Raw genomic sequence first — 60,948 nt, forward strand, 5'->3', positions numbered from 1 at the left:
GAAAAGATAAGAATCCTAAGATGAAAAAGGGTCTATACTATAAATGAATGACCACTATGATCAAAAATAATGTCTGGTATCAGTATCTTTACTCGGTATCGGCGAGGACTCAAAGTGAAGTACTCGTTTTGGTATCGGTGCATGTCTGTATGAGTCTGCAGGAGTCGTTCACAGGTCGTTCTTTCGTTCAGAACAAAGAGGTTTGTGTCATGATCAACGTTAATGTGACACAGAAGCAGAGACACTTTAAAGTCCACTCACATCTGAGGTTTAGAGACAAAAGACACAACCACAACTCACCTGTGTCCCCTGTCCCTCTGAGGCGTGTCCTCTGTGGCGTGTCTTCTGGTGTAAAGTGGGACATATTTCGAGTCTCTGAAAAGTTTCTCTTTCTCCAAATGGATCTTCCTCTGGACTCTTCATACTTTGTCTCGTACTTTAGATAAACTGAACTTCACTTTTAGTCTTTTAGTTCGTAAAACACTCATTCAAATGTCCCTCAGTTCTCCCAGAATGCACCTGGAGGGAGGGGTCCTTCACACATAGTTGTCCACACCACTGCCCGACTCAAACACAAATGTAAATATCTGCAAATAAAAAAAAAAAAACATACTGGAAATAAAACACATCTAATAATTTATGAGACATATGTAGACTAGTATAAACACTCAAGCGCCATTTAGTTTTCAGAAAAAAACCTTTCCAATCATTCTTTTAAATATAAATGTGTGGGCTCTTGGGGGCGCTAGTGATCACTTCCTGTTTAGACCATGGCAGCTAGCAGGTTGGCTATGTCCATTTATATGTACAGTCTATGGTCTAAACCAGTGTTAACTTTATTCGTGCAGCTGCAGCTCTCTGTCCACTGTCTGATCTTTAAATATTTATTAATTTTATTGGCAAAAACGTCATAGATATAAAACTGGACAGGAAGTAGTGACGCTAACAGTGACGTCACAACATTCTATAGGCCAATAATATTTCACGTAGATGTGGGAAGCTTAAATTAATCTTGTTAAAATGCATTTCTGTGTTTTGTGTTGTCATACAGTGAGTTCTTTTGAATATTTCATGGCAAAGTCCCGTGTAATAAACAGGGAAAACTGTTTCTTGTGCCATATGGGAGTATGACATCATCACTTTGTAGAATCTGGAAACGACCCATTTAAATATTAACGACATATTGAGTGGAAAAAGCAGAATTTGGGTTTCAGAGGTAAAACAAACACAGTTTCCATCGGGCACTTGAGCTGAAAGTGACTGTCCACCTCCAAATATATTTACAATTGATCCACAAAAAGACAAACTGCTGAGTGTGTCTTTATATATACTCTTTATCAGGGCTGGCCCGTTTTCAAGGGGCCCTGAGCTGAATTTGTCTCTGGGGCCAGGCTCAAAAACAAATGTAGCAGCAGCAGGTATTTTGCTACTATAGATATAAAATAAATGTAATCGTTTGAGAGGGATATTTATGCTGCTGTAAACACATGAGCCATATGTCTAATAAAACTTAATATGTTATAGTATTTTCAATATAAATGTATAGGCTCTGGGGGGCCCCCTGCTGACCTCGGGACCCTAAGCAGCTTCTCAGTCTGCTTATAGACTGGACCGGCCCTGTTCCTTATAAAAAATACAATAAAAGTAAATGAATAACACATGCAGAATAACAGAGCAACAGTTTAGCTCATAAATTCCTGATTATGATTACATTTACAATATAATTAACATATTTAAATATTGGTATATAAAGAAAAGACACAAGAGAGGCATTAACAATAGAAAAAATGCAGTTTACAAAGCGTTAATTAGTAAAAAAAAAAAAAAGACATCTTAGTTGGGACCGAAAATGGTAAAGAGTCACATTTTTATGCAGCACTTTTCCACCTTCACAGGGTGAGTTAAGTGTCTTGCCCAAGGACACAACGAGAGTCTGAGGATCTGACCCTCAACCGATGATGTTTATGTCGAGAGCGGGATTTGAACCGCTAAACCTTCAGATCTGTGGACAAATGCTCTACCAACTGAGCTGCTGTCGCCCAAAATGAGTCTTAGCTCGTTAAAGTTCACGGCTCTGATGTTGCTAAGTGACACCACAACACAATTAAATAAGAAAACAAAAATAAAAAGAACTGATTTGGCGGAATTTAATAGAGTTTACAATAGTTATTAATATTTATTCTATATTCAAATGTATTTTAAACGGACCTGGAGTTGTGTTTTGTTTCATTCACACACGTTTAACACACAAACCCTGCAGATTTACAGTGAGTTCTTTTTCTCTCAAACTGAAAACACTCTGTTCCACCTTGTGATGTCATCATGTGATGATACAGGAAGTGCTCCACTGTGTTTTTAGACTCCACACACCTTCACTAGAATCATTTGGATAATAATTTCAACCCTGGAATTGCCACTTATCTCTACTGAATTAAAGATAAAAGGAGCTGTTCACTTGAAAAAAAAAAACCCACTTGATGACATCACAAGGTGGAACGTCGCATTTTGATCTTTGTAGATGTAACAGACTAATAATAAAGTCACTCAAACATGTGGGAACGAAACAAAACACAACTCCAGGTCTGTTTTTGAGGATTTAAACGTCGCTTTCTAAACGGAAAGTGACCGTGTTCGCGCTTCCGGCTCCATCGACTCTGGCTCTGATTCACTTTCTATTGAAAAACCTTGTCCTCTCTCTCTGTCTCTGCTGCTGTCAGACTCGTCATTTTGGTCTTAAATGTTCCGTATTAACCCGCTCTACATGATCCTGGCATTTTTATTTCACTATTGTGTCTGTAAATCAAGATATGAACATTAATAAGAGACAAATCAGGCGCCGTCTTTCCTCAAGGTCTGACGTCACACTCACTCAGTCCAATTCTTTACACCGTCTATGATCAATACTGAAACATAAACTACGTGCTTTGCTTACATTTGGATTGCTAGGCGTTAGCTGTAGCATTAGCTTTAGCTTCGAGGGCTATAACTTATGTATGAATAAGTCTGATGGAGAAAATGTCTTCCTGTATTAGCTCTACTTCGTCTATTTTTAGTTGACTTAAAGTGCAGCGGGCCCAAACTACAATACTAACCCCAGAGATGTTTGGTGATTGATGTGGGCCGCTGGCTTTGTGAAGTCTGGCTTTAGCACTTAAACACCCAAAACAGACAACCACAGGGCATCTGGCACTTTTTTAGTGGCAGTTCCTAAAAATATGACAGTGATTTCATTGTGGAAAACGAGGGTGATAGACAGCTGCAAACAAAGAGAGGAAGGTCACCGGCGAGCGTTTCCTGAGCGCCATGGGCCGGAGGATAAAAATAAGGCCTGACACCAACTAGGCTGAATCACTGTGTTTTGTGCTTGCGTCTGCACAATAAAGTGGCACAGGGTAACTTTTCTGGAGGATTTCTGGAGAATTGCTTGACGGTTTCTTGTTCCCGTTGCGTTACAGTAAATTTACCTACGTTGTGCCAATTTAACGGTAGATGTTCGTATTACAGTGTTCCAAGTTTATTTTTTACATTATTCTCTCTGTTTTTGTCTGTAAAACCCCTCACCACACACTTTATACACTTTTCTCACACAGGCGTTAACATTTTCTCACATTTCTCTCTCGTTTAAACTCTCTCAAAGTTCAAACCTTCGTAGGCGTCTTTGTCGGTGCAGAACGTTTCATCGACATTGTTGGTTTTGTCGGGGAGAAAACGAATCGCAAACGTACAGCACTTCAGAGTCACACTGAGATCCAACGTTTATGTAAATTTGTCTGAACACATTCTGTACTGGACAGGAGACACGGCACGGAGGAGACTGATGGACAATGGTCTACAGTCCAACAGCCAATCAGGACGCACAACACAATGGTCTACAGTCCCTCCATCAACTCTGGCTCCAATTCACTTTCTATTGAAAATCTGTCCCCTCTCTCTGTCCCTGTTGCTGTCAGACTCGTCATTTTGGTCTTAAATGTTCGTATTAACCCTCTACATGATCCTGGGGTTAATTTTTTTGATGTATTTAGAGTTTATTTTGTTATTGACTTTTTTTTTTTGCTTTTTTGACATTTTTATTTTATTTTTTTATTTTGAAGGGTTTTTGTTTGTTATTTTTATTAGCTTTTTAAGTTAAGTTAAGTTTTTAAGAGGTTTTTTTATAGTTATTTTGAGGGCTTTTTGTTATTGTTATTAGATATATTTTTGTTGTTTTGAGGTTTTTTTTGTTTATTTCCTTTTTTAAGTTATTTTAAGTTTTTTTGTTTATTTTTTAATTATTTTGAGGTTTTTTTTAATTAATTAATTTTTTATTTAGAGTTAATTTTTTTGAAAACTGTCCTCTCTCTGTCTCTGCTGCTTCAGACTCATTTTGGTCTTAAATGTTCATATTAACCCTCTACATGATCCTGGGGTTTTTATTTCACTTTTGTGTCTGTAAATCAAGATCTGAACATTAATAACAGACAAATCAGGTCCTTCTTTGCGTTTCTTGCTTCCGCCAGCGTTAGCAACAGGTTTGATTGACAGCGTTGCTAAGCGCCTGCTCCCCGTTAAACCAGTGGTGCGGACAGGAGGTGGCGTTACCTCCAACAACCTCGCTCCTGATTGGCTCTTTGGTTGCTATGATACTTGTGGACAGAATTCCAAAAATGCAAAACTCGTCTCCAATTTCACCCCTACACCTGCTCCGGCTCCTGGGTGACGTCGCACTCACTCACTCACTTCTTTACACAGTTTATGGTAATATGTAGAAAATCAGTCCTTTTTACTGTGAATAAACGGGGTCACCTCTCCACAGATCCAACCTGTAAATTTCTGGTGCTGTTCCGTGCGTGTCTAAATCCTTTTAATGCCATACTTTGGAACACTGCAGGCAAAGCGATAACACCACCATGGAGACAAGCCGATGGCAGAGTCTTCATGATAAAAGTTCCATAAAAGTTCCATAGTGCAGCTTTAACATAAAATAATAACTGAGCTCTTGCCCTGTTGCTGTCGACACTTCACTGTTATAAGAATGAAAACATAAATCAGTGTTTCCCAACCAGATTTAAAAGAAAGAAGACACTGAAAGACGTTTAAATGTAAAATAGTTTGTATATTTTAAATCCTTGAGAATGTTTCTGTTGGATTTTTTAATATAAATTGTATTAAAATGAGGAAATATAATTGGGGAAGTGCCAGTAAACGGATTAATTTTTACAAAAGGAACTTCATTACTGTAACTCAGGATAAAACGGCTGTAAAACACTGATGTAAATGGACAAAAATGACAAAGTAAATAATAATAATAAAGCATAAAAACACCAGCTCTCCAGTGTACACTATAAACTGTGTATTTGTACTTCAACAAATACACAGAGGTGAAGCTGCGAGTCGTGACCTGGACTCGAGTCGCGATCAGAGGTGGATGAAGTCTCAATTTGAACTAAAGTAAAAATACAGATACAGAAGTAAAAAAATCGACTTAAGTAAAAGTATTTAAGTACCTCTTTAAAAATGTACTTTAACAAGTATTTTGTGAGTTTATTTTTGTTTTGCTCAAAGTCAAAGCTTGAACTTAAAAACTTTATTCAGGATGTTTCCACGAACATGAAAAGTACTTTTACTTTTCAGTCCTGTTCAAAACGTAGTGCAGTAGAAAGTACAGATACTGCTCTCAAATGTAGTGAAGTAAAAGTAAAAAGTATCCACTGTAAAATGTACTTAAGTAAAGTACAGATACCTAAACATTCTACTTAAGTACAGTACTTTACTACTTGTACTTTTTTACCTTCCACCGCTGCTCACGATTCTGAGACTTGAGACTTGACTCAATAAAATGGACTTAGACCTGGTACTCGACTTGGACCTGAGCCGCGTGACTTGGAACTGAGCCGTTTGATTTGGACCTGAGCCGTGTGACTTGGACCTGGACCTGAGCCGTGTGACTTGGACCTGAGCCGTGTGACTTGGACCTGAGCCGCGTGACTTGAACCTGAGCCGCGTGACTGGGACCTGAGCTGTATGACTGGGACCTGAGCCGCGTGACTTGGACCTGAGCCGTTTGATTTGGACCTGAGCCTAGTGACTTGGACCTGAGCCGTTTGATTTGGACCTGAGCCGCGTGACTTGGACCTGAGCCTAGTGACTTGGACCTGAGCCGTGTGACTTGGACCTGAGCCGCGTGACTTGGACCTGAGCCGTGTGACTTGGACCTGAGCCGCGTGACTTGAACCTGAGCCGCGTGACTGGGACCTGAGCTGTATGACTGGGACCTGAGCTGCGTGACTTGGACCTGAGCCATTTGATTTGGACCTGAGCCTAGTGACTTGGACCTGAGCCGTTTGATTTGGACCTGAGCCGCGTGACTTGGACCTGAGCCTAGTGACTTGGACCTGAGCTGTTTGATTTGGACCTGAGCCTAGTGACTTGGACCTGAGCCGTGTGACTGGGACCTGAGCCGCGTGACTTGAACCTGAGCCGCGTGACTTGGACCTGAGCCGTTTGACTTGGACCTGAGCCACGTGACTTGGACCTGAGCCGTTTGACTTGGACCTGAGCCGCGTGACTTGGACCTGAGCTGCGTGACTTGGACCTGAGCCGCGTGACTTGGACCTGAGCCGTTTGATTTGAACCTGAGCCGCGTGACTTGGACCTGAGCTGTGTGACTTGGACCTGAGCCGTTTGATTTGAACCTGAGCCGCGTGACTTGGACCTGAGCCGCGTGACATGGACCTGAGCCGTTATAATAATAGTTTTTCTGTTGTTTTGTTGCAGTAACAGTTACAAAAGCAGAGAGAACTACACAGACCATGATGCTTTGCTCCAGTTCAGCGCAGACATGATGACATCACTTTTATTCTTATGGATCATGATGATGATTTATTTTTCTTTTTTCTTCCTCTTCTCCGGGTCACGAGGGCAGCAGACGGAGCACAGACTCATGATGATGATGAACGATTCCCTGGAAGTCGAGTCGACACATTTAAAAAGATCTGTTTATGTAAGTGTAAAAAATATAATATATGTGTGTGTGGGGGGGTGTGTGTGTGTGTGTGTGTGTGTGTGTGTGTGTGTATCTGTACTTAAAAAATTAAAAGTTACGTAACAAACAGGGATGTAAATACTCACTTTTACATCCCTGGTGGAAGAAGTACTCAGTTTTATTCCATAAGTATAAGTACAGATACTGGAGCAAAAAAAAATACTGTAGTAAAGCGTCACATTAAAAATCCACTTAAGTAAAAGTAAAAGTATTTCTCAGGTTTTGAGTCTTTTTGATAAAGATTTGAGCTGAATTTTGTGCAAGTGAATCGATCGTTTTTTTTTCTATCTGTTTTTATTTGTATATTTTTGTTTTGTTCAAATTATGAACGTGTTAACAATAAACTCTCAGCCTTTTCAGCAAGTTTCACACAATAATAAAAATACTTTTACTTTTCAGTCCTGTTCAAAAATGTAGTGGAGTAAAAGTACAGATACTGCTCTTAAATGTAGTGAAGTAAAAGTAAAAACTACACAGTTTAAAATGCACTTAACCTCCTGAGACCTGCACATTTTGGGTTGTTTACGCCACAATTCAAATATTTAGAAGAAGAAGAAGAACAGCAACAGGAGGAGCTGGAGGACGTGTCTGGGGTGAGGGAAGTCTGGGAGTCCCTGCTTAGACTGCTGCCCCCGCGACCCGGCCCCGGATAAGCGGAAGAAAATGGACGGATGGAGAACAGCAACAATGCAAATATATTCAATTTAGAACATTTTTAAGAGTTTAAAATGTTTAGAATGTTTTTATTTTTTTGTAAAGTCACATGTCTCCTGCTCCCGTCTCTTCACATGAGACACTTTGTTCCATGAGGCATAATTGTTGTTTCTCATTTTGTTTTTACTCAGGACAAATGTTGCTGTTTCTGGGTCTTAATAAATAGTTTTTGCAAATTATTATTCAAATGTTTTATCAAAATGATTAAAAAGTCACATATGAGGACATTTGTTTTACACTTTTCTCAGAAACTACATAATGTACAAAGATAATTCTCTGTCTCATCAGGTCCAATCAGCCCAAATAACAAAGAGAAATGAATAAAGCCACGAGCTCAGGTCTGAGGAGGTTAAGTAAAGTACAATTTAGAGTAAAAAGCATATAAATAGCAAAAATACAAGCTGTATTGAGTATTTTGGTTCAAAGACTTGAAATGACTTGAAGTCCAAAGCTGAGGACTTGGACTCGACTTGGATTTGTAGGCCACTGACTCAGGACTCGACTTGGACTGGCCCATGTTTGGCTCAGACTCGACTTGGACTGGCCTGTCCTTGACATGGGACTAGACTCAAACTTGAGGTCAAAGACTTGAGAATTACTTCAGACCAAGTCTCACTTCTGTAAATGTGTCTATGAGGAACTTGGCGCAGACTGGAGCTGTGATTCCAGAGAAATGTTGTGTTGCATCATGAATAATGAAATGCTGCCCCCTACTGTGCGTCCTGAGGAAAAGTGCCTCCTCAGCGCCCAGAGAGTCAGGTCATATCATTTTACACAAAAATCACACAGATTGCACTTTTCCCTCAGCTTCATTGGGACCAGACTCTTCTGCAGCGGCCGTGGTGAACGTCTGAAACATCTGACCCTGTCCCGGCTCAGTGGGACGCTCGTGGGACGCTCGTGGGCGGGGCTTAAAGTTTGGGGACTTTGTTCGAAAGTTGAGCGCAGACAGAAACAGCAGAGCGTCCGGCGGATCACTTTAGGATCACTTTAGGATCACCCCAGACACTCCAGACGCTCGAGATGATTCTGCTGAGGTTTACGTGCGCCGTCATCACCAGGGCGCTCTTCATCCTCGTGTCTCTCACCGGGGTCTGGAGAGTGGCCTGGGTCAAGGATGACAAGATGTTCTGGCTTCTTACTTTTCTATTGCTACCTCTAGTTTTAGAGATGATCATTACACTTGAGAGGAGGAAGGGAAAGGACTACAAATGGTAAGAGCCAAAGTGTGTTCAAGTCGTGCGTAATTGTGCGTAATTGTGCGTAATTGTGCGTAATTGTGCGTAAAGAGCGATGGAAATGCATTTAGTTACAGATTATAATATATTTTGTAACATATCTAGATGCATGGTGCAAACAGAGTACTGTATTCTGAATATTTGGAATATTTTTACATTGAGAAGCATTTAAATTAAAGTGTAAAGACGCAGCAAATGATTAAAAACATGATATTTTCCTGCGCATTGCATTCTGGATACAATTACTTAATATTTACAGTTACAGAGTATTTTTCTTGCATGTATTCAGTTCCTTCCCAGCCCTGTGCATGAGGTAACACTTTAACTTTGACTTTTAACTGTGAAAACGTGAGATTTCAGTGTGGTCCACAGGGGGACGCTATAGATTTTTTATATATTTTTTATTTTATTTTTATATCAGATGTTCATTTTTCGTTTTTTCGTTTTTCGGTTTGAATGTGTCACTGCTCCACACCATCCCCCACGTCCCTGGACATCCTGATTCCTTCCTGCTCGCGTGCTATTGTTAAATTGTCCCGGGTCAGTGATGGGGTTTGGGTGGTACCCTCCAGACTCTGTCCCCACTCTGAGTTTTATCTCGGCAAAAGAAACAACTGCAGTTCTATGTTTTTTTTCCCTCTGTAAAAGGCTCAAGTTCAGATCACACCCAGTCCGACGCGGGTCAGCCAGGATAATGCTTTACAGATTTTGATAAATGTCCCAGGACGGTGATGGTGTTTGGTTTGGCTGTAGATTTCTCCTGTAAAGTCTCAACACATTTGGCCAGAACCAGAGCCAGGGTGGAACAACTAGTAAAGTGCTGTACTTCAGTCGAAGTTTCAGATCTCTGTGCTTTACTTAAGTACATTTTACCGTGTGTACTTTTTACTTTTACTTCACTACATTTGAGAGCAGTATCTGTAAAGTAAAGTATTTTTCATATGATTTGAGGGGTTATTTTTACCATATTCGTGGAAACATCCTGACTAAAGTTTTAGAGTTTAAGCTTCAGCTTCGAGCAAAACAAAAATAAACTCACAACATACTAAAAAAAAAATGAAGAAATGGATTTGTGTTGTTACTGTTGAACAAAATATGTGTCAGTTTTAATCAGTATTACTACATTTAACACTGTGAAATACTTTTACTTTTTAGTCTTAAAGTACATTTTTAAACAGGCATTTAAATACTTTTACTTAAGTAGATTTTTTCATGCAATACTTTTATTTGAGTAGCTTTTTTACTTCTGTGTCTGTACTTTTCCTTATATATCTGTACTTTTACTTCTGTATCCATACTTTTACTTGAAGCACTTTCACCTCTGTATCTGTACTTTTACCTCTGTGTCAGTACTTTTACTTCTGTATCTGTACTTTTACTTCTGTATCTGTACTTTTACTTCTGTATCTGTACTTTTACTTCTGTGTCTGTACTTTTACTTCTGTATCTGTACTTTTACTTCTGTATCTGTACTTTTACTTCTGTATCTGTACTTTTACTTCTGTATCTGTACTTTTACTTCTGTGTCTGTACTTTTACTCTGTATCAGTACTTTTACTCTGTATCTGTACTTTTACTCTGTATCTGTACTGTACTTTTACTCTGTATCTGTACTTTTACTCTGTATCTGTACTGTACTTTTACTCTGTATCTGTACTGTACTTTTACTCTGTATCTGTACTTTCACTCTGTATCTGTACTTTTACTCTGTGTCTGTACTTTTACTTCTGTATCTGTACTTTTACCTCTGTGTCAGTACTTTTACTCTGTATCTGTACTTTTACTCTGTATCTGTACTTTTACCTCTGTGTCAGTACTTTTACTCTGTATCTGTACTTTTACTCTGTATCTGTACTTTTACCTCTGTGTCAGTACTTTTACTCTGTATCTGTACTTTTACTCTGTATCTGTACTTCCGGCTCATCTCGGTGCTGATCCTTCGGCTCCGTGTGTTTCTTCTGTTTACAGTTTGTTTTTCTTTTAATCCTTCGTTTTCTCTCGTTTGTCGTCGCAGGTTTTCTCCTCCCATCTTCCTGTTTCTGATCAGTATAATTCCATCCATTTGGTTGTTAGAGCTGCACCACCAGCAAAACAAAGCTACTGCTCGAGAGGTAACGTTTATTTAGAATTAAAACGGCACAAAAGTGACTCGGTTTCACATAAATTAACACAAATAAAGTTTCATTTTTCTGCTTTTTCCAGTGCAAGTCTCTAGACTCCTGGGAAAATGTGCAGAAATTGATTCCAAACAATAATTCTTTGAACATAAGTCAAGATTTCCTCAAGGTGAGTGACACAAACTGAAGGACACGTGTTTAAAGGAGCAATAACACACAAAATAACACACAAAATAACACACAAAATAACACACAAAATAACACACAAAATAACACACAAAATAACACAAAATAACACACAAAATAACACAAAATAACACACAAAATAACACACAAAATAACACACAAAACTGACTCTTCTGAGGTTTAAGTCGTGTTCTAATGTTGTTTCCTCCTCAAACACAGACCTGGAGTTGTGTTTTGTTTCATTTATTATTAGTTTGTAACATCTCCCAACCTCAAAATGCTCTGTTCCACCTTGTGATGTCATCAAGTGGTAGTTTTCGCGTTAAAACAGCTCCTTTTTTTTGTAATTTTTTATTTTCAGATAGTTGTACAGTGGTCCCTCGTTTATCGCGGGGGTCACGTTCTACAAAAAAAACCCACAACAGGCGAAATCCGTGAAGTATCATCTTTATTTTTTACATTATTCTCTCTGTTTTTGTCTGTAAAACCCCTCACCACACACTTTATACACTTTTCTCACACAGGCGTTAACATTTTCTCACATTTCTCTCTCGTTTAAACTCTCTCAAAGTTCAAACCTTCGTCGGCGTCTTTGTCGGTGCAGAACGTTTCATCGACATTGTGGGTTTTGTCGGGGAGAAAACGAATCGCAAACGTACAGCACTTCAGAGTCACACTGAGATCCAACGTTTATGTAAATTTGTCTGAACACATTCTGTACTGGACAGGAGACACGACAACTCCTCCTTTTACCTTTAGTTCAGTAGAAATTGGCAATTCCACAGCTGAAATGATCCAAATGATTCTATAAATGAAGGTGTGTGGAGTTTAAAAACACAGCAGAGCACTTCCTGTATTACCACATGATGACATCACAAGGTGGAACAGAGCGTTTTCAGTTTGAGAGAAGAACTCAGCGTAAATTATGCAGGTTTGTGAGTTAAACATGTGAGAATGAAACACAAAAAAACAACAACTCCAGGTCTGTTTGTGACGAGGAAACGACATTAGAACAAAACTCGGGAAACAGCCTAAAATGGGCCGTTCAAAAGTCGTGGTTCATTTCTCTTCAAACGCACTGAGTAAATATTTGATTGTGTTTGTTCGTTAACGGTAAACGAAGACGCGCAAACACAAAACTCTGACTGAACCGGGACTAAACAGGACAAGCTCAGGTCAGACCTGGACCATACGGCTCTAAAGTCTCTGGTTCTGGCCACGTTCCAAACCGGGAATGACTGTGGTGTCGACATGAAACGGCTCTGAGTGTTTCATTAAGAAGCTCGAGCACAAACGGCTCCAGTCCGACCGATGAGAGCGATGATGTCATACTGTCAAAACGACAGACAGACGCTTTTTTCTGTTGATTCACAGAAGTGGAGACTCGACTTGGACTTGAGGCCACAGACTGTTTATATAAATGGACACGGCTAATCTGCTAATCCAAACAGGAAGTGATCATGAGCGCAGGAAGTGATCGTGAGCGCGCTTCAGGCCCCTCCCTCTGTACCTGCTGCTTCAGACTCATTTTGGTCTTAAATGTTCAGATTAACCCTCTACATCAGGGGTCTCAAACTCGCGGCCCGGGGGCCAATTGCGGCCCGCAAGAGGATATTTTGTGGCCCGCAGGACAATATGAAAGTTTAATGTTAGTGTGGAATTACCATGTGTCACTCGCGCTGTGCACTCCCGTCGCAAAAGATTCGACAAATAACGATATATAGCCATAAAATCCACAAGAATTGGCGTATTTCCTCATGTATGTTGAAAACAGCGTTGATGCGTTGAAGCCCAGCCTCACCCAGACTCCGCCTCCTGTGGCCCCCGGCTAATTTGAGTTTAAGACCCCTACTCTACATGATCCTGGGTTCATTTATTTATTTATTATTTTTTTTATTTTGAGGGTTTTTGTTTGTTTTTTTTGTTTTTTTTGCTTTTTGCTGTTTTTTTGTTTTTTTGTTTTTTTTGAGTTGTTTATTTTGAGGTTTTTTTTTGTTTTGTTTTTTTGTGGTTATTTTTAGTTTATTAATAAAAATGTTTTGTTTATTTTCTTCATTTTTTGCATTATTTTGAGGTTTTTTTTTGCTTTTTGTTGTTTTTTGTTGAGTTGTTTATTTTGAGTTGTTTTTTTTAAGTTATTTTTTGTTTATTAATACATTTTTTTGTTTATTATCTTCATTTTTTGAGTTATTTTGAGTTTTTCCTTAGTTATTTTGAGTTGATTTATTTTATGATTTGTTATATTGAGGGTTTTTTAAAGTTATTTTGAAGTTTTATTTTATCTTTTTTTTTTTTTTTTTTTTTTTTTTTTTAAATCTGTGTCTCCTCTCTCTGTCTCTGCTGCTTCAGACTCATTCTGGTCTTAAATGTTCGTATTAACCCTCTACATGATCCTGGGGTTTTTATTTCACTATTGTGTCTGTAAATCAAGATATGAACATTAATAACAGACAAATCAGGTCCTTCTTTCCCCGAGGTCGCTCCTGTTAGCGTTAGCAACAGGTTTGATTGACAGCGTTGCTAAGTGCGCGTCCTCTGCTAAACCAGCGGTGTGAGCGAGAAGAGGCGTTACCTTCAACAGCCTCACTCCTGATTGGCTCTTTGGTTGCTATGATACTCGTGGTCAGAATTTAGCTCCAGTTTGTTTTGTTGTAGTGACAGTTTTTTTAGCTCTTTCAAATCATCATTTTTTTGGATAATGTTCTGATTCACATTTAGGTTTTTTTTAAAAGGAAAAAAGTTCATTTCTACATTTCTTTCAGTCTCCAAAATATCACAATAAATCCTATAAATGGATATTGTCACATCCCTGTTTGTTGCCATGACTTTTTCAGGCAGTAAAATGTTTTAGTTTAAACAAATAAACGACACAAATACGAGATGTTTTCGATACTTCAGTTACAAATGACTCAAAGCAGCGGACTGGGGGCGGGGCTTCAGGACTGGACTTGGACCGGCCTTGTCTTTGACTTGGGGCTTGACTCGGACTTGAGGTCAAAGACTTGGTCCGGCCTCTGTTGATTCCACTGAAGTTACATCTGTAGTAAAAGTATTTGGCCGATAAAACGTGGTGATGTCGTGTTTAATATAATCGTCCTGTAGAGTTCGGTGAATCATCTGAAGCTCTACATTTTCCAGGCGTCTCATTCTCACTCGTTTCCTCCGTTTCGTTGCAGAGCATTGAACAGGCCGTTTCCTCCGTCTGTCTCAACGACTGGATCCTGGCTCTCCATCAGATCCTGCTCATCCTCCTTATCATCGGGAAGTGGCTCCTTCCAGCCGGAGGCGTCACACGGGAACAGCTGTCCCAGCTCCTGCTCATCTTCGTGGGGACGGCCGCGGACATCCTGGAGTTCACCAGTGAGACCCTCTCGGACGTGAAGTAGGTGGAGTCGGACGTTTACTCTCGTCTAAAACGGACGCGGAGAAAGTGAGTGTGTTGTTTTTGGTGTGTCCAGAGAAAACAGCTCTCAGCTCGTCTATATCATCCTGGCCGTGTGGACCTGGAGCATGCTGCAGTTTCCGTTCCATTTTGCCGGTCAGTGGATCCTTGTTTAACTTCACAGTGACTCCATTTATCCGTGAGGTTTGAACTCTGAGCTAAACACAAACATCTCACAAAAACATGAGCAAAACACTGAAACTCTGAGGTTTATAAATGTTTAAAAACCTGGAATTATCCACTGCAAAAACAGCAGAATTATTTCAGTTGTTTTAAATAAAACATAAATATTACATCCATCTGATGAAAAACACTTTTGGCTTTTCTCCCCAAAACAAAACGTCACTGACTTGTTTTTTCTTGTGACTTGAAGTTAAAGCTGCAAAGTTTTAACAAAATGATTTTCAGTCCAAACGAGTCAGAGCCAGAGCCAGAAAACACACAACACAAACAACACACACACACACACACACACACACACACCCACACACAACACACACACACACACACACCCCCACACACAACATACACAACACACACACACACACACACACCCCCACACAACACACACACACACACACACACCCACACACAACATACACAACACACACACACACACAACACACACTCAGACCCAGAGCCAGAACCTGCAGAAAACACAGAGTTTAACAAACTCAGGCTCAGTCTGTATATGATCAACACACACACACACACACACACACACACACAGGCTCTGATTCATGATCCAGGTCCTGGTTCAGAGTCGTGACTTTTCAGATCAGAGAAACTCCTTTAAATTTAAACAAACTGAATTTCAGTTTTGAAACAAAAGAGAGAGAGAGAGAGAGACTCCTGTGCGGCTCGTTCAGCTTCTCCATCAGATTTATTTATTTCAGTGACACGTGTCAAACGAAGGATCTCAGAGTTTAGGCTTCACTGATTCTGCAGAAATCCTCGATGTTTTTTTCAGCCCTGTGAGATTTTTTTTCTTTATTATTTCCGGACAGTCCAGGCCTGTCTCTGATTGGCTGATCCACCTGTCAATCACATTTGAAAACAGGGAGATTCACCGGAGACTCACGTCTTTTAAAGTTTTGAAGTGTTTTGTTCTGGATCCAGTCAAACAAAAATAAACAGGTCCAATGTTTTTTCATAATAAGAATAAATCAGCATCACCCCTGTGACCAGCAGGAGGCGCTGAGGTTGATTTGAACACGTTGACCTTGAAACGGGTCGTGTTTATGTAAATTAAAATGTTAATATTTGTAACGTTTGACCCGTCTCCTGTGGATCTAATGAATGTTGTTTTACTTCCATGTCGTCCTGTTGTTATAATCAAACTGTTCCCAGAGAATTCTTGAAAAAACAGGAAAATGGCCTGATTTCCAAAGCAAAGTCTTGGGAAATGGGAAACCGCTGGGAAAATCCCCGTGGGGCATCAGGGGCAAATACTGTCATTGTGTCTTTTGGCAAAACAGCAGTGGTTCCTTCATTTTTCATGTTGTGTACCCCCAAAGTGTTGTGTACCCCCAAAGTGTTGTGTACTGCTGTTTTTTGGGGTCATTTTTTACTAACACGGCCAATTATAACCGTTATATTTTCTTTTTTTTTAATGTATGATTTATTTAGGGGTGGGTGCAGAGAGATCCGGGCGGCAGTCGAAGGCGGGGACCTCGACGACCGGATCTCCGGACATGGAGACTAGCTCTGGGGACGTGGAACGTCGCCTCGCTGGGGGGGAAGGAGCCTGAGCTTGTGCGGGAGGTTGAGCGTTACCGGCTAGATATAGTCGGCCTCACCTCCACACACAGCTCGGGCTCTGGAACCCATCTTCTTGAGAGGGGTTGGACTCTCCATTTCTCTGGCGTTGCCCGCGGGGAGCGGCGGCGAGCTGGTGTGGGCTCATTGCCCCACAGCTCAGCCGCTGCGTGTTGGGGTTCACTCCGGTGAACGAGAGGGTCGCGTCCCTGCGCCTTCGGGTCGGGGACAGGTCTCTCACTGTTGTGTCGGCCTACGGGCCAAACAGCAGTGCGGAGTACCCGGCCTTCTTGGAGTCCCTGGGAGGGGTACTAGACAGTGCACCAACCGGGGACTCCGTTGTTCTCCTGGGGGACTTCAACGCCCATGTGGATAACGACAGTGACACTTGGAGGGGCGTGATTGGGAGGAACGGCCTCCCCGATCTGAACCCGCTGGCTCTATTTCCTTCTTTTTTGGTCAAACTTACGCACAGTGGCTCTATTTCCTTCTTTTTTGGTCAAACTTACGCGCAGTGGCTCTATTTCCTTCATTGACTCATTTCTTCGTGTGTTTTCCATGACGAGGCTGTGTTCATGATGCGCAAAACGACCGCTCAAAATCAAAACTAGTTTATTCTTCAGCGCATAACCTTTCCCCACATCTGTCTCATTCTTACATTTACCACTAGAGAGCGCCCCCCGGTGGATGTTAGCCTGTAAAAATCTATAAATTAGCCGCACCATTGTATAAGCCGCAGGGTTCAAAGCGTGGGGAAAAAGTAGCGGCTTATAGTCTGAAATTTACGGTATATAAATGGACCTAGCTCCGAACAGGAAGTGCTCATGGACGCACTTCCAGCTCCATCGACTCTGGTTTTAATTCACTTTCTATTGAAAAGCTGTGTCCTCTCTCTCTGTACCTGCTGCTGTCAGACTCGTCATTTTGGTCGTAAATGTCCGTAAATGTTCGCTCTACATGATCCTGGGGTTTTTATTTCGCTCTTTTGTCCGTAAATCGAGATCTGAATGAATCTGAGTTGTGTTTTGTTTTGTGCAGTGGTGAACACGGAGCCCGACAGCGAGGAGGGCGTCCAGGAGAAGTCCCTGTTGAACCAGCACAGCACCGACGTGTGGGGCATCGTGGAGGCGCTGTTCATCCAGGACGGGCCGTTCCTCGTCGTGCGTCTCACCGTCATGATCTTCTTCGACGTCTTTCACCAAATGCTCGTCTTCTTCACCATCAAGAACCTGCTGGTGGTCATCCTAAACCTGTACCGCCTGGTGGTCATATGTCAGGACTTCAGGTCATCCCGCAGCGGGATCGGTGAGGCCACACCTTTACCTTGATGGAACGACACTTCCTGTTAGACTGATGACATCACGGCGTTCTGCACGTCAATCATATTTAATACAGATTTAATACAGATGGAGGCAGCTGGAATGAAAACATCAATTATGGTAAAATGAGTGTTGTTCCGATACCATTTTTCTGGGCTCTAATACCGACACTTGGCCTTATTGTACGATACCGATACCAATATCAGACCGATACCGAACAGTGAGAAGAAGTCGACTAAAGCTTCTCCATTTTTTCCCAGCACAAGAGCCAAAAATAACTGTAGTAAAACCTCTGTTGTGATGTTAGCACTGTCGTTGTGTTAGCTCTCTGTTGCCTTGTTAGCGGTGTTATTGTGTTGTTAGCGCTGTTGTATCGTTAGAGCTATAGTGTTAGCACTGTCTTAGCGCTCTTTTGTAGTGTTACACTCTCTCTTGTTGTGTTAGTGCTCTCTTGTTGTCGTATTACACTCTGTTGTTGTAGTGTTAGCTCTCTGTTATCATGGTAGCGCTCTGTTGTCGTTTTAGCGCTCTGTTGTTGTGTTACGCTCTGTTATCATGGTAGCGGTCTGTTGTCGTTTTAGCGCTCTGTTGTCGTGTTACGCTCTGTTGTCGTGTTAGCGCTCTGTTGTCGTGTTAGCGCTCTGTTGTCGTGTTACGCTCTGTTGTCGTGTTAGCGCTCTGTTGTCGTGTTAGCGCTCTATTGTCGTGTTGCGCTCTGTTGTCGTGTTAGCTCTCTGTTGTTATATTAGCACACTGTTGTCGTGTTAGCGCTCTGTTGTCGTGTTAGCGCTCTGTCGTCGTGTTAGCACTCTGTCGTCGTGTTAGCGCTCTGTTGTCATGTTTTCACTCTGTCGTCGTGTTAGCGCTCTGTCGTCGTGTTTGCGCTCTGTTGTCATGTTTACGCTCTGTCGTCGTGTTAGCGCTCTGTCGTCGTGTTAGCGCTCTGTCGTTGTGTTAGCGCTCTGTCATCGTGTTAGCGCTCTGTCGTAGTGTTAGCGCTCTGTCATCGTGTTACTGCTCTGTTGTCGTGTTACTGCTCCGTTGTCGTGTTAGCGCTCTGTCGTCGTGTTAGCGCTCTGTCGTCGTGTTAGCGCTCTGTCGTCGTGTTAGCGCTCTGTCGTCGTGTTAGCGCTCTGTCGTCGTGTTAGCGCTCTGTCGTCGGCCGCACTCTGCATTTAAACCGCTCTGGGAGTTAGCGTCAGCATTAGCATTAGCCGCAGACACCAACAGCTGCATCTACAGGTCCTCCTTCTGGAAAAAACAGAGTGGTATCGGATCGGTGATTCGGCCTGAGCACTCACCGATACGATACCTGAAAAACCGTGCAGTACCGGAGCTTTTGGTATCGGAACAACCCTGATTAAAATGCACATTTCTGTCGTAACGCGGCGAGCTTTTGGGTCTAATCACTGAAAGAAATGATTAAGTTGAACGTTTATGGATTTACCTTTTTGGATTTTTCACGTGTCGATACGTCGATACGGCTCCGATCTGGTTCCTGCCTCCATCTGGGATTATGACGTCATCACGTAACGCAACAAGGCGGCTACTTTTTTCGTTTAATATACAGTACACTTTGGCCTGTCACGATAACACTCTTTGTTTCTATAGAAAAATACTGCGATTGATGCTAATATCGACAAAAATGCTAATCCCTGTAGAACATCTGTACCTCAAATGTTTTTTTTTTCACATTTCAACAAAAAAACAACAAAAATCTCCCCATTTTTGCAAAGAAACTGTAATATATTTTGCGATTATGGTGACAGGCCGACGGTACAGTGCAGCATTCAGTCATTTCTACCTCATCATCATCATCACCGGCTCATCTTCATCTTCATCAGTAACTTCTTCCTCTGGACTAAAGGCTCGTTTTAAAGCTGGTCAGAGTCACGTGTCACTGTTTTGTTTTGTTGTTGGGTGCGTTTGTAACTTTAGACTCCTCATTTTACTCAAACGTTACTATTTAAATCCTGTTTCTTAATGTCACAAAGGCCCATACGTGTCTGAACTCAGTGGTGGAAGCAACGAAGTAAAAGTACGGTAGTAAAGAACAAAAAAAGTACACATTAACTGGATACTTTTTACTTTTACTTGAGTACTTTTGAGAGCAGTGTCTGTACTTTCTACTCCGCTACATTCTTGAACAGGACTGAAAAGTAAAAGTATTTTTGATTATTGTGCGAGAAAACAAAAATGTACAAGTAAAAACAGAGAGAAAAAAACCTACAGGGAGGAGCTCGGAGTAGAGACGCTGCTCCTCCACGTCGAAAGGAGCAGCCCGGAGGAGCTGGAGGACATGTCTGGGGTGAGGGAAGACTGGGAGTCGCCCGGACCCGCCCCCAGATAAGAGAAAAAAAACAAAACATTTTAATTGTTTCTGTTGAACAAAATCACCACATTTGAAACTTTATAAGACTCAAAATCTGCACAAAATACTTTTACTTTTTACTCTTTACGTACATTTTTAAACGGGTACTTTAATACTTTTACTTAAGTTGATTTTTCATGTGATACTTTTACTTTTACTTGAGTATTTTTTGCCCCGGTCTGTACAAAAACTGCGTCCTTTTTCCACCACTGTCTAAATTTCACACTGGTTGTAATTAAACTGATGTATTTTCATGGGAGGAATTTTATTTTTGAACATATGAATTTTTTTTATTTTTTTTTCCTCACAAACCGACGGAACTGAAGAAAAATGAAGAGAAATATTTACCAAAGTCGTGTCCCGTTAAAACGAGTCTACGGCAAGAATCAAGTCAAAGGAGTAAAAGTCACATGACCTGCTTTTGTGTTACAAGATACACAAAAAATACACAAAAAATACACAAACTACGGGGCGTCCTTTGAGTCTCTTTACAGTTTAAAAGTGTCGTTACAAAGAAAGTGGGTCAGATACATGAATCAGACTTGTGCCGTTGTTCTGTTGTTCTAGATCTGCGGAGAGGCGAGTCCACGCACACTAAGAATGCAGGATATAATAAGAGACGTGACAGTTATTTACTAGTATAAAAGTAGAACGTTACTTAGATATCACTATGGGAACCGCTGGGCAGATAAGTGACTAAAAAACAAAAAAATGAAATAATATAAAATAAAATAAAAAATAATAATAAATATAAATCCAATTAAATCAAAGAAAAAAACAATAACATAAAAAAAAAAAAAAAGTGACTAAAAACCTAATTAGGTCATTGAACCACATGTCCTTTTCCAGTTGTGTGTCATTATTCTGTCTAAAATATTCCACAGTATGGCATTAGTTTCGTCTATATCCAAGGAGACAAGCAGATGACGCGGCCATCTTATAGATCTGTGGAGAGGCGAGTCCACTCACACTAAGAATGAAGGACTAGTATAAAAGTAGAACATTAGTTAGACATCACTATGGGCAGATATGTGGAAAAAACAAATTAAAAAAAATAAAATAATAATAAATATAATAATAATAAAATTAAATAAAAAATAAAACAATAAATAATAAATAAATACTACTAAAATAAAATAAAATTAAATAATAAATATAAATCAAATTAAGTCAAAGGAAAAAACAACAACACTAAAACAAAATTTAAAAAAATAAAAAATCTGACTAAAAACCTCATTATGTCTCTGAACCACACGTCCTTTTCCAGTGATGCGTTATTGTGTGTCATTATTCTGTCTAAAATATTCCACAGTATGGCATTAGTTTCGTCTATATCCAAGGAGACAAGCAGATGACGCGGCCATCTTATAGATCTGTGGAGAGGCGAGTCCACTCACACTAAGAATGAAGGACTAGTATAAAAGTAGAACATTAGTTAGACATCACTATGGGCAGATATGTGGAAAAAACAAATTAAAAAAAATAAAATAATAATAAATATAATAATAATAAAATTAAATAAAAAATAAAACAATAAATAATAAATAAATACTACTAAAATAAAATAAAATTAAATAATAAATATAAATCAAATTAAGTCAAAGGAAAAAACAACAACACTAAAACAAAATTTAAAAAAATAAAAAATCTGACTAAAAACCTCATTATGTCTCTGAACCACACGTCCTTTTCCAGTGATGCGTTATTGTGTGTCATTATTCTGTCTAAAATATTCCACAGTATGGCATTAGTTTCGTCTATATCCAAGGAGACAAGCAGATGACGCGGCCGTCTTATAGATCTGCGGAGAGGCGAGCCCACTCACACTAAGAACACAGGGTTTTCTAGGTATTTTTTACTAATGCGATGGAATAAATGATAAAAGATGAGATTAATGCCACACAGTGAAACATTCCATGGAAAGAAACGAGACAAGCAGGAGGCTGAACGGTAAGACAAACATGTGCTGATAATAAACGATTTGAATGTGTTGTGTTTGTGTTTTAGCCCCAGACCTCCGTGTTCTATGTGTTTCTATCGTTTCTTATTATAAAATACCACAATAGAGTGCAGTGACATTGTGATGGGGATGTTCTACATGTATCTCAATGGTAGAATGTTCAGCGATTATCATGGAGACACATTGCACATATAAGATTGTGCAAAAACTCATGAAAAAAACGCACAAAATGGGTTTAAAGTGCACGTTTTCCACGTTTTGGATTTGTTTCTACGAGGCTGAGCTAAAGACGTCGCGAATCGAACAAAAATACGGAACATTACCGAACTAAAGCCAAAGATACAGACGCGATTGAAGCCGCGATGAGGCTCTGAAACAGCGAAACACGACAGGAAATCCAGTCCTGTCTCGATGTGCTTCATGTGACTAATGTTTCCGATATAGACGTGGATTAAATGAGGGAAAAACACACAAAAAAACACAAAAAACAAGTCTGATTCTGATATTTTAAATTGTAAAGAGACTTGCTGGACGACCTGTGCTTTGGATTGTATGTTTGATTGTTGTATTTGACCTGCGGGTGGTGCTAGAGAGCTTCATAAACTGTACAAAAGTGCTCCTCATTGTCTGGATGGAGGTTTTTCTGCCGCCTCGTTCATCTTTCCAGGCTGTAGAGTTGTGAGAAATAAACATACAAACATAAATCAATCCCCTGAGAGACTGCGGATAAGAAAAACAGCCCCATTATCGGACGACAAAAGAGTGAACGGTGAAGGCCGGTGTGGAGAGCGCCCTGGAGTCTGTTTGAATAGACGCTAATGTGGCCTATTGTTTGATTTAAAGGACGTTTTTGAGAGTTTACTTCCTCGATAACGTCGGCAGCTCTCAGACGAGACCTCGAGGACCTCACTCTGCCATGTCTGTCCCCCGTCTCCACGCCATTTCAGCCATGTCACTTTTACTTCTAACACCGTCAGACGAGTTCATACGAGTTTCCATCCGCGTGCGTGGTGTGTTTTTGTCGTTCTAACTCTGTGACGTTGCATTAAAGAAGCGCTGTGTTTGTAGGTGGAGGGCTCGACACCTTCTCTTCTCCGTGTCGTTGCTGTGTGGGACTTCACAGACAAACCGACGGTGTTTAAAAGTTACATATTGCATCTTTAAAAGGTCCTATATTACGCCAAAACTGACACTTGTGAGCGTTAAGCCGTGTTATAATACTGTTTCCTCCTCAAAAAACAGACCTGGAGTTGTGTTTTGTTTCATTCACACATGTTTGAGTGACTTTATTGTAAGTCCGTCTCCATCTGCAAAGCTCAAAACGCTCTGTTCCACCTTGTGATGTCATCGAGTGGGAGTTTTCAAGTGAACAGCGACTTTTACCTTTAGTCCAGTCGAGATAAGTGGCAACTCTAGGTCTGAAATGATCCAAATGATTCTATAAATGAAGGTGTGTGGAGTTTAAAAACACAGCGGAGCACTTCCTGTATCACCACACGATGACATCACGAGGTGGAACAGAGCGTAAATCTGTGGAGTTTGTGTGTTAAACATGTGAGAATGAAACAAAACACAACTCCAGGTCTGTGTGTGATGAGGAAACAACATTAGAACAGATCAGAGACTAGTGTCATGTGGGACTTTAATGTCTAGGGGGCGCTGTGTGTGTGAGGGGCAGCTCAAAAGACCAAGGAGTTTACAATTAGAGCGAGTACTCGAGTATTCTGGTACTCTAGTACTCTTCCACTGGTGCTGCAACTAATATCACAACTGCTACCAAACACCACTACTACTAATACTACTAGTACTACTATTACTAGTACTACTACCAACTGACATGACAGTTATTTACTAGCAATAAATAAAAGTAGAACATTAGTTAGACATTACTATGGGCAGATATGTGTGTGTGTGTGTGTGTGAGAGAGAGAGAGACTAAAAAACAAAACAAAAAAAACTAAAAATAAAATTATTAAAAAAAAAAAAAAAAGAAAAAACAAACAAATATGTGATTAAACTCATTATGTCTGAACCACACGTCTCTTTCCAGTGATGCTTCTGCCACCTGCTCGTCTCCATGGAGTTGTGTGTCATTGTTCTGCCTAAAATATTCCACAGTATGGCATTAGTTTCGTCTGTTTCCAAGGAGACAAGCAGATGACGCGGCCATCTTATAGATCTGCGGAGAGGCGAGCCCACGCACACTAAGAACACAGGGTTTTCTAGGTATTTTTTACTGATGCGATGGAATAAATGATAAAAGATGAGATTAATGCCACACAGTGAAACATTCCATGGAAAGAAACGAGACAAGCAGGAGGCTGAACGGTAAGACAAACATGTGCTGATAATAAACGATTTGAATGTGTTGTGTTTGTGTTTTAGCCCCAGACCTCCGTGTTCTATGTGTTTCCAGAATTGACACTTTGTAGTGACGTCACGCATCAGGCTGGAGGGGTTCTACATGTATCTCTATGGTGGAATGTTCAGCAGTCACCATGGAGACACACTGCACACATAAGATTGTCTAAAAACTCAACAAAAAACACAAAACAGCACATTTTTCAGGAGCGTGTGATCAATCTGAGCTCATGGGTCTGTTTAGAAGTTTGATTTTTACACAAAAAGTCGAGAGCGGCTAATGGAAACACTGTTGGCTAATGCTAATGCTAATGCTAGCTTGTGACTCATTTTATGCGTGAGAGACTTGTTTAACAGCCCTAAATCCGCTCACCTGTTGTAGTTCCAGCTAAATCAGTGTTTTTTATGGTCAGATTGTGTTAAAATAAACTCACATTAAAGTCTAACAGAGCTGCAGACAGAGCAGTGCCTACAGATAGCATCACACCACCATCATATCAGCTGAAAAGTATCAATGTAATATTTTTATCTGTCACATTTACTGTAAGAAATCACACGTTTTGTCCAGTCAGGTTTTCAGCAGCCTGTGTTTTCTCCCTTTAATTAAATCTGGATTCTCTGCTTCAATTTCACTTTAATTTATTTTAGTAAAGCCCAAAACCACAACAGCAGCAGAAGTCGCCTCTTTGGGCTGAACCCGAGGATTGATTTAACCAACAGAAAGTTAGAAAATCAACAATGAAACAGAAACAGACAAACAAATGAATCATCTGTTTCCTCATAAATGTGAACTGTTCTTCTTAAAGTGGAGCAAACACAAAGGTTCTGCCTGTGCGTTCACCTCTCTGCTCTTTAACTCTACTGGATTTGCCTGCCACCTGCTGGTCATCTGAAAAACAACACAACTGTCCACTTTTCCCTTTCCTTTTCTGTATTTCCGATCAGTTTATTGAGTTTATCTACACTGCTCCAACTCGATTATAACCCAAACTTAAACTAGAAGCGTCTTTGTCCAAATCTCCTCAGCTGATCTCCAGGCTGCTGAATGGCTCCTGTATCTGTCTGACTGTAACATGACACGTTCGGGGCTGGGCTTGCGTGACACACACCTCTCCCTTTTCCCAGACAAGCGTTTCAGGTTCGGGTGGAGCTTGGTTTATCAGTTAGTCACAGTTTTCCTCTGCGTAAATACGCACGGAGGGCTGAGCGCGGCACACTACTTCCCCAACACTCATCCTCTGCTTGTCCTTGTTTCCTTCGTCTCCTCAACTCCTCACAAAGCTCTCAAAGCTCCCCAGGACTCGGACATGTTTCGCTGTGGCATCGCGTACCCCAGATGCAGGTGGATCGTGCCCCTGCTGCTGCTCTTCGCCATTATTTTTGACATAATCGCCATTGCTGCTACGTCGGGATGGGTGGAGGACGAGGACGCGCGGTCTCACTACGCCAATATGTGGAGCCAGTGCAGAGGGAGGAACAACGAGTGGGGCTGCAAGACGCTCATGGAGTTCCGTAAGTTGGAAAAAAAAAAGCCTCCAGCAGCCACCTGAGCCGTGATATAGAGCCTTTATTATGAATCCGTGCGTCATGCGTCACTGAATGTCTCTGTGGTGCGTAAAATACAACAGATCTGTGTGAAAGACGTGACCTTTGCTAACAAAACCCAAAAACTACTGGTTATAGTGAAGTGGAGGCCTGCTCAGTGAACTTTGTCCTAACTATCACCACGCTGTTCTTTCCCTTTTCCACTTAGATCATTCACATTTTATAGTTTTAGCTGGAAAGTCCTTGTTTTTTTTTCATTCTGAGATCACAAAAATACCTTTCTGCCAACGCCTGTGTTTTTATGAGCCTTGGAAGTTGTCAGGTTGAGTTCAGGCCTCAGCAGAGACAAACAAGGCAAGACAGGTTTATTTGTACAGCGCAGGGGGAATTCAGAGTGTTTTACAGAACAATAAAGACGCTAAAAATCACAAATAATCAAGAGGAAATTAACATTAAAGGAGAAAAGTGCAGAATAAACCCCATTCAGTCATAAACACAGCTAAAAAGAACAGTTTTGAGCCTAAACATTGTCAAACAGTGGCGTTTTTGTTGGTCTATAATAGCAGTCTTCAACCTTTTTTCACCTTTACAAAACAAATACGTCAGAGAGCTGCTAATTTTAGTGTTTTGCAAGAAATTGAGCAAATATAAGAGGCGTAAAAAAGCCTTAAACGGGGCACAGTTTGACGTCTATAAACATAAACTACTATCTGTTTATTAGAGCACAAAGTTAGGCATCAAAAAGACACATTTACACTGATAATTGGCGTTTAATTAATCACATTTGAGCACAATATTGTTCAGAAATCCCTCGGTGAGCTGCTTGGAAAGGTTTGGAGACTCCTGGCCCATAGTGTTGTTTTCTCTCTAGTGATTTGCACAATTGCCCAGCTTTCCAAATCTGCCCCAGTCTCAAAAACAAGACCCACAAGTCGACCTCAAACATTTGCATATTGGCCTTTGATGGAAGAGAACTTGTAGATTTGGCTCTCGTCCAAATCAACATTTAAAATCTGCTTCCTGCATCGCTAGGATCATTGTCTCATTGCCCATAAAGCGACAAGAATCAACATGTTTTTATTCAACGGCAGAGCTCGTGCAAGATTAAACTAGATTCTAGAAGATTTATAGCAAGAAATGAAACTAAAAATGCCACATAAATGGAGTTTGAGATGTTTAAAACGCTTGGAATACGAGTCGGGATTGTAATTTTACTCAAATCTCGTGCAAATATAATGAAGATCCAATGAGTGAAACAGTGAAAAATGGTGTTACTCCAGGTTTTATTAGAAGTTTAGCAGCAGTTTGAATCAGTTTGGCATGAGTTTTGTTTGCAACAGATCCACGCTGAACCATGAACCAGTTGAACTAGTCCGGTGTGTGTTTGCGTGTGCGTTTGTGTGTGTGTGTGTATCGCTGCAGGCCTGAGCACACACCCAAACGCAAAAAACATGTGAATTATTCAACGTGAGACTGATCCGGTAACACACAGGGGGTCACCTTTTATCTGCGGGTCTGTAACGACAAGGAAACGAGGAAAGAAAGTTTAAGTCTGCAAGATTAGCTCATGTTTAAATGGTGAAAGTGCGAGACTAAACGAGGGAGTGAGAGCGGAGGGTGTGGGTTCGACGCCGCACATTCCAGAGGGGGAGTTGCAGAGTTCGTCTTATCGGGTTTGAGTTTAGTTATCAAAGTATTTCAAAACCGAAGTCGACGGTTTGAGCAGTTTTAGCGTTATTATTATTATCGTGGGGAGTCCTTGTCCCAGTTTGCACCACGTTCCCAGAGGGTTAGAAGGTCAAAAAGCACTTTAATAATCATAATCTTAATCCTAATTTAGTTTTATTTAAATGCTCAATCCCAAAATAAAAGTAATTTCTCCAAAAACTGTTCAGAAAAGGTCCAACGTTGTTTTATTTTTTTATTTTTATATCAGTACTATCGAGCTCTGATGCTAGTTTTAGTATTGATTTGTATCAGATTTTTTAAACTTTACACAATCTTTTTACTTTCAAATTGCGACAAGATCCTGATTTTCCTGATTTGAATTTATCAGCCCTGATCAGACGAGATCATTGTCAAAATACAAACACAAAACACAAAACAATCTGAGTACGTGCTGTTGTTTTAATATTGTTTGTTGTTCCGTTTGTGCAGCTTGGGCCCAGGCCGTCGCCGCGCTCATGATCATCGGCCTCATCATCCTCGTCATCGCCTTCATCATCTCTTGCATCGCCCTGTGCCGTACGGTTAACATCGGCCTGCTGCCCGTCATCGGCGCCCTGCTCATCCTCGTGTGTAAGTCCGGCTCACCTAAAAAGTCAAGAGTCTGACGTAAATTTCTTAAGAAGAGCGTGGAGTGAGAACAGCTCATGAGGTGGAGTCGTCTGAGCGCCGGGTGGATGTGAAGTCACACTATTGTGCTGCTGTGGGTGCGGAGAGGTGGGGGGGTGGGGGGTGGGGGGTGGAGGGGCAGTGCTTTTGTGTGACATCACTATGGGAACCGTTGGGCCGGGGCAGATATGTGGCTAAAAAACTAACCAAAAAAAGCTTTAAAAAAAAGGCCAAAAAACCCAACTAAAAATCAAATTAAATCAAAATAAATAAAATAAAATCAAAGAAAAAAAATGTGACAAAAAAACAAACAAACAAAAAATTTAGAAATAAGTAAAATAAAATAAAAAATTGTTAATTAAATTAAATCAAAGGGAAAAAAACAGATGCAACTATACAAACAACAACAACAAAAAACCTACAAAAAATAAAATAAAAAAAACAAAATAAATTTTAAAAAGTCAATCAAGCAATCAATCAAATTAAATGGACAAAAAAATGTGACTGGATCTCACACAGTTTCACTCTGATAATTGGACACGCTCCATTGGCAACGAAACCTGATCTGTTTTACCCAGTACTGGAAAGTAATGAAGTAAAAGTAATAAAGTATTGTACTTGAATACGTTTTACTTTTACTTCACTACATTTGAGAGCAGTATCTGTACTTTCTACTTCATTACATTTTAGAACAGGACTGAAAACTAAAAGTATTTTTATTATAATCTGAGACCTGCTGAAAAGGCTGAGGGTTTATTTTTAACACATTCAGAATTTGAGCAAAACAAAAATATACAAATAAACAGAAAAAAAAATAGTTTCAGTTCAAATCTTCATCAAAATCAGCACATTTGAAGCTTTAAAGACTATGAAAGTTTAAGAAAACTCCCGCACTCTGTGTCATTCTTGATTCACTTTTATTCTCAAAAAGTTTCGGTCCCTCTGACCAAAATGTTGTGAGACTAAAAGTGAATTCAGACCAAGTGCTTCTCCTCTTACTCACCTGTTGCATCGTCAGGTGACCAAGACTCAAAATCTGTGAGAAATACTTTTACTTTTTACTCTTTAAGTACATTTTTAAACAGACACTTTAGTATTTTCTTTCTTTCTCTTTATTTCTACAGAGGAACCCAAAGAAAACACTGAGACTCTTCCATGGGCTCTGCTTAAAATACAAAACAAACAAATTTAATACAATCCTCCAGCTGATTCTGTAGAAATGAGTATTTATATCTTGCGCTCGTTCTTCTGATGCATGCAGACACAAGTCATCACATAGTTCACTGCCCTGCCTTTCGTGAGAATATGAATCATACACTTATCTGTGAGACAAAATGACAAAATGCAAATGTGTCCAGAGCCACGCCCTTCAGAAAGAAAAACTGTATGTTTAACCACAGACACCTGCACGACTCACCCAGCGCCAAGTACACACCCCGTTTAGCGAGCGAGGGATTACTGCGCTTATAATACTACACTTATACATACTACACTTATACATACACTTATACATACTACACTTATACATACTACACTTATACATACTACACTTATACACACCCATACGCCTGTACCAGGGGTCTCTCTCTCTCTCTCTCTAAAGAGCCACATACGGCTCTTTAAAGACTCCAGTGTGACTCTCTGCACTTTATTTCTTAAGTTTATATTTGACAGTGTTTGTTTCTCACCAAAGATCATTCATCGTATTGAAATTATTTATATTTTTTTACTATTCGTCTGAGCAAATCCCATAATGCATAAAATCGTAAAGAATAAAGATCATTTTGTGGAGTAAATATTACACATAAAATGCACCAGAATGCCGTTTAATTTGCTCAAAACCTAAAGACCTTCAACAGTAAAGTCCACAAAGTTCACATAAATACATTTACAGTTACATATTCTTTATCGTGTGTTAAGCTGCAAACATTTGACCTACTTTTAAATGAATCGATCAATCTCTTGGTCTCATTATTTATGTACGGTTCTTTCAGTTCAATCCAGTTTATTTTTGTAAAGCCCAAAATCACAACAGCAGCAGTTTCCTCTAACGACTGAACATGAGAATTTATTTAATCAAAAGAAAGTTACAAAACTGACGATGAAACAGAAACAGACAAGCAAATGAATCAACAAAAAACGAGCAAATGGAGAAGTGTCCCAGAGAAAAAACTAAAAAAAACCCGTCTTCTGACTTTCATTTGGTTTGAATCGGGCCTCTGTGTCTCTCCCGGTCTAATCTCTCCTCTTGTTCTCTCGTTCCACAGTCATCCTGCAGGTCATCGCTCTGATCATTTACCCCGTGAAGTTCCAGGACCTGATCTACGAGGGACACTATTACTTCAACTGGGCGTACGGCTTCGGCTGGGGCGCCACTATACTCACCCTCGGCTGTGCCATCCTCTTCTGCTGCCTGCCCCGTTACGAGGACGAGCTGACCGGCATGGCCAAAGTCAAGTACCTGTACTCCTCCGATTAAAGGGCTCCGGGCCCCTGCAGAACTTTGGCGTGGTCAGCTGGATGCGGTTGACCCTTTGACAGTTTGACACTGGAGCATGTCACCAAAGCTTGTAACGTGTTTGGCTCTGCACTCACAGCGAAGCAAAAAGGATGTGGACTGTGCCGAGCTCAGATCTTTGCTTTTGTACAAATCTTTATATTTAGTTAAACACTATTTTCTGAACAAAACTAAAACGTCCCATTAGCCTCACATTAAACATTCACAAGTGCACTTAAACAAACAAACGAATGTAATCTGATCTGGACGTCAGAAAGAATCCAAACGAAATCCAACTTTGCACAGGCTGCAAATCATCCAAGAATATTATAAAAGTAATAATTTTTAACTGTTGCTGTTGTAAACTGAGAAACAAAAGGACAGATGATACTGGACTGTATATTTTGAGTTATAAGAGTTTATTTTAACTGTCTGAAAACAAGGGAGTATTGGATTTTTAACCTGATGGTAATGAGGATATAATGAATATGAGTTTATACTGCACTGTTCAAACGTCGTGTGTCTAAAGGGAGCGATATAAAACGTCATTCCAACTCTTTTCTAACACTAGCTTCATGTTTTTGAGGATGTTTGGGCTTTATTTTTGTAATACTGTGTTTTATAATGCAATAATATGCTAATAAAAACAGAACGTCTTTAGCCTCCTGCTCTGGACTCTTTTATATTGTGTGTATACATGTATGTGTATGTATGTATATAGATATATACAATATATGGGTGTATATTGTATATATATGTATGTATGTGTTGGTGTGTGTTATATGTATGTATATATATATGTGTATGTATGTGTGTATATATGTATATATATAGATAGATAGATATGTATATGTATATGTATATGTATATATATATATATATATATATATATATATATATATATATATATACATATCTATCTATATGTATATATATGTGTGTGTGTGTGTGTGTGTGTAGGGCAAAGTAAAAGAAAAGGAATACTTGCCAAGCCATCATTGGGTGTGTCTCACAGGGTGATGGACTCATTACATGAGCTTCACAGCTTCTTGGGGTTCCATGTTTTTCACAGGGTCAACTGGAAATAGGTGAACGACAGACACTTCAACATGTAGCATATAAATGCAGAATTGTAGATAGTATGTTGCTACGTGTGTGTGTATGTGCCTTACTAAACTTTGACCATTGTGAAAAATAAATTGAATTGAATAGAATATATTCTGACACTGATTTAGCGTTCAGGAAAAACAACAACCACAACAACAACGACAACCACAACAATGACAAAAATGACAACAACAATGACGACAACAACAACGACAATGATGACAACAACCACAACAATAGACACAACAGAAACAACAATAACCACAACAACAGTGACAACAATGACAAAAACCACAACAATGACAACAACCACAACAATGACAACAACAGCCACAACAATCACAACAATAGACACAGCAGAAACAACAACAACCACAATAACAGCCACAACAATGACAACAACAACAATGACAACAACAACAATGATGACAACAACCATAATAACAGCGACAACAACCACAACACTAGACACAACAGAAACAACAATAACCACAACAATAGCCACAACAACAGTGACAACAACAACCACAACAATGACAACAACAACAACCACAACAATCACAACAACAGCCACAACAATCACAACAATAGACACAACAGAAACAACAACAACCACAATAACAGCCACAACAATGAACACAACAACAACTACTATGATGACAACAACCATAATAACAGCGACAACAACCACAACAATAGATACAACAGAAACAACAATAACCACAACAACAGCAACAAAAAACACAGCAACAGCCGCAACAACCACAACAACAGCGACAACAATAACAGCCACAACAACCACAATAATCATAATATTAATAATCATAATAATAATCCTTCCTTAAACAGAAATGGGGCCTGAGACATAATCTCTCCTCCATCTACAACTTCATCCTCAGACCCAGAACAATATCAGGGTCGTCTCAGCTGAAACTGGAGACAACAGCTGTTTACAGTTTCAGTGTGGTTAGCCCCTCCCCTCAGACAGATTTAAGACAGTGGCCACCAGCATCTGAATAGAACTGAAGAAGTGACTTGGATGAGCAGCGTTTTCACTCTTACGATTTGTCCAGTTGACAGATTTAAACATTGTCGTTTGCTCTGGGTCAGACCTGGACGACTGAGAGATTCACACAGACAATAATCATAAGAGTCATAATAATAATAATGCCTGACACCTGTACTGCATGTGTCGAAGCCTCTGCGTTCATTCTTCATTCACTCAACACTCTGTGGTGGTAAACTACTGTTGTAACCACAGCTGCCCTGGGGCACACTGACAGAAGTGAGGCTGCCAATCTGCACCATCAGCCCCTCCGACCGTCACCACAACACTCACTCTACACCTCATTCAGACATGGCAATTTGGGTGAAGTGTCTCTGCGCCTAAGGACACAACAACAACCTCCGACTTTCAGTGAGTTTGGAACAGACACAGCTACAGTTTGTGTGAATCAGTTTACAGGCGGAAGTTTGTACCACACACAGTTATGTTTATGTTTCGTCACTGGCAACTCCACTGCAGAAAAACTGTTCCACCCTGAATCTGAACATTTTAAGTCTGTTTGGTTCTGTCACTCATCAGCAACTCCACAGAAACCTGAGTCTGTGAGAAACAGTATCAGCCCTGAGTGAGACATACTCGGCCGTACAGTCAACCTAAAGACATTATGACTCATCTGTAATGTGTAGTACACCCAGAGCCACTCCCGGAGCCACACCCCCCAGAGCCACACTCAGAGCCAGAAACAGAGCTGCACAGCATGTCCTGACAGCACCTGAGCTCAAGAGGAGAGAGAGATGAAGAAAGAGGAGAAGAGACAGACAAACAGAGAGACAAACAGAGAGACATGATCCAGAGGTGACAAAAAAGAATGTGTGAATTCATGAGAATGTGAGGGAGGATTTAGTCACTGTCGATGCAAATGTTTCATTGGCGTCAACTGTTTTAGAACTTTACTGTTTCCTCAGAACTCTGTGGAATCAGACTGTGATGAAACAACACAAAACAATGACGCTCTGATCAGATGAGGTAAAACCATTTCTCCCCCCGAACCGCCACCTTAACGTGGTGGAGGGTTTGAGCCCGACTGATCCTGGGAGCTCTGTCGTCAGGGGCTCCATGCCCCTGGTAGGGTCACCCATGGCAAACAGGTCCTGGGAGACGGGTCTGACCAAGAGGAAGAAGGAGTCTTATCGAGCCTTGTTGGCTCGTGGGACTCCTGAGGCAGCTGATGAGTACCGGCGGGCCAAGAGTGCCGCGGCTCGGGCGGTCACAGAGGCAAAAACTCGGGGTTGGGAGGAGTTCGGGGAGGCCATGGAGGAGGACTATCGGACGGCCTCAAAGAGATTCTGGCAAACCGTCCGACGCCTCAGGAGGGGGAAGCAGTGCTTCACCAACACTGTTTACAGTGCGGGTGGAGAGCTGCTGACCTCGACTGGGGATGTTGTCGGGCGTTGGAAGGAATACTTTGAGGATCTCCTCAATCCCACTGTCACGTCTTCCGAGGAGGAAGCAGAAACTGGGGACCCAGATGCGGACTCGTCCATCACCCTGGCTGAAGTCACTGAGGTGGTTGGCAAGCTCCTCGGTGGCAAGGCTCCGGGGGTGGACGAGATCCGTCCTGAGTACCTCAAATCTCTGGATGTTGTGGGACTGTCTTGGCTGACACGTCTCTGCAACATCGCGTGGCGGTCGGGGACAGTGCCTGTGGAATGGCAGACCGGGGTGGTGGTCCCTCTGTATAAGAAGGGGGACCAGAGGGTGTGTTCCAATCACAGGGGAACCACACTCCTCAGCCTTCCCGGTAAGGTCTATTCCAGGGACTGGAGAGGAGAATCCGACCCATGGTCGAACCTCGGCTGGGATGAGAATCAGCTCCTCCAAATCCGAGGCCATGGTTCTCGACCGGAAAAAGGTGGTTTGCTCTCTCCGGGTGGGTGGTGAGTCTCTGCCCCAAGTGGAGGAGTTCAAGTATCTCGGGGTCTTGTTCACGAGTGAGCAGCATCTGCAGTGATGCGGTCGCTGTATCGGTCCATTGTGGTAAAGAAGGAGCTGAGCCCAAAGGCGAAGCTCTCGATTTACCTCAATCTACGTTCCTGCCCTCACCTATGGTCATGAGCTCTGGGTAATGACCAAAAGGACAAGGTCGTGGATACAAGCGGCCGAAATGGATTTCCTCCGCAGAGTGGCCGGGCGCACCCTTAGGGATAGGGTGAGGAGCTCGGTCACACGGGAGGAGCTCGGAGTAGAGTCGCTGCTCCAGGATGCCTCCTGGACGCCTCCCTAGGGAGGTGTTCTGGGCATGTCCCACCGGGAGGAAGGAGGTGGGACCTGTTGTACATGAGGTATAACCATTTTAACTATTTCTACATGATCAGGATCATATGCAATAGTCTGATAAAATAAATAAATAAATATGAAAAACATTCAAAATAATTAAAAATACATACATACATACTTTATCAAATGTATTTATAAGGGAATACGATGACAGACTGACTCAATATGTCACTTGTTTGTTGAACTTTTAATACAAATTTCATGATTGTCTCTGTCTAGAAACACTAGAACTGAAATGGAGAAAAAAAACAACTTTTGGTTCTTTTGCTTCACAAAAACTGAATAAATCTGAAGGACACATGAAACTACAGATCAGTGTCACTTTAATAATGTGGAAATAAACATTTATAATCAACCTGCTCCTGTTTTTAATGTTTTAAACACACACAGACACACAGACACAGACACACACACACACCCCCCCACCCCCCCACCGACACACACACACACACCCCCCCGACACACAGACACACACACCCCCCCACACACCCCGACACACAGACACACACAGATGTTTAGAGGCTCTTGCACTGTGGTGACAGTGCCACTAGAGGGCAGTGCTGGTTTGTAAATCCTTCATTTAATTTTCAGTTTTATTATTAGTTAAACATTAATAACATTTATGATCAGTTTTTCAGATTCTGTTTTACAGTAGACACTTTATGTAGAGGCTCATATTCACACAGTGTGCGGAGGGGCAGTGTGCGGAGGGGCAGTGTGCGGAGGGGCAGTGTGCGGAGGGGCAGTGTGCGGAGGGGCAGAGGGTTTGACTTCTGTATTTTGTGTATCATTATAACACACACTCTGCAGAGTCTGGGGCTGTTTTTGTTCCTTCTGTGATAAGATTTTTTCAGTGTTTTAGATTTAAATTGGTGCCTCACACATTCACTGTGTTTGTGAGAATAGTAAAGTATGACACAGAAATACACAATAAAAACAAACAAGTGAACCAAAGCTATACTACTACTACTACTACTACTACTACTACTACTACTGCTACTGCTACTACTACTGCTGATACTGCTACTGCTACTACTACTACTACTACTACTACTACTACTGCTACTACTACTACTACTACTACTGCTACTGCTACTACTACTACTACTACTACTACTACTACTACTACTACTACTACTGCTACTACTACTACTACTACTACTACTACTACTGCTGATACTGCTACTGCTACTACTACTACTACTACTACTACTACTGCTACTACTACTACTACTGCTACTGCTACTGCTGCTACTGCTACTACTACTACTACTACTATTGCTGCTACTGCTACTGCTACTACTGCTACTACTACTACTACTACTACTACTGCTACTGCTACTGCTGCTACTGCTACTACTACTACTACTACTACTACTGCTGCTACTGCTACTGCTACTACTACTACTAATAATAATAAATAAAAATAATAATAAATAAATAAATAAATAAATAAATAAATAAATAAATAAATAAATAAATAAATAAATAAAATAAAATGTCCTAGTCCACCTGGAGCTCACTGGTGGCTGAGGTTCTGTGTGTGTCAGATTTGGTGAGATCATTATGACTCTGGTGACTTTGAGGTTTCTGTTTCCTTCTGTCTAAAGTCTTTTGTTTATGTTGGAAAAGAGACAAGAGAAGGAAAAATAAATAAAAGTGTTTTATTACAGACAGGACTAAAGCTCATCCTGCAGTTTGTGATGATGATTCAGGACTAAATAAAACTCTCATTATTTAATTTTGAGTGTAAACAAACAAAAACAAAAACAATGGATGATTTTTGTTCTACCAAAGAGGAGACTGAGCAGCTCACACCTGGAACGAGACTCGCACCTATGGGACTCGGTGTGTCTGATTCTCTGTGGGACTCGTTCAGTCTGATTCTCTGTGGGACTCGTTCAGTCTGATTCTCTCTGGGACTCGTTCAGTCTGATTCTCTGTGGGACTCGTTCAGTCTGATTCTCTGTGGGACTCGGTGCGTCTGATTCTCCGTGGGACTCGTTCAGTCTGATTCTCTGTGGGACTCGTTCAGTCTGATTCTCTGTGGGACTCGTTCAGTCTGAGTCTCTGTGGGACTCGTTCAGTCTGATTCTCTATGGGACTCGTTGTGTCTGATTCTTGAGCCTCGCTGTGATTCTTGGGACTCGTTGTGAGTCATGTGTGGCTCTTGTCTGGTGAAATGGGCTGTGACGCGGCCTGTCTGTGTCCCTCAGTGACGCGCCTTTGTGCACAGTAGGTGGGATCATTGTGGGATCATTGGTGGGTTGTGCTGTTCAGTGTCAGACGCACAGAGCGCCCCCTGGCGGCACATATGACCGCGCGCACGTCAGAAGAGAAAATGGGTGGACGGAAAGTCCCTGTGTGGAAATCCCCTTGACTTGGGCTTTTTCCTTTTTTACACCGAGCGGACGCACATTCTGTCTGAACGGCTCCGCGCTGCGAGCTCCGGATGAGCCGCGACAGTGAAGCAAACTGAGGCTTGGATGGCGCCGAGGACCGCAGCGCTGAGGCTGAGGGGCTGAGAGGACGAGCCTGAGCTCAAGGCTTTGTTATTATCCCCACACATCTCACACAGGTAAGAGCCGTGTGCGCTGCGTCTCCATGTGACACATCTGTGCTCCCGGGGCTGACGCGCGGCCCAGAGCCCGGGCCAGAGCCCGAGCCAGAGCCCGGGCCTGGGCTTCTATCCGCGCGTGTGTGTGTGGGGACATGGAGGGAGCGTGAAGCTCACGACAGAGCCTCTGACAGCCATTGTTTACAAAGACGTCACTGGCAAAAGGATCAGGCGCTTTTAATCCACCAAAACAGGCCCCAGGGCCACACTGGCCCCGACACCGCGCGCTCACACGCGCTTTGACCGAGTATGTTACAAATGGAGCTGTCATTGGCATTACGTAAGCCTTTAACGTCAGCAAAGTCTTGTGTTATTGTGTTTTTGTGTAGCCAGGCAGGCTAAGCCGCAGCCAGTGCGCCACGGTGTGCGCCACGGTCTGTGCGCCACGGTCTGTGCCCGAGCAGCAGCGGCTCCTCTGGACTGAGCCGCGCGTGGCTCCGGGCGCGTGTGCTCCGGGTGTCTGAGCCCCGCTGTGCGCCGCGGCTCTGTGGCTCCTTTAGCAGCTCCTTTAGCGCGGCCTAGCGCGGCTCTGCGCGGCTCTGTGCGGCTCTGTGCGGCTCTGTGCGGCTCTGTGCGGCTCTCTGCACCTGCTGCTGCTGCTGGAGTTACGGCTGTGCGTGGAACTTAAACTGTGCCTCCCCCAAGTCCAGTGATAAAGTCAGAACAAGTCCAGGCCTGACCATCACCACCACCACAGTCTGGACAGATGTGCTGACCCCACGCGCGCTGACCCCACGCGCGCTGACCCCACGCGCGCTGACCCCACGCGCGTTGACCCCACGCGCGCTGCTCATGTTGCTGTTTGGTCAGAGCCTGATGCTTCTGTAACTTGGAAAACCACAAAACAGTTCCAGAAGTACATGTGTGTAGTGTGTGTGATCCCTCAGTCAGGTCTGAAGTATAAAGTACACAGTGTAAATACTGTACACACTCTGTAGTGGGAGGCAGGTCATTGTTTGGGGTCAGTATTTATAATGGGGACTTTTTCTTTGCAGAACTGCGGAAATGTGTCTGATTCCTGTTCCACATGTGGCTTCTCTGGGGCCTCCACTTTTTGAGGCTGATTCTGTTTTCTGTTTTGGTTTCATTCTTATCGTGCAGCGTCTATATTTACTCCACCACATTTACCTACTTCTGTGGACACTCTATGGTAACAGGACACAGATTTGGTCATAGGGGGACCTCCTGTGGACCTCGCTGACTTATCTTTGTAGAGACTTTAAAGACCAAAGAGTAAATTCCCGTTGGATCATCAGACTCTGAGATGATTGTGTGTCGGGTGCTTTCCAGAGCAAACTGTGCATTAAACTAGAGTTACAGACTTAATCATAAGGACAGGGGGAACTCCACGCAAAATTTCCCATCGGCCCCTTGTATTATTTTCTATAAAAACGCGTTATTGTTCATTTAGAAGCCTTAAATTGGTAAAACCCCGTCCTCCCTCCAGCAGCGACGCTAACCCGCTCATTCCTAAAGTTCAGGCCGTTCCTCTTTTGCGTTTTCTGCAGCAAACGACTAGAATCGCCTACAGTTGAGTTAATTTTTACCTCCGTCGACTTTTACAAACCCATCCCAGTGTAAACCAGAGGATTTTATAGGCGTGCGTGTCTTTATAAACCACTTTTACATCTTTAATCTGCGAATGTTTCACTGATGTTTCGGTTTAGACGGTTTGAAGACGTGGGCTGAGTGAGTTTGAGTCCGTCCACGAGTATCATAGCAACCAAAGAGCCAATCAGGAGCGCCGTGGTTGAACGTAACGCCCTTTCTTGCCCATATCACTGGTTTAGAAGCAGGGCCGGTTCTAGCTTTCAGGGGGCCCCGGGCTGAATGTGTCTCTGGGGCCCCCTCCTGGCTCAGCTGTTGATGATTCACATTTGACACATTCTGACTCTCATCACTTTGACCAGTTGCTTTTGTGTTTTATGACTGAAAACATCCGGAATGTCACAACTACAACAGTCACAAGGACAGAACTATAGAAAGGGGGGCAAGAGTTTTGAAATTGTGGACATTTTTTCTTCATTTCTGGTGGATTTTAATGTGTTCACGACTCAAAAACAAACACAGCAGCAGCAGATATTTTACTACTGTAGATATAAAACAAATGTAATCGTTTGAGAGGGACATTTAGGCGTATTATATTATTTTCAATATAAATGTAGAGCTCTTGGGGGCCCTATGCAGCTGCTCCGTCTGCTCATAGTCTGGACTTAGCAACTTAGCAACGCTGTCAATCAAACCTGTTGCTAAGGCCAGTCGGAGTGAAAGAAGGCGGCTAATTTGTCTGTTATTAATGTTTATATCTTAATTTATGGACAGAAAAGTGGAATAAAAACCCCAGGATCATGTAGAGAAGGTTAAAACGAACATTTAAGACCAAAATGACGAGTCTGAACGCAGCAGGTACAGAGAGAGGAGCGAGTTTTTCAATCGAAAGTGAATTGAAGCCACAAAACACGATCACTTTCTGTTTGGAATGCGATTTTTAGAAACATAACCCCCCGCGATAAACGAGGGACCACTGTACATTATAAGTGTTCTTCTCATCACCGTGTGCGCTCGTACCTGTGCTTTGGTGGCGAAGTGGGCGTGGTCTTTACGGAAAATGGCCGGAAACTGACCGACCTGATGCTTTTTACCCCTTGTCTGCGAGAAAAGGTTGATATTAAACTGATATGAAGTTGTAGTGTTGCGTTTTTTTAAATAACAGGAAGTGCGTCCGTGCTCAGGTTAGCATGTTAGCAGGCTAGCGTTGTCCGTTTATCTCAGGTTTCACGTTATAATCGCCGCGTGAGTGTTTGCGAGCGTGTTCTGCGCAGTAAAATGTAACAAAAAACAAAAAAATCACATCTGGTGTCCTCTTCTTCTCCTACAGTTTCCACATTGTTCTGTGTTGGGCCTCCTCCTCTTCCTCCCCACCTTCCACCCACCTGGCCCCTCTCCACCCACCATGTCGCAGGGTCAGAACTTCCTGCCCAAATTTCTCTTTGTGTCTAATCTGCTGAAGGCTGTGAAGATTCGCCAGCGCGTTCCCAACGACGTGGTCAAGCCGACGGCGAGCGGCGGCCTCATGCATCACCTGAGGGGCATGCACCGCTACACCCTGGAGATGATCGCCATGAACCACTTCCCCCAGGCCTTCAGGGAGGTGGTGCAGGCCGCCATCTTGGACCGGGCCATGCAGGCGTCGCTGGAGCAGGAGAAGAAACTCAACTGGTGTCGGGAGGTGAAGAAGATGGTGCCGCTTCGGACGAACGGTGAGAAACGCCAAAAGATATTACACTAAACGGCCCATATTATATTAAACGGTCCATATTAGGCTTAAAGGCCCATATTACACTAAGGGGGCTCATATTACACTAAAGGGCCCATATTACACTTAACGGTCCATATTACACTATTTTAAACGGCCCATATTACACAGTTTTAAAGGGCCCATAATACACGAAGAGGGCTCATATTACACTAAAGGGCCCATATTACTCTAAAAGGCCCATATTACACAATTTTTAAAGGCCCATATCACACTAAAGGGCCCAAATTACACTAAACGGCCCATATTATATTAAACGGTCCATATTACACTATTTCAACGGGCCATATTACACTAAAGGGCCCATATTACTTTAAAAGGCCCATATTACACAGTTTTAAAGGGCCCATATTACACTAAGGGGCCCAAATTACACTATTTTAAAGGGCCCATAGTTGTTTCCTCGTCACACACAGACCTGAAGTTGTGTTTCTTTGTTTCATTCTCACATGTTTAACGCACAAACTCTGCAGATTTTCGTCTGAGTTCTTCTTCTCTCAAACTGAAAACACTCTGTTCCACCTTATGATGTCATCACGTGCTGATACAGGAAGTGCTTTGTCATGTTTTAAACTTCCCTTGATTCATTTGGATAATCTCAGTCCCGGAATTTCCAATCTCTGCTGAACTAAAACCAAAAGGAGCTGTTAATTTGGAAACTACTACTACACTTGATGACATCACAAGGTGGACCAGAGCGTTTTGAGCTTTGCAGATGTAGACGGACGTTTTGTTGCTTTAGTTTGACTTTTCTGCGATGTTTCCGAGAGTTTTCTGAGTTGCACCGGCGCGTTCTGAGATGTAAAAATTACCCACACGTTACATTACTGTAAGTGACGCCGCCGCAGAACTAACCGAGACACGCCCCGTTTGGATCGCGGCGGCGTGTTTTCTGTGGCGCGAACGTGAACGCGGCGGCGACGGTGAAGTGTCAGAGGTGAGCTTAGGTTTGTTTTGGGGGAATTCTCAGGCGTTTGTCAGAGAGTTTCCGTCGATGTTGTTTTTTCTGGGCCTGCCCCCTGTGTTTCTGTGTAGGTGAGAGCGGGAGGTCACATGGTCAGGTCACATGCTCAGGTCACATGGTCAGGTCACATGGTCAGGTCACATGGTCAGGTCACATGGTCAGGTCACATGCTCAGGTCACATGGCTTTTTTAATTAGGCCTGTCATTATAATCACTTTATGTATTTGTCCTTCTGTACTTTTAAAAACAGAGTGGAAGGTAACAAAGTACAAGAAGTAAAGTACTGTACTTAAGTAGAATGTTCAGGTATCTGTACTTTACTTAAGTACATTTTACAGTGTGTACTTTTCACTTTTACTTCAGTATATTTGAGAGCAGTATCTGTACTTTCTACTCCACTATGTTTTTGAACAGGACTGAAAAGTAAAAAGTACTTTTCATGTGATTTGAATTTATATTTTTATATTTTTTACCACGTTACTTTTTACTCTTTAAGTACATTTATATTTTTAACTGGGTACTTAAATACTTTTACTTTTTACTCTTAAAGTACATTTTTAAACGTGTACTTCAATACTTTTAGTTAAGTAGATTTTTTCATGTGATGTTTTATGTTTTTACTTTTACTTGAGTAATTTTTTACCTCCGTGTCTGTACTTTTACTCGAGTAACAGCACTGTTTAAACCTGGAACTATATATTTTGATGTTTTTACTTTTACTCGAGAAGCTTTTTACCTCGGTGCCTGTACTTCTACTCGAGTAACATTTTACCTCTGTGTCTGTACTTTTACTTGAGTAGCAGTGCTGTTTAAACCTGGAACTATATATTTTTAGCGCAGTATTTCTGATTTGGTCATTTTCTTTGCAATAACGGCGCGATTTTTCACATTTTAGTTGTAATTTAGATCAAATTTAAGCTGTTGATGGTTTAAATACGTCACGTTTATGGCTCAGGTTTGGGCTTTAAATCCCACCGTCCGTTTCAAAATGGCGGCGTAAAGTCGTTTTATATGAATTAACACATATTATTTAAAGTCACCTGGCCCTTGTGCGTTGGACCGTGGCGTTGTGAACGTCGTCGTGTGCGTTCTATTTTCTGATGTTGTTCTGTAAGTGACAGTGGAAATTAGAAACAGGAAGTAGAAGTACTCAAGGGCAGAGCTCAAGTTTCCATGGAGCGCTGTGGTTTTTGTTGTAAATAAAAACACTGAATGGAGTTGGCACGCGATAAAAAAAAAAAAAAAAAATCTAATTAATTTCCCCTTCCATCGTCTGTTCCCCACATTATAAAATTACTGTTGTTTTTTTTATTTTAATTATATATTTATTGATTTTGCAGGACAGAATAAACATAATATATACTTTATAATCAGAAATATTTTGACCAACATCTGTTTGTTTTTTCTTATAGAGAAAATAAAATTAACAATAACATAACTAAAATTGGGGAATATTGACAATTAGATCAATATTTTGCAAAATCCAGCCACTTTTTTCCAAATATTCTCAAACTTCTCTGTTTCTAATCTTAATCTTAAATCAGTTTATCCATAAAATAAATGTCATGCATCAAATCAACACAGTTTTCCATTTTTGCTGCCTCTGCCTTTAAATATTCCCGAGTAATTCTGGTTTTCCCGCTCAAAACTTGATCCTAAACATTCTGATATTCACGTTTTTTTTACAGTTAGCATCAAGTTTAACCAAATACAACAGGTCAAAAAGTAAAATTACACTTTTTAAACAGCAAAAGTAAAGTTATAGTGACATAAACAGACATATAAAATGGAGTTAGATTGAAATGACTTGAATTTTCTGTCAAAAATGTTCCAGATTGTGACATTTTAGCTCGTTCGATTGCGATTGTGCGATTGTGAATAATCATGATAATAGTCTTGACTTTCCGGTAGCGACAGAAGCTAAATTTGTACAGTGTTTGTTCGCTAATCTGAAGGTTGTTGTTGTGTCCTTGGGCAAAACACTTAACCCAGGTTCTGATATGACTTTAAAAAGTATAAAATAAAGCAGCCGTGGATTATAAATGTGTTGAAATGTTGTTGAGCACATTTACGGTAATGCACAGAGACTCAGTTCCTCTTTTAAAGTCCCACTGCTCTGACTCACGTCGACTGTGAAACTCCAAACATGAGACTATGACATCACAGCCACATGCTAGCATACAGAGCTAACACACGCATGCACAGAGCTAACATGTACACAGACACAGAGCTAACATGTACACAAGCACGACCACATGCTAGCATACAGAGCTAACACATGCATGCACAGACAGAGCTAACATATACACAGACACAGAGCTAACATGTACACAAGCAGGCACACATGCTAGCATACAGAGCTAACACACACAGAGCTAACATATACACAAGCAGGCACACATGCTAGCATACAGAGCTAACACACACACACAGAGCTAACATGTACACAGACACAGAGCTAACATATACACAAGCAGGCACACATGCTAGCATACAGAGCTAACACACGCATGCACAGAGCTAACATATACACAGACACAGAGCTAACATGTACACAAGCAGGCACACATGCTAGCATACAGAGCTAACACACGCATGCACAGAGCTAACATATACACAGACACAGAGCTAACACGTACACAAGCAGGCACACATGCTAGCATACAGAGCTAACACACACAGAGCTAACATATACACAAGCAGGCACACATGCTAGCATACAGAGCTAACACACACACACACACACAGAGCTAATATGTACACAGACACAGAGCTAACATGTACACAAGCAGGCACACACGCACAGAGCTAACACGCACAGAGCTAACATATACACAGAGCTAACGTGTACACAAGCACGACCACATGCTAGCATACAGAGCTAACACACGCACAGAGCTAACATGTACACACACGCATACACACAGAGCTAACACACGCATGCACAGACCTAGCATACACACACAGAGCTAACACACGCAGCATGAAGACACAGAGCTAACATATACACAGAGCTAACGTGTACACAAGCACGACCACATGCTAGCATACAGAGCTAACACACGCACAGAGCTAACATGTACACACACGCATACACACAGAGCTAACACACGCATGCACAGACCTAGCATACACACACAGAGCTAACACACGCAGCATGAAGACACAGAGCTAACATATACACAGAGCTAACGTGTACACAAGCACGACCACATGCTAGCATACAGAGCTAACACACGCACAGAGCTAACATGTACACACACGCATACACACAGAGCTAACACACGCATGCACAGACCTAGCATACACACACAGAGCTAACACACGCAGCATGAAGACACAGAGCTAACATATACACACACAGACACAAACAACATATACACACAGACACAACAGAGCTGACATATACACAAGCACGACCACATGCTAGCATACAGAGCTAACACACGCACGCATACACACAGAGCAAACACGCACACACACACATGCTAACATACAGAGAGCTAAGGCACACATACAGAGCTAATATATACACACAGAGCTAACACACGCACACACAGAGCTAGCACACACACGCACACACACACACACAAATGTAACGCTAACATATACACACACACACATACGCGCACACACATGTTGTATTTTCATCCTTTTTGCAGACAGTATATTGATTACTTGCATTTCCTGGAGACTGATGCTAACCAGGGAATTGGACCCTCATCTTATTAATTTATATCAGAGGGGGGGGAGGGGGGGGCGACGTGAGGTTTCTTGCCCCGGGGCCCCCAAATTTCTGTCGACGGCCCTGACCTTGTCCATATCCTAAACTCATATCTGAACTTTAAATCGTTTTATTGTTCTAATAATATAGTTTTTATGTTATGAGGACCTGATTTTTGTCCCTGTAAGACACAAACACACACACACACACACACACACAGGCCTGACTGACGGCTGCTGAGTCACTGGCGCAAACACACACACTTTTACACAGACTGATACAGGACCTCAGCGTTGCGTCGTGCACATTTATTCGGGACTTTCTTTGTCCAAAAAACTCCCCTGTTCCTCATCTATCAACCCTCTGAACGCCACATGACCTCTGAAACCAATATACCAATAAAACACTTAAACTCTTATCGATTCTTCGCGGTGACGTCACACTGGGGGTGTTCTACGTGTATCTCTATGGTGGAATGTTTAGGCGTTACCGCGGAAGAACGGCCTCCCTGATCCGAACCCGAGCGGTGTTTTGTTATTGGACTTCTGCGCGAGTCTCAGTTTGTCCATAACAAACACAGAGCGAGGGGGCACGGTTTTTCAATGCAAAATGAACTGAAGCCAGAGCCGATGGAGCCGGGAGTGCGCCCATGCTAACCTATTTGGAACACGACGGCTAGCGGATTAGCTCTGTCCATTTATATACAGTCTACGGTCTGCGCACACATGAGTTTTCACCAAAGATTTATACATATTTACAGAGACTAGAGGACTGGGAGGGCATCTGTGGTACGGCACTAAACTGGTTCAAGTCCTATCTAGAAAACAGGGAGTACTTTGTTGAAATCGGAAAATGTTTCTGTGGGGTGCCCCAGGGGTCAATCCTGGGACCCCTGTTGTTCAGTCTCTACATGCTGCCGTTTTCTCCAGATAAACTCAGACAAGACTCGAGTCGTCGTCTTTGTCCCACAGAAACGTAGAGAAAGGAAAAGCCCCGCCCCCTCGAGGTTTCAGCCGTTATCTCAGAACATCCGAAAACATGTGGTCAGCCGATTTCAAAGTTCTACTGGGGACATGCACGGAAGCTCAGACAGACGATAAGGGGCCAGCCCACGGTGACACTTAGTTCACTTTTTTTAAACAGTGATACTTCCGCAAAACATTACCCGTGAAGGAAGTGACCGTTTTTCTCTGGTTAACCCTCTGGTGCACAGCGGTCACTGCAGTGGACAGACGCTTAAACATAACTTCTTCTTTAATGCGTTGGTTTATGTGGTGGAGCTGCACATCAGACTCTAGAGTGCTCTCTGCTGCCACACTCCATTGAGGTCAATTCAGTGGTCAGTCGGTGTAACTGCAAGTAAATTTCCTCTGGTTGGTTTTCTTATTCAGGGCTAAACAGGGCTATACAGTGTTGAAATTTCCCAAAAATTGTTAAAATAAATAAATCAAAGCATAAAAAGAAACGTATGTCCGTATATTTACAATAAAACACAAGTTAATTCATTTTTACAGGCAGTTCACAGTGTTGTTTCATGTCCTGAGAAGAAGAAAAACACGTCAGAAAAAAATCTTGACCAAGGCTTTCATAATTAATGCATCAGAGGGTTAAAGTTGACATAAATAACCCACACTTCTGCTTTATTGTGGTGCAGTTCACCTGTAATACAGACCAGTCCACATGGAAATACGAGCACATCCCTCCCTGTCGGCTTCAGGACTGATTTAAGATTCTCATGATGGTTTTTAAGTGAGTGTGACGTCACCCACGGCGTTCAGCTACAGAACAAATGAAGCTAATCGAGGCTAGCAGTTATAGCGGCTAATCTGGAGCTGATTCTATACAGTGGTCCCTGATTTCATTCTAAAAATAACCTGCAGTAGGTGAAATCCGTGAAGTATCAGCTTTATTTTTTACAATTATTCTCTCTGTTTTTGTCTGTAAAACCCCTCACCACACACTTTATACACTTTTCTCACACAGGCGTTAACATTTTCTCACATTTCTCTCTCGTTTAAACTCTCTCAAAGTTCAAACCTTCGTAGGCGTCTTTGTCGGTGCAGAACGTTTCATCGACATTGTGGGTTTTGTCGGGGTGAAAACAAATCGCAAACGTACAGCACTTCAGAGTCACACCGCGAGAGACAACTGTAAAGCTAATCAAGGCTAGCGGTTGTCGCGCCAAATTTCAAGCTGATTTCTATATTTGGGATTCCGAGCGTGAGTATCATAGCGACCAAAGAGCCAATCCAGAGCAAGACTGTGGAAGGTAACGCCCCTTCCCACTCACATTTTTAGTTTGACAGGGATCAGGCGCTTAGCAACGCTGTCAATCAAACCTGTTGCTAACGCTATCGGGGAAAGACGGCGCTTGATTTGTCTGTTATTAATGTTCATATCTTTAGTTACGGAGACGAAAGCGAAATAAAAACGAATGCGAACATTTTAAAGTGAACTGAAGCGCAGCCATGCTAACTTTCTATTCGTAACGCGGCGGCTAGCAGGTTAGCTATGTCCACTTACACATACAGTCTACAGGGATTGGTCAGTGTCACAGGTGAACGTCGCTAAAATAATAATAATAATAATAATACAGAAGCGTGGAATCGTTACGTCACTTTCAAACTCAACCGGAGAAAAAAACGTCGGCTTCCTTCAGCGGTAATGTTTTGAGGAAGTGTCTATATTTAGAGCGTCTGTCAAAAGTGCACTCTTCTTCTGAGAATGTGCTGCTGCGTCTGTCCTTTTTGACGACGCTTTTTTGTTGAAGTGATGCAAGAGAGATGAAATTCAACTACACCTAGGGACTGAGAAATGGAGCAGACGTCTTTGTATCTACCCTTACGCCGGGATATACCATTACGCCGCTGAAAAAAACACGCAAATCATGACCCCCCCGCAGGCAGAAGCGTTGTTCGGTTTGACTATCACATGACAAAACGGCTAATTTGATTCGAATGGAGTCGTGGTCTGTTCCCAGCGAAGTTGCGGTTGCCATAAAAATGTTAAAGGAAGTATCAGAATGTATTTTTTCACACAACTTCCTCTATTTTACACATCCATCCTTATTTTTCCTTTGACGCGTTGAGTAACTGCGCTCTGATTGGTCGCCTCATGCCTCCGCTTTGAGACGCCGTTTGGATTTACATGAAGCACAATCGGCTGCGGAGTTACGGCGATGGAAAGTCCACAACCGCGAGTCTAACGGCGACGACAGGATCCGACGCTAAAGAGTTAAACGCTCTCAAACGTCAAACCTTCGTACATTATATCCCTCTTCCTCGGCGTTGCTTTAAATGTGTCGTTCACGTGTCTCTGCTCCAGCGGTGTCCACAGAGGCGTCTCTCCATCAGAGAAACAACACAAGAACAAAACACGAGGCACACTTTTAATTCCAAAGTGTTTCTGAAATTTGTTGGTGCGGAACGTTTCATCAATCATATTTTTTACATTATTCTCTCTGTTTTTGTCTGTAAAACCCCTCACCACACACTTTATACACTTTTCTCACACAGGCGTTAACATTTTCTCACATTTCTCTCTCGTTTAAACTCTCTCAAAGTTCAAACCTTCGTAGGCGTCTTTGTCGGTGCAGAACGTTTCATCGACATTGTGGGTTTTGTCGGGGAGAAAACAAATCGCAAACGTACAGCACTTCAGAGTCACACTGAGATCCAACGTTTATGTAAATTTGTCTGAACACATTCTGTACTGGACAGGAGACACGGCACGGAGGAGACTGATGGACAATGGTCTACAGTCCAACAGCCAATCAGGACGCACGACACAATGGTCTACAGTCCAACAGCCAATCAGGACGCACGACACAATGGTCTACAGTCCAACAGCCAATCAGGACGCACAACACGATGCACGTTCATACGCTGGAAAAAAAAAACATGCGAAATTGCTCTAAAAAATCCGCGAGACAGCGAAAGGTGAACCGCGATATAACGAGGATTAACTGTATTATTATTTATGACTTCGAAGTAACGACATGGCAACACTTCACTCCTACAGTGTTTTCTCCTTTAGATTTTATATATTTCTTGTGGACAGAGTTTAAACAGTTAAAACTTTGGACACACCCTCTCGTCTTATTATTATTATTATTTTTATTTTTTTTTTACACACCTTTTATTTACACACAGACGACATAAAGTAAAGCATTAGGTGATTTTGTTTTTTTATATTTTATTTTCAAATCCTTAAAACATCCAGCCTAAATATTTAAGTCGTCTTTATTTACGACATAATTCCAGATATTTTGCTTCATATATTCGATGTTTTCTGTGCGTCTATAACATGTAGAAAGCTGCAAAAATAATACAAATAATAAAAATGTTGGCTGGTTGCGCCGTCGAAACCCTCCTCAGTTTGTTTTTTCCTTCAAAGTCATTTAAGTTTCACTCTCGCCGCAGTCGTTTAGCAGAAATACTTATCAATCAAAGTCTGATTACTGATTACGTTTGTTGAAAAATAACATTCCACCCGGTCCAAGCCCCGCCCCTAAGACAAAGCCCCGCCCCTTGTGGAAAGTCCAGGACCAGCTGAGCGGCGTTGACGAGCCGGATCAGAGAAGAGGAACACACACACACACACACACACACACACAAAGGCAGAAGTGATCGCGGGGAAATTCCTGTGTTTAGGGCAGCAGCGGGAACAACAGGGTATTCCAGATTATATTCACAAAACATGGCTCCGGTTTCACAACAACAGAAAGGCCAGTGTTTGCGACGAATACCAACCCTGCAACCAAACCGGCGTGGAGACTTTTTAACGAAAATACAACAAGAACAAACTGATCGAAGTGTTTTTTTACGTAGCTGTTTATCTCAAGAAACGGCAGAAAAACGACAGAAAAGTTCAAACATTGTGAGACTTCCTGGCCTGATTTCGACCTGTAAACTGTTTTATCGCATCAATTTAAAGCCACATTTCCAGATATCAGATTAAACGTGTACTTTTTTTAGGTCGGTATTTATCGTACATCACTTTTTCTTTGCACGACAGGGAATTTTCCGGTTATTTCTCGTCTGTATGATCAGATTGAACCCGTAAAAACCTTAAATACGTAACTTTACTGACTCATTACGGATGCAAATTAACAACGAAAGTGTTTCATTCTGCAGGATTTTGAACAATATTGCAGCTCTTTAATAGTTTTTGTGGTTTAAATCTGCTCTTAGGTTGTGCGTCAGTGGCGTAAATAAGTTTAAATATCATCGTTTATCGTCTGTATTCACTTCGAACCTCAAAATGTTTTATAACAGACACGTAGGCGCTTCCCTCTTCACAAATACATGTACTTACCTCGATTGCACACTTCATATTTACATAGAAACACGTCTTTGGCTCTATTGCACAACAACAATAGTCACGGTTGTTTATCTTCGCGAGAACATGTTGCGTTCCTCTTGTCTAGACGTCAGAAGTGGCGGCAATCTGGAAATCCCCGCGTCTGGCTGTGCACAGTGAACCGGTTATGTTCAGCGCACGCACAATCAGTGAGACGTCTTTGTGAAATGGTAAATAATCTGATTTTTATAGAGCGATTTTCCAATTTTGAGGCAGTTTACAGGGGCGTGGGACTGAGGGGGGACTGAGGGGGGACTGAGGGGGCAAGGGTACGACGCCAAATGTAACGTAGTCTGGATTTTAGCCGTGTTTTGTGAGGCAGAAGACAGTTTTTATTCATTTTTTTCAATTACCAAAGTGCAAAAGTGCATTGTGCAACATCAGAACCTGGTGCGTTGTATCAGGCGCCTTTTATAATGAATAAAACTACACTATTACTGTTTAAAAATAACATTTGCTCTTTAAAACTCTTAAACCTCCATTAAACCAAATGAACTTTTTACACATATACACACACGTAAACCCTAAAAACAAACACCAAACATATGTAAAACCCATAAAATGCCTCCTCCAAGTACAGAACATAGTAAAGTGTGGTCCTCTGTGGGTTTTTTTTTTTTTTTTTTTGTGTTTTATTGATTTTATGTACAGTTAGTTATTAGTCAAATTAAATGAGCACCTATTTATTTTTGATTGTTGTTCCTTTTTATTTTATGTCACTTTGTCTCTGTGCAGCACTTTGGAAACAATTAGTTTATGAAATGTGCTACATAAATAAAGTGGATTGGATTGGATAAAGAAGTGTTGGTTTAAGCTGCTGTGTGATCTGGCTCATCGTAGTTGTTAAAATGTCTGGTGTTTTAACCCCTGTGTTGTCCCGGGGTAAATTTATGACCCCAAAAGCAAATCTGTCACAGCAGAACTCGGTCATTTCTTAATCAAATCAGTTGAAAATTCGGCTATTTGTTCGTTTTGATGATTTCTATCAAAAATGAAAAAAAAATAAAATAAAAAATGTTGATTGTAAAGTAAGAACTGTCTGAAAAAAAGTTATGTTAAAGTTCAATTTGACCCAAATTTGTTTCTCTTATATCTCAGATCGACTTAATTTCCACCTCTGTACTTGACAAACACAGGACAGTGATGGAAATTAAGAGCTGCAGGAGATTTTGAGGTCCAAAATGCACAATTTTGAACTAAAATACGTCCTATTAGCCAAAATAAAAACATACATTTGGTATCAGTACATTAGTCTGAAGTCAGGCTGAAAATAAGTATGAAAAAGTATGTTATTTATGGCTGAGTTATAAGAGAAACAAACTGGGGTCAAATTAAGTCCAGAGGAACTTCAGCGTAACTCGACTTGGAGGAACATGCAAGGGTTAAAAAAGGTTTTTGGGTGGAGGGGGCTGTTGGTGGAGATGTCCCACTCCAGCCCTTACCCTGAGCAGGACCAGGACCAAACCTCCGATCAAAGAAACGTGCAAAGAATGGCCCCTCACAAAGTCTGTGTGGGCATTTTTCAGTAGACGACATGTAGTGGGGGCCCCCGAGATGATTTGTACCCAGGGGCCCAGAATTTAGCCCAGTTCACACAATACACTCAGTTATTTATTTATTTATTTATTTTTAATGTATAGTACATAATGAACATGTATATTGCAATTTCTGCTGTTGTGTTTTGATGGAAGAAATCTGCAATTACTGTACGGAAGTAATTAAAACCTGGACGGAATTATTTTCATTATTTTACTTATTATTTTACTTATTACTATTATTATTATTATTATTATTATTATTATTATTATTATTAATATATATTTTTTGATTTTTTTCTTTATTATTATTATTATTATTATTATTATTATTTATATATGCTTATTTTATTTTTTTCTTTATTATTATTATTATTATTATTATTATTATTATTATTATTATTATTATTATTATTATTATTATTATTTATATATGCGTATTTTATTTTTTTCTTTATTATTATTATTATTATTATTATTATTATATGCTTATTTGATTTTTCTTTATTGTGTATTTATTATTATTATTATTATTATTATTATAAATTTATTTAAAGGGGTTTGAAAAAGGAGAAAAAGTGTAATCGGACTATAAACTGTAAAGCTGCAGATGAGATTAATACTTTAATAAAATCGCACTGTCAGAGTGTGTGAGTGGATCGAACCCGCTCCACCGATGATGTTTTGAAGGTCAAGGGCGGGATTCGAACCGTCAAACCTTCAGATCAGTGGTCAAACTCTACCAGCTGATTAACATATTCTGTCTCTCTCCACAGGGGACGGGAACTGCCTCCTCCACGCCGCCTCTCAGTACATGCTGGGCGTTCAGGACACAGACCTCGTGCTGCGTAAAGCTCTCCACAGCGTCCTGAAGGAGACGGACACGGGCGTCTTCAAAGCTCGATTCCAGGCCGAGCTCCTTCAGTCCCAGGAGTTTACCCAGACCGGACTGCGCTACACCACCATGGTACGAACGGCCGCCCCCCCCCCCCCTCGCCGCCCCTTCAGACCCTCCGTTAAAATGTCCGCCGCGTGAGTTTTCCATCGTGTTGTTTCTGTGTTTGTTCCAGAACTGGGAGGAGGAGTGGGAGAAGATCGTCAAGATGGCGTCTCCGGTTTCTACGAGCAACGGGCTTCAGTTCGACTCTCTGGAGGACATTCACATCTTCATCCTGTCCAACATCCTTCGCAGACCCATCATCGTCATCGCAGGTGTGTTTTCTCTCATCTGCTTCGGTCGGAGTCTGACCCCTGACCCCTGACCTTTGACCCCTGACCCACACTTACACGACCGGTCACAAGTCTGGACACACCCTCTAATTCGGGTTTTTTTCTTTATTTTTACTACTTTCTACATCTTAATACACACAGATGTCAAATATATAAAGTAAAATAAATGGAAAAGAAAAAAAAGTGAAAAAAATACCCGAAATAAAAGAAAATATTTAGTAGAGTTATATAAATTCTTTCCTTTACTACATAATTCCATATATTACTTCATATATTTGATGTTTTCTGTGTGTATATAAACTGTAGAAATAGTAAAACATGTATAAAGTAAAACATAAAACAAAAAACATAGAGATGGTGTGTCTAATTATTATTATTATTATTATTATTATTATTATTATTATTATTATTATTATTATTATTATTATTTATTTATTTATTTATTTATTTATTTATTTATTTTTAATTTAATTTATTTATTTTTATTTTGCTATTCATTTTGAACCAGATCTTCTTTGTTCTTACTAAAGATTGAATTAAACTGATTGAATTGAATACAGTAGTAGTTTATTTGTCTAGTGATGGGACATTCGGCTCCTTTGTGGGATCCGAATCTTTTGGATCTGTTCGTGTCAAAGAGCCGTTCAAAACACTGGCTCTTTTAATATTTATTTATATAAAAAAAGCCAAAGTGAGACTCATTTTATCAACAAAACTAATCACAGAAACGACTCAGACGTGTTTAAAATGGTTCAGACTGAGAGTGGAGTGAGTTTACCCTTAAGAAATATGAAATTCAAAATAAAATGTTGCGCTACAATAATAATAATTAAAAAAAACGAACCATTATTATGTTATTAAAGATGTTTTTTGTACTCAGATCTCTCAGTCGTGTCGCCTGTTCTGGTTCTGAGCTGATTCTTGTGTTGGTTCAGGGTTAATCAGGATAAAAAAAATGCAAAAAAATTGTAAAGAAAAAGCCGGTTGGTTCTTTTAAAACATTAGATCCAGTTCCAACCGTTAAGGAACCGTTCAAAAGAGCCGACTCGTTCCCAAACGTCACTTCTTCTGCTCCAGCGTCCTCAGTCTTGTCTCCTCGTGTTACAGACCAGGTGGTGCGGAGTATGAAGTCGGGCTCGTCCATCTCTCCTCTGAACGTGGGCGGGATCTACCTCCCCCTGCACTGGCCCCCCGCAGAGTGCTACAAGTACCCCATCGTCCTCGGCTACGACTCCCAGCACTTTGCCCCGCTCATCACCATCAAAGACAGCGGCCCAGGTGGGAAAAGACACGACGAGTTTGAAGAGTTTAACAGTGAAAAGCTCTGGATTTGTTTTTGTTGTTTCCGTCTTAAATGTTTTTGCCCGTCTCTTTGTGTAAATCTCTGTGTTTTGTTCTTAAATGGTCAGAGATTCGAGCCGTGCCTCTGATCAACCCGGGCAGAGGAGGGTTTGAGGAGCTGAAGGTTCACTTTCTGATGGAGAAGGAGCAGCAGCAGAAAGAACGACTCCTCAAAGATTATCTGCTCCTGATCGAGATCCCCGTGATCGGCCTCGGATACGACGCCACTCGCATCATCAACGCGGCGCGGTACTGCTCCAACAGACGGCTTTAATGTGCTTCAAACCTTTATGTTCTAAACGTTTATAACTCTTCTTCAGGCTGGACGAGGGGAACCTTCCAGAGGACATGAACCTGATGGAGGATTATCTGCAGCTGGTGAACCACGAGTACCAGCGCTGGCAGGAGGACAAGGAGCAGGCGTGGGCCGCCCAGCCTCAGCGGCCTCCGCCTTTCTCTGTGTCTCAGCTCTCGCTCATCGAAATCCGCTGTGCCACTCCACGCTGCACCTTCTACGTCTCTGTGGACACGCAGCCTCATTGTCATGAGTGTTTTGAGAAGAGGCAGGCGACCGGGGGAGGAGCCAGGATAGAGGGGGTGGTGCAGGCCAAGGGCGGAGGGATCCAAGGCTCAGAAAGCGAAGGCAGCTCCAGAGGAGCTAGGAGCAGCAGTCCACCGTCCTCCTCCTCGGGGAGAGGGGTGGTGCTGTCCAGCCCTCGCTCGGCCCCACCCACAGCCCCCAGCCTCAGTCTGTACAGTGAGACTCACGCCATGAAGTGTAAGACGCCGGGCTGCCTGTTCACTCTGAGCGTGGAGCACGACGGACTGTGCGAGCGCTGCTTCAACTCCAGACAGAACCACGCCCCCCCGGCCACGGGGACGGCGGCCGCGGGACTCCCCTGCTCTAACGGGGGGCCCATAGCCCCGCACACGGCCCAGGGCCCCGGTTGGACTCAGTGGGGAGGACGAGAGGCCGAAGCGGAGCGCTGCAGCATGTGCAGACAGGAGGCCTTCAGGATATTCAACGGCCTGTGTCCTCCCTGTATGCAGAGACAACAGGCTCCAGAGAGAGGAGAACCTCAGAACAACTCAAGGACTGAGGCCTCGTCTTCAGCCTGGAGTCAGGCCAGAGACACCCTCACCCCGGGGCACACGTCCGCCTGGCAGACCCCTTTGGCCCGGCCGTGTAAGAGATCAGGCTGCCAGTTCTTTGGGACGCCTGAGAAGTTGGGCTTCTGCACTATTTGCTACGTAGACTATCAAACGAACCACCGTAAGTCAAACTCAGCTTGTGTTTTTACAGTCAGATGTTTCAGTGAAATCACGATCTCTCTGTCGTTGTGTCAAGATCTGACTCCGCCCCCTGCGCCTGTACAAAGCCGGCACGGTTTGGAGGCAGGTTTCCAGAATGCGTCTCGCTGTCGTGGGCCCGGCTGCGGGGCGGTCGGGAAGGCCATGCTGGAGGGATACTGCGACAAGTGCTACGTCAAAGAACAGAGCGCACGACTCAACCAAGTGGCTCACCGCACACCCCACTCTCCTCCTCTCGTGGTGGTAAGGACTGAGCCGAAGTACTGCATGTACTAGTACTGCATGTACTAGTACTGCATGTAAATACTAGCACATTTCACATTATTATTAATGGTAACAAAACCTCTGTGTTTGTGTGTTTTCTCTAAGCGTGACCGTGCTACGAAGCCAAGATCCTCCCAGCAGTCGCAGACGCAGACGCAGACGCAGTGCCGTAGGAGCGGCTGCAGTAACGTGTCCCCGGGGTGCACAGACCTCTGTCCGGAGTGCCACACGCGCGGGCAGGGCCGAGAGGGGGGCAGACGGGCGCAGGCGCCCAAGGAAAAGTCCAAGCAGCGATGCCGGACACAGGGCTGTGACCACTACGCTAACCAAGAGAAACAGGGCTACTGCAACGAGTGTGACCACTTTAAACAGATTTATCGCGGCTGATCACATAAGCAACAATGATGACACATCGCTAGCACGCTAGCACGCTAGAGCCGCCGCCCCGCTCGGGCACTTATGCCAGTCAATGCACCTCTGATACTAACTAACCAACTCACTAGCTAGTGACTTACTAGTACCTTATGGCCTAAAACCCACCCCCATGTAGAATGTGAAGCAGCGTGTGTGTACATGGGGAGGAGGTGAGTGTGTGTGTGTTCACATTAGACATGGCGTCCAGAATACCTCTTTGTGCATGCGCACGGCGAGGGGTGTGGCCTCATGTCAGACTTTAGTGTACAGTGTACTTTAGTGTATTTAGAGGTACGCAGTACATCGTGCCGGACAAAATGATTGTATGTCGACATAATGAGAAGCATCTGACATTGCTTTCTAGACCACAGCCAAGGATTTAAACCCAGTTTGAGTGTCGTCTGTCCCAATGCATCTGTGTATCTGTCTGCCTGTCTGTCTAGCATTGCTCTGGAGAGCGAGGGATGCAGCTTTGGATGCCCACAGACTAATGGAGGAAAAGGAGTGAACTGGGCTGGAACTTTCTTTTCAGTGAAGGGCTTGAAAGAATTCAAATGACAATTGACCTGGTCGGCTCAGCTCCATTTTAGTTTGAAAAGTTCCAAAAACTAATGCCAAAAATACTCTTGTAAAATTCAGAAATACAATATTTTTCTTCCAATTGACGAGCAATGATAGTATCAGTTTATATTTTGACAAAAAAAAAATCTACTATTGTTATTTCATAGATTTTTGTGATAAAATGTTTTTACTTGACAAGGAACAAAACATAAGAAACGTGCGAGACAGACAGGGCAGGCCCCTGCTAGTTTTGGTGCTACAGAACTCCAAGCCTCTTCATTGTAGCCGAGATTCTGATGGACACAGTGGAGACGAGACTCATCTTTATATCCGCCTTTACTTCCTCTTATTTCCCTTTTCCTCTAAACTGAATCTGTTGCCTTGGTCCTTGTTTTCTTGTTTACTGACCACTCGAGCACTTAGAAACACATTTATACATATTATGCACAAACTCTCACTACTGGACAGTGCGACTCCACTACACACACGTTTATATAGACACAGCTCTTTGAGATTGTATACGCCCCACCTTAGCCAGAGGTGATGTAAGCAAACGTAATCTCTTTGCTCCGCCCACTGGAAGTGCCATGGCGACACTTTTGAAATTCCAGACAGAAATCCCATTGTCTGCTTTACCTGAATGTGTTAGTGCTGCTTTCCTGCAGTGCATTATGGGGGCTGATCCTCGATAACGTTTTGCCTTTAAGTCGTAATTCAACCTTCATGGACCAGAGGGGCCTGCGCGGCGCCGCCGGGTCAGCGCCCCCGCTTAACAAACGCTTTGTGAATATGGATCTCGGTCCAGACTCTTGGACCCGTAACACGATGCCTCATAAGAAACAAACATTCACCTGGTGTGCAGCTACAGACAGAACTGACATTTTCATTTTCTTCTTTTACTGTAATGTGTTTCAAAGTTCAAAGACACGTGCCATCATTCCCAGTCGTTGTTACCTCCTCAAACAGCCGGGCCGATTCTACGCCGCCACAGACGCTTAGGTCCACATCGCCGCGATAACTGCTGTTTATGTCCTCGGACGAGCCCCACGAACGCGATAAGAAACACAAACATCTGATGCGTAAACTACTGAAAACGACGCACAAATCGATCCCGTTTAACGATTTGACCTTCGACCCGTCCCCGCTGCGGGCCGATGTTCACCTGAGGCTCTAGCTGGACCCGCGTAGACTTCGGCCTTCTTCTGCCTTCTCATTTCTCTGTATCTGAAGCTGGCCCGCCCGTGTTCTTGTGGCCTACGTAGAACTCCGCCGCGGCCTACGTAGAACTCTGTGTGCTTTAATCACCTCTAGATAAACCTTAATCAATCGAAGGCCGGTTAGTCCGCTCCCCAGACGCCCGAGACGCTTTGGGCGCTGCCTGAATTCGACTGGGAGGGCATCTGATACGTTGCACATGACTTGTCTAAGCTGCTGAGGCGTGTAGGGATGGCGCTCCGACTCGTTTAGGGACATTCCGAGGATGGGAGAAGCATCTGCAGAGGAACAGTGTAACAAAAACATGCAAACTGTGTGGAAGTTTTTCTTTGTGTGATTTTTAGGGTATCGTATGAAAAAAGGCTGGTTTTATTTGTGAAGTATTTATTCATATCAAGATCTGTACTGTGTGATCCAATTATTTATATGTTGTCCTGAAATGAATTATTTTTATTAAGAAATCTGAACTCGGTGTTTTGTGGTTCTTTCTTTTAAAAAATGGTGATTCTGTACAACACCAGACGATAAAAGATGAGGAAATCTAACGCCGTCGGACACGTTTAGCCGTGTAAAAGTCGCACAAAACGTCAGGTCACATGTTCTTAGACTCGTCAAACCGGCTCCTGACATGAGCGTGTCCACTACTCAAGTAAAAGTACAGATACCAGGGCAAAAAATACTTAAGTAAAAGCAAAAATATCACATGAAAACAGAATCTGCTTAAGTAAAAGTATCAAAGTTTCTGTTAAAAATGTGCTTAAACGGTAAAAAGTCAAACTAATGAACAAAAAGTAGTAAAGTACTGCACTTAAGTAGAATTTTTAGGTATTTGTACTTTACTTAAGTGCATTTTACAATGTGTACTTTTTACTTGTACTTGAGTACATCTGAGAGCAGTATCTGTACTTTCTACTACATTCATGAACACGACTTTCGGCTCCTTTGTGGGATCCGAGTCTTTTGGATCTGTTCATGTCAAAGAGCCGTTCAAAACTCCGGCTCTTTTGGTGTTTGTTTATACGACGGACCAAAGTGAGACTCAATTTACAACAAAATAATCACAGAAAACTGGATCAAACTGAGTGGAGAGAGTTTAACCTTTAGAATGATGGATAATCTGAATAAAACATTGCACTATAATAATAATAATAATAATAATAATAATAATAATAACAACAATAATAACAACAATAATAATAATAACAATAATAATAATAGTAATAATAATAATAATAATAACAATAATAATAATTAAAATAATAATAATAATAATAATAATAATAATAATAATAATAATAACCATAATAATAACCATAATAATAATAATAATAATAATAATAATAATAATAATAATAATAATAATAATCAACTGATATAAATATATTTTTTGTGCTTCTGTTTCTTGTGTTGATTCATCTTTAATCTGTGTAAAAAATGTGAACAATCCAGAAACAAAAAGATTCAGTTCCTTTAAAAAAATGACATCCAGATTCAACCGTTTATGTTAAGGAGCCGTTCAAAAGAATCAACTTGTTCACATCACTAATGCTAATACTATTTATATATATTTAATTCAAATATACAGTGGAATAAACTTCACTTTTACTTTCACATTCACAGGGCATGATGTATTTAACAAATATAGACACATAATAAATATATATATATAATATTACACTTTATATTTCACATTCTGCACACAGAGCTTTTGTTTTCAAGGCTTCGGGAAGAATCTGTATAAGAGGATAAAGGGACTGAAATACAACAAATTTGGGTTTT

General features: G+C 41.8%; 3 protein-coding genes across 3 annotated transcripts; all 3 read left to right on the forward strand.

The window, feature by feature from the left end:
- The first annotated feature begins 8,746 nt into the window (after window positions 1-8,746).
- Window positions 8,747-17,958, forward strand: LOC117382281 (transmembrane protein 26-like). Its single transcript, XM_033979379.2, has 6 exons — window positions 8,747-8,952; window positions 10,991-11,087; window positions 11,179-11,262; window positions 14,456-14,661; window positions 14,738-14,817; window positions 17,518-17,958. The coding sequence occupies exons 1-6, from the start codon at window positions 8,762-8,764 to the stop codon at window positions 17,805-17,807; spliced, it is 948 nt and encodes a 315-aa protein (XP_033835270.1). The 5' UTR covers window positions 8,747-8,761; the 3' UTR covers window positions 17,808-17,958.
- Window positions 17,959-25,595: 7,637 nt separating this feature from the next.
- Window positions 25,596-31,534, forward strand: perp (p53 apoptosis effector related to pmp22). Its single transcript, XM_033979380.2, has 3 exons — window positions 25,596-26,002; window positions 28,193-28,333; window positions 30,637-31,534. Exons 1-3 carry the CDS (start codon window positions 25,798-25,800, stop codon window positions 30,846-30,848), a joined length of 558 nt encoding a protein of 185 aa, XP_033835271.1. The 5' UTR covers window positions 25,596-25,797; the 3' UTR covers window positions 30,849-31,534.
- A 6,122-nt stretch (window positions 31,535-37,656) lies between these two features.
- On the forward strand, window positions 37,657-59,636 carry tnfaip3 (tumor necrosis factor, alpha-induced protein 3). The gene is made up of 9 exons (XM_033979373.2): window positions 37,657-37,894; window positions 40,812-41,193; window positions 53,610-53,800; window positions 53,904-54,045; window positions 55,171-55,341; window positions 55,473-55,653; window positions 55,725-56,677; window positions 56,753-56,958; window positions 57,085-59,636. Exons 2-9 carry the CDS (start codon window positions 40,887-40,889, stop codon window positions 57,364-57,366), a joined length of 2,433 nt encoding a protein of 810 aa, XP_033835264.1. The 5' UTR covers window positions 37,657-37,894; window positions 40,812-40,886; the 3' UTR covers window positions 57,367-59,636.
- The last annotated feature ends 1,312 nt before the right edge of the window (window positions 59,637-60,948 follow it).

Source organism: Periophthalmus magnuspinnatus, chromosome 15 (assembly GCF_009829125.3).
Source record: "Periophthalmus magnuspinnatus isolate fPerMag1 chromosome 15, fPerMag1.2.pri, whole genome shotgun sequence".
NCBI lineage: Eukaryota > Metazoa > Chordata > Actinopteri > Gobiiformes > Gobiidae > Periophthalmus > Periophthalmus magnuspinnatus.

Coding starts and splice junctions, on each gene's coding strand:
- LOC117382281 (XM_033979379.2), top strand. CDS start 8,762: ATGATTCTGCTGAGGTTTACGTGCGCCGTCATCACCAGGGCGCTCTTC. Junction 8,953..10,990: donor AAGGGAAAGGACTACAAATG/GTAAGAGCCAAA, acceptor TTGTCGTCGCAG/GTTTTCTCCTCCCATCTTCC. Junction 14,662..14,737: donor GAGACCCTCTCGGACGTGAA/GTAGGTGGAGTC, acceptor TGGTGTGTCCAG/AGAAAACAGCTCTCAGCTCG.
- perp (XM_033979380.2), top strand. CDS start 25,798: ATGTTTCGCTGTGGCATCGCGTACCCCAGATGCAGGTGGATCGTGCCC. Junction 26,003..28,192: donor CAAGACGCTCATGGAGTTCC/GTAAGTTGGAAA, acceptor CCGTTTGTGCAG/CTTGGGCCCAGGCCGTCGCC. Junction 28,334..30,636: donor CGCCCTGCTCATCCTCGTGT/GTAAGTCCGGCT, acceptor CTCGTTCCACAG/TCATCCTGCAGGTCATCGCT.
- tnfaip3 (XM_033979373.2), top strand. CDS start 40,887: ATGTCGCAGGGTCAGAACTTCCTGCCCAAATTTCTCTTTGTGTCTAAT. Junction 53,801..53,903: donor GACTGCGCTACACCACCATG/GTACGAACGGCC, acceptor TGTTTGTTCCAG/AACTGGGAGGAGGAGTGGGA. Junction 56,959..57,084: donor ACTCTCCTCCTCTCGTGGTG/GTAAGGACTGAG, acceptor GTTTTCTCTAAG/CGTGACCGTGCTACGAAGCC.